Source organism: Mauremys mutica, chromosome 11 (assembly GCF_020497125.1).
Source record: "Mauremys mutica isolate MM-2020 ecotype Southern chromosome 11, ASM2049712v1, whole genome shotgun sequence".
NCBI lineage: Eukaryota > Metazoa > Chordata > Testudines > Geoemydidae > Mauremys > Mauremys mutica.
This window is the reverse complement of record NC_059082.1, coordinates 60,926,147-60,992,182: the sequence shown is the minus strand read 5'-3', so window position 1 is coordinate 60,992,182 and position 66,036 is coordinate 60,926,147. Positions and strand designations below refer to the sequence as shown.

At 45.4% G+C, this 66,036-nt stretch overlaps 1 protein-coding gene and 1 long non-coding RNA gene across 2 annotated transcripts; both read left to right on the top strand.

Moving 5' to 3' along the window:
• Positions 1-6,422: 6,422 nt before the first annotated feature.
• TMEM114 (transmembrane protein 114) lies at positions 6,423-39,314 on the top strand. Its single transcript, XM_044978978.1, has 4 exons — positions 6,423-6,841; positions 8,182-8,262; positions 31,279-31,416; positions 37,844-39,314. Exons 1-4 carry the CDS (start codon positions 6,658-6,660, stop codon positions 38,074-38,076), a joined length of 636 nt encoding a protein of 211 aa, XP_044834913.1. The 5' UTR covers positions 6,423-6,657; the 3' UTR covers positions 38,077-39,314.
• An 11,709-nt stretch (positions 39,315-51,023) lies between these two features.
• LOC123343704 lies at positions 51,024-56,096 on the top strand. The gene is made up of 4 exons (XR_006572326.1): positions 51,024-51,253; positions 51,531-51,684; positions 53,355-53,433; positions 55,620-56,096. It is a non-coding gene; the product is annotated as an uncharacterized LOC123343704 (long non-coding RNA).
• The last annotated feature ends 9,940 nt before the right edge of the window (positions 56,097-66,036 follow it).

The window sequence follows — 66,036 nt, the reverse complement described above, 5'->3', positions numbered from 1 at the left end:
GAGATAACGAGGTTAGTTCAATCAGGGAGGATGAAGCCCTGTTCTAGCAGTTGAGTGAAAACCAAGAGAGGAGAAACTGGTTCTGTTGTTGGCAAGCCATTCACAGTCTTTGTTTAATCCTGAGCTGATGGTGTCAAATTTGCAGATGAACTGGAGCTCAGCAGTTTCTCTTTGAAGTCTGGACCAGAGCTCAGACAATCCAGTCAAGCAATAATTATTAATTACAAAGAGATTGAACTTGATTATTGTATTGTATTTTCCACCAATGCTCTTTTGAGTCACTTGGTAAAGGTAGTGCAGATGGAACCCTGAAACAGCTATTTAAAAAAAACCAAAACAACCCTTCTAGAATTTACTAAAATTTCTCTCTGGCTTTTAACGGAATGTTGAATGGTAAACAGGTCTTGTCTTAAATTCTTTAATTGATTAAGACAAAACAGGGAGGAGAAAGTGACATTTCCTGGGAAATTTTTTTTTGAACACCACCAGTTCAATTGATTCCAATTCCTGGGGTATATTTTAGCTTTGATGTATTCATGTTACAAGTATGCATTGATCTAAGTCTAAGACCATAACTTCATTTCAATTGGACAGAAGATCCCCGAGTTAACTTCATTGATTTAAATGGAGTTACATTGGTCCAACTTGAGCCTAGGGATCTTTAACTTACTGGAAGTCCTATACTGTATTCCTGGGCAGAACCCAACATCAACATGGACGCATGTCCTCTGGAATGTTGGCTGGAGCATGAAGGGACATATGAATCTTTAGCGCAGGGGTAGGCAACCTATGGCACGTGTGCCGAAGGCGGCACGCGAGCTGATTTTCAGTGGCACTCACACTGCCTGGGTCCTGGCCACCGGTCTGGGGGGCTCTGCATTTTAATTTAATTTTAAATGAAGCTGCTTAAACATTTTAAAAATCTTATTTACTTTATATACAACAATAGTTTAGTTATATATTATAGACTTATAGAAAGAGCCCTTCTAAAAATGTTAAGATGTATCACCGGCACTCGAAATCTTAACTTAGAGTGAATAAATGAAGACTCGGCACACCACTTCCAAAAGGTTGCCAACCCCTGCTTTAGTGCATCTGGCACTAAATATCTTGCGATGCCGGCTACGACAGTGCCATGAGAACACCTGTTCTCACTTTCAGGTGACATAGTAAATAAGAAGCAGCAGCATTATCTTCTGCAAATGTAAACAAACTTGTTTGTCAGAGTGATAGGCTGAACAAGAAGTAGGACTGAGTGGACTTGGAGGCACTAAAATTTTACTTGTTTTATTTTTGAATGCAGTTTTTTCTGCATAATTCTATATTTGTAAGTTCAACTTTCATGATAAAGAGATTGCACTGCAGTACTTGTATTAGACGAACTGAAAAATACTATTTCTTTTTATTTTTACAGTGCAAACATTTGTAATAAAAATAAATATAAAGTGAGCACTGTACACTTTGTATTCTGTGTTGTAACTGAAATCAATATATTTGAAAATGTAGAAAGCATCCAAAATATTTAAATAAATGGTATTCTATTATTGTTTAACAGTGTGATTCATTGTGATTAATTTTTTTAATCTAGAAATAATATGAGTGGTGGAGGAAACTGAAAACAAAACCCAAAAACTAACTGATTTGGAGATTTAAAAACAGATTTTGCTGGGTATCAGTAATTAATACAAGTTTAGATAAACCGTCTGAAAGGAGGAACTCTGGCTTTAGCAGAAGAATTGCTATTTCTAATCCAGGCAAACAGTGACATTTTGCCAATAATAAGTGTTTGTTTACTGAATATAAAGGTCAAAAGTAGGAAACAGCACACAATCAACTCCATTGCAATTTGGACGTTCCTGAATGAACTCAAAGTTCTAAAAATCAATTTCACGCATTCATCTCTCCATTAATAACATATTAATCTCTGTAGTACATCTGCAGCACAGTGACTTCAAGGATCTCACTTGGACTATGTAAACATTAATTAAAAGTGATTGAACCAACCAGGGCTGCCCTCAACACAGCTGTCAGGGAGATAGTTATGGGCTTTCAAATGCTCAGGCTGGTATTTTGCCAACCCCAGGGAGTTTAGAGCAGCCTGCTCTCAGCTACACCAGCCAGTGATGGCTCCCAGGGAACTGTCAGTCAGATTGGGATTGTCAGAATACAGTACACTCTAGTCACATGCCCCTCAATACCCAACATGCCAAGAGGTGGAAGTTTGGGGGCAGAAGTCAGTTAGGCCAGCTGTGATCTCCCTCACACTGCGGGAATGCTCAGTTAACTAGATCCAGCTGTTTTCTGGCCCCTGTGCACCACTCTGTCTAGGGATCCCCATGGTTGCAGTTTTGGCAGCATCCTCCAAACGGTTACTGGTTGTCACTGATTTATTCAGTAAAGGCAAGTGTGACCAAGCACAAATGACCGTTTCCCCCTGTCTATGAAAGCCAGTTCAAATCAGAGGCTCCCTTGGTCAAAGATCTTATGACCCTACTGTCCTAGTTTTTGAAGATTTTTGGAAGAATTCAATAAATTAGAAATTAATCTCTGGAAAGGGAATTTTACCGTTTTTGATTTCCCCATTTTCTTGATGGGATCCTTATAATGATTTTGTCAGGATGCTTTGATGCAGAATTGCCTGTTTAAAAATGTGCAGCAATTTAGTTTTCTTTTGGGATTTCATCTTCCCTCAGGACAAGGATTTACATTTGAATAGACCATATTGATATGGAAATTAATCTTCCTTTGATATATCCTTGCATGTTGGCTCATCTATCATTATGGCCTAATCGTACAAGCACTAAGTGTTTACTTCATCAAGATATTAATTACTATGTTTATGTATACCCAGATTCTGCAAAGACATCCACAGTGATTTAGCTTTACAGTTAATTCTCCTTGTATGCCTAAATTGTGTGTGGGACAGTAAATTCTACAGGGTAGGACTCTCTCTCTCTCTTACCATGTATTGTACAGCCCCCAAAACAACTGGGTCACACTCCTCATCAGAAGCTGCTAAGAAAGACACCAAAGACTAAATAATCCTGCATGCACTTTTTTTTTAAACTATTGCTACTCATTATTGCTTGGCATCCTGTTCTGAGACATGAATTGAATCTGCCTTCCTCCACTGTGAAAATATGAGAGAAATACATGCAGTTATTTCATGAAATGGCACAACTTGCTACTGCTATGAGTTTTAAGGCTGAAGGAAAAAGTTAGAAAGAAACTAAAGTGTTCTTTTTGTACAAAGCTTTTCATGGAACTTTTCAACAAAACAAAATGAAAAATTTGAGGAGTATTTTAGTCCCTCTCTCCGGAAAAAAGGGGGGAATCCCCCAAACAACTGAAATTTAGTCCAGCTCTAGTGTTTTTGGCATGGCCGGTGTGTGAAACCTCCCTTCGGTGAGGCTAGCCCCTGCTCTCGCCCCTTCTGCCTGAGGCCCTGCCCCTCCTGCCCCCCTCACACACTGGAGCCCCAAGCCCTCCCTACGGCTGAAGGAGCCCCAGCGGTTCTGAGCCCCACACCAGCCCACCCCAGCTGCCCTGAGTCCTGGGCTGCCAGCCGGCCAAAGCTCCCCCATGCTGCCAGCTGGCCCAAGCACTGGCCCGAACCCTGGGTTGACCTGAGCTACCCTGGGCTGCTGGCCAGCCCAACCCAGCCCTGGCCACCGGCCAGCCCGACCCCCAGCCAGCCCAAGCTCCAGGCCACTGGCCCAAGCTGAGCCTCTGCTGGCTTCAGGGGAGAAGGGGAGCGAGGGTGGGGCCTTGGGGCAGAGGTAGGCAGGGCCATAGCCTGGGTTAGGGAAGGCTTAGCCTTCCCTGGCCTATTATACCTGCCGCCCATGGTGTTTGGATCAGCCATTTCAGCAATTGTATACTCTGACATCCTTTACTCCTCTGGATTTCATTGGGAGAAGAATGAGGGCATTTGTTCGAGACTTTGAATTAAGGATTTGCTGGTATGAAGGGGTTTGTACACTTCTGGTTTATATTTATGAAAAATAAGCTAATAACATTTCTCCTCTTTTGTATACATTTTATATGGCACTTCGCTTTTGTATGTCTGAAAAGACTGATAGAGCAAATAAAAAGTATGACTACTTGATTCACTGTAACCTTTGAACACATTGTCTAATAAGGAAAGACTATTCGGATGCTATCAAAATATGTCCCTAAGTCTGTTTGCATGCTACAAAGTAGTATCTGTCTAATTTTGAAGATTATTGTATTTGAGTAAGAACTCTCCTTTGCATAAGGCAGCTTTTCCTTCTGATCATCTTAGGTTTATGACAGTCCATTGACATGGAATAGATAATTAGGTCACAAACTCTGCCTTGTAATAGGCACTCTTAAAATAGATTTATTTCAGAGAGCAAGTAAATCAAGATTGTTTGTAAATGATTGGTGTTCAACCCAGGAAGACCCCGGAGACTCAAAGTGAGTTACATTCAGCAAGAAAAGAAAATGCCTCATAGGCCCTGTCTATAAGATGTATATATTTTACACTTGTGTAGCTACAGCAAAGAGAGCCTCCAGTGTAGCTGCTCTGCACTGGTTTAAGCATAAATATGCACTGGTGCGATTTGATCCGGGTAAGTGACTGAAGTCAACTGATTGCAGTCATAGGCTAAGCAGGAGATAAGGTGGCAGCATGGCCAATGTGTTGATTCCCTCAGAGGCACACACTTGTTGTATCACATGCACATTAGTCTTTCAGCAATCTTGTGATGGAAAGAGATGCACACATCGGAGATATTTATGCTCTCAGATGCCATATCCACTGAAGCACGTTGAGTTTACTACAGCTTTATATAATCAGATGCTCACTGCACCTTGTGCTCTATTGGAAGGGGATAGTCAGAGGTAGCAATGATTTGGCAAACAGGGTCAGTGTTTAATCCATATTTAAGATGGTACTTACTCATGAGGTAGCAAAAATGCTTAATTCTTGGTGTTAAACTTACATTTGATTATTTTGTTACTGGACACCATCTAGAGCAGAATGATAAATAGGATGCATCATACTGTTATCATCAATGTATTTTGGTAACATTACAGTGCCCATATATTATGAAATAGCAAATGTTTTGCACATAGTGAGAATATTTTGTCTGGCCATCTTAAAGCACTTAATGGATATAAAGCCACACAACGCAACCAGTATTTTGCAAATGGGGACACTGAGGCACAGTGTCAATAGCACATGACTCAATGGCAGAACTGTAAATAGAACCCAGAAGAGCTGGCTCTTAGGCTTGCTCTCTGACCACTAGAAATATGCTCCCTCTTACAAGATGTGTAGTCACAGCTGCTCTCATTGTTCATGTTTTCAGTGACTTTCCCCCCCTAACTACAAGATACACAGAGCTGAGCCATACACTACCTGAAAGGTAGGTATTGCAGCAGGTCTCCCCCTTCGCCCCCTCCATTCTGAAATGGATTGAAGAAACCCACCTCACTCAGACCTACATTTGGAAAGTCCAAAAAAACCAAAACAAAACAAAAACCAAAAACAAAGAAACAAACCAAGTACATTTCATCATCAATTAGCTGGAAAAATAGACCTACAAAAGTGTTCAAATGTAAGAAAACATTTCCAAACACCTCACAAGCTATTTTAGTCTGTGCTCCCACATCCTCCTGATAAATAAGAGTCTGATTTGTACCAAGGGAAGATTTTCCATTCCTGTGTGAGAGCTATGCTGAGATTTTCAAAGCTCCTAGGAGCTCTGGATACTGAATACCCATTATTTTCTAATAACTATCTAAATCCGTTAGGGAGGCTTTGGATGCCAACCCTACCCCAACAGATCCATTCCTCCTTTAAAACTGTTTTGAGAGGTACTGATGAAAAGGGCTATATAAGTGCCAGTTAACTAAGATGATTTTTTCACATCTTAGCTCATACTACTTAGCGAACAAACAACAGCTTGCAGGCATTCACCTGTTAAGGAAGAACCAGGGGCTCACGATTAAGGTTGCTCTCAGTTGCAGTTATCCAGTCCCCGGGGCATTGCTGCTGCAAAGGACCTCTGCTCCCGGCATCAAGCACAGGAGGGGCAGGAAAGTTCCCCCGTTAATGCTGCCGTGAGGACACTGGACAGGTCCTTCAAGCCTGTCACGGGAAGGCTGGAGGGAGAGCAGGGCAGATCCAGATGCACATACAGTGTAACTGCCAAGGAGAGCAGGAGACGCCGGCAGGGCTGGGAGCCAGTGCAGAGGGGAGAGTGTTGTAGGATCTTCCCCAGCAGCAGCAGCAGCAGGAACTGCTCCCAGCTGGGCTGGGAGCTGCCCCCCTTGCATCTGGCTGCTACGCGCTCTCCCGTGCCTTACACGTGGCCCACGCGCCCCTTCGCTCCAGGCGGGACTCTGCGGCGGAGCTGTCCGTGGTGCTGACCCGTGCGCCCCGCCCCAGCGCACCCCGCCCGGCGAGGGGGCAGGTGAGGCCAGGGCTGGCCCAGCGCCTGCTGGCCGGGGAGCTGCCCGGAGCGCAGCCACAGCCGCGTGCTCGGGGCTGCAGGCGGCGCTAGTGGCTGGGCTCGCGGGCGGCGGGAGCGGCACGTGGCCGGGTCCCGCTGCCAGGCTCGCGGAGCCGCGGCGAAGGGGGCCGGACTGGGCGCAGCAGGGCAGCCGGAGACCCAAGGCAGCAGCGCCATGAAGATCACGTTAAGTGGCCTCGCCGTGTTCGTGGCGCTGGCGGGCGTGTTAAGTTTCCTCTTCCTGGCGGTGGCCGTGGGGACCGACTTCTGGTACATCATCGACGCCTCCAGGCTGGAGCGGGTCAACAGTTCCTCGGCGGCGCTGAGCTCGCACTCGGGGCTCTGGCGGACCTGCAGACGTGAGTACCCCGCGGCCTCCCTCCCGCGGCCCGCTAGCGATCCGCAGGGCAGCTGCATGCAGCGGCCTTGGCGGGGCACAGCCCCCAGCGGCCTTGGCGGGGCACAGCCCCCAGCGGCTGGGAGTCCGCTCGCAGAGTCGCAATGAACAACGCTCCTGGATGGAGAGTGTCCCCAGCCCTGCCACTGCCTGGAGAATCTCCCCCGGCCCTGGGTCTCTGACTCCTGAAACGGGGGCTACTCCCCCCCCTTAATGAAAGTAGGTTTATTAAATACACACAGTACCTAGGTATTGTTATGACAATTCCCACGGCCTAATAAGCACAGTGCCGAAGATTAAACGCCAGAGTTGCGTCTATTTATCTGTATTTAGGTACTGAAGAAATCTCACCAATTGATGAGGTGGCATATGTACCAGAAAAGCTGCACTAACTAGGCACAATAGACAATAAGAGAGTGAGGCTATGAAGCTTTCCGGCCTCTTAACATAATTCATTCTCACCCCCCCCCCCAAGACTTAGGGTTTACAATAATACCTTGCAAAAAAAGTACAAATGTATTTTTATGTAAGTAAAACTTAAAAAAAAATCATATACATTTTCATCATAAATGCAATCCAAAATTAAGAAAGGCATCTCATGCCCTCTAGATTAAAATGTAAAATTGTGTGGGTTTAAATACTTGGGTTGACTGGGGGGGGAGGAGACTTAGGTCAGTTTTGCCTTTTTCTTTAGATAAAAGAAATAATTTGAACATTAACCCCACATTGTAAGATTTAAAATGACCAACAGTGATATTTTAAAGAAGGATATATGTTAAATTGAATCTTGGGCATATTTTACAGCCTTGGTCTATTAATGGAAGGCTGATAAACTCTCTTGTTGGTGTGATAGGATTTTCCATTCTATTTACCTTCTCTTGGCATGCAAATACCATGATATCTGAATGAATTTAAATTAAAAAAAATCACAGACAAAACACACACAATGATTAATGTGTATCAAGTGGGGAGGAGAAAGGATGTTGCCTGGATATGAAAAAGTGTTCAGGTGGGATTTTCAAAAGCATCAGGGTTGACCTTTGCTCCCATTCAGCAAATCTTAGCACCCTTGAAATCAATGAGCGTTTGGCCCTCCTGAAATCAATGACAAGGATTTCACCCAGTGAGAACACATTTAGGCCAGTACTGAAATTCTCACCCTTATTCTCAGCACACAAAATAACTGATTAAGGGGAGGACATAGCAGGATCTGTATGCACATATTGAGGAGAACACACTCTAAAGTCTTCTATTTTCATTTGCAATACAAATTCACATACTATTTCCCCACTTCTCTATTAGCTAGGAGCAAATGCTTCCCTCTGATGAACCCTTTCTGGTACGAGAACATAAACATGACTGCTTCGCACAAACAACTCTTAAGTGAGTAACTTTTATATTATTTGCATGTCTTCACCCCCCTGCATCACATGGGATGAAAGCAAGGACCTATGTCTGGGATATACTGTATGCACTTTGGGGCAGGGTTTTCACTAGGTGTGTCCATAGCACCTACCACAGTGGGGTCCTCATCCCTGAGCAAAGCTGTAAGGGGCTGTCGCACACAATTATTAATAGCTCCGATGATGTCAAGTGTGTTCCTAAAGGACTTCAATAGGATCAGGTCTGGACCCAGGTGATTGTGCATCAGTGTATGACCTGAAAATATCTTCAGTACTGACAATGGGATGTGCACACTTTAGGGCTCGATATTGCAACCTGCTGAGCACCTCGTAGGAGATAACAAGCACTCTCAATTCAAATGAAGCAAGTAGTTTCCTGTTGCTCAGGATGACAGATCTACTAGTGATATTTTACTATTAGCAACTATTTCACCTCTGATCCTGGATAAGTAAGTTCTCTGTGCATCGGTTTCCTTGTCATTTAATCGCTCCTGTTAAGTGATTTAAGAACTACAGATGGAAACAAAATCACACCACATGATTACAGAGTTATAAGGAGGATTCAACAAAGAACCACCAACCTGGTATTGGCTACCCCATCAATCCTGCATTGTAGGAGAAGGCCGATTGGACCAGCGTTTTTCTTCTGCTGCTGCTCCTCCACACTGAAACCTCCCCAATGTTTTCTTGGGGACTGGAGAACAAATAGCAGCATGGCTCCCAAGTGAACCATGCTGCCACAAAAGAAGGCTGGGCAGTAGTGCGGAGTCACTTTGCTTGCACACAAGCTTTACTTGGTCTGACATCTGTAGGATTTCCTAGTGAATCTGGTGCGGGGTTCTGCAGGTTTAGGAGGCCACATAGCCTGTCTATTCTTCTTATGGGCCTAATCCTGCAAGGTGTCAAATGGCTCCAATTCCCATCAACTTCATTTGCACCGTACAAGATTAGGCCCTGGGCAGGTTGGGGAGTTGCAAAGCCCCTCTATTTCCCATCCACTACAATGAGTGGAAGGCAGCTCCACAAGATGAGAGCTTTTTGGCCTGTTTCTTGTTGTGCTAGGAGGATGGGATGGGGTTGAAACTTGGCGCCAATGGTGTCAATTGTAGACAGCATTATTACCTTCATTACCTTACAGAAATGCCTACCACCAGTTGTTGATTGTTACCATTAGAAGTAAACATAATGGCACTTAAGACAAAGGGGATAGTGCCTATATATATGGCAGGCAAACATCTAGTGATTGGCAAACAAAAGATAAGTTGTGGGTGAATTTTTTTTAAAATGTCAGAGATGTTTGTCTCTGAGTTACTGCTGTTTGATTTAAATTGTACCCCAAAGTACAGTTTTCTTCACAAGCCTTTAGATGCTTTTATTAAACTGCAGACTCAGGCAGGATGTCTATTTCCCATGGGATTTTTTTTTAAACGAACAAAAAGACAGACTAACAATCTTAACTAGATTAGTTCTCTATATTTTGGCATGGGTTCCACTTTGCACTAAAGTTCTCTTGTGAGTGGGTTTTTGGGCTAAGTCCTGCAGTCCCACTGAGCCTGATTCTCCACTGGCTTGCGTCTTGTGTAGCAATTTGTACCTGCACAAATCAGTTGTAAATTGGTACTGCTCATGCTAGTAATTTTGCATAGATATAAACGATTATGTAAAGTACAAGGTAGTGGCGGATCAAGCCCCTTGACATCAGTGGGAGTTTTTATCTGAACAAAGATTGCGTAGCGTTAGAGCTCTGTATTTTTCAGACATGCAAAATAACATGAAATAGAACAACAACAAAAAAAGATATTAAAAATGTAAACACTCACCCCACAGCAGCATCATGACTGGGAGCGGCAGGCAGCTGGGTCAAATCTGAGTAAGTGGCATTGCAACCTGGCACAAGGGGCCACAGTGTCTCAGGTGTGGCCCAGCTGTCCTTCTGCCATGATGACAGAGGGGCAGCCAAGTCAAACCTGAGTAGCACTGCGACCCCATGCACCAGCTTGCAACTCCCAGAGCATGGGGTTGGAAAGGAGCTGCCATTGAAGACTCACTCTGCAACCCCGCACCAGGGCAGGACCCAGCACCCGCCTCCCCCATACATAAAATGAAGTAACATAAAATTCCAGAAATATAAAAAAAAAATCAAAATAATTTCCCCAGGGTCCACATTGCATCTTCTCCTGCAAAATGTTCAACTAGCATCTATGTGCTGCTGCATGGATTTTGCAGCATGCACATTAAGGCCTGGGCTACACTAGTGGGGGGGTTAGAACTAAGATACGCAACTTCAGCTACGCTATTCACGTAGCTGAAGTCGAAGTATCTTAGTTCGACTTACCTGGCCGTCCTGATGGCGGTGAGTCGACTGCCGTGGCTCCCCCATTGAATGCACTTACTCCTCCTGACGAGGTGGAGTACGGGTGTTGATTAGCGGATCGATTTATCGTGTCCAGACAAGATGCGATAAATTGATCCCCGATACATCGAACACTACCCGCTGATCTGGTGGGTAGTATAGACGTACCCTAAGATTAAGAATATACTTTGGTAATCTTAATATTTCAATTCTCCCAAGCCTCTGCTAGCTGCAAGCTACAGAACAGATAAAGATATAATAGTACCTGTTGATATGTTTCTGGGACACAAGTTTGTATAACTGGAATTAGGCCACACACATTTTCTGTATGGCTTGCATACTCCAGCCTGGGAGACACTATTTGTGGGGCATAGTTATCTTTCATGTGCAGAAGCTGAAGAAGACAGGGTGAAGATACAATCAGTCTTTATTTTGCAACCACCTGAAATATTTCCAATGTCAATGCGGTGCCAACGAATCTTTCCCCTTATGAAATATGACTATACAAAAGTAGATCAGTGACCAGCAAAGTCCAACCAGATGATCTACTGTAATGAGATACACTGGCTATAGTAAGAAACTATAGCAGTTTCCAATCACCAAGACCTGTAAAATGGCACTCAGTGGGCACCTGATCATACAGTAAGAGAATGCAATTGTTCAGTACACTTCTCTCTCACCCTAAGGGTGAAGCTTTTATGCAGGTAAGGCTCCATTCCTACAGCTGTTATAACACAAGCAACCTCTCAGCCCAGATCCCATTCCCAATTCCTCATCCATTGTCCCATGGCTCCCATCTGACTTAGTGCCAACAAGTCTTTTGGCTTCACCTCCTGCCTTCCCAGACTATGTTTGTGTCACCACAGACTGCAGAAGATTTTACTTAGATGGGAAGGGATAGCAGGCAGGCATGAGGTATCCAGGGTGTGTGTACATGGAGGTATAGGCTTGGTCACAGGTAGTGAGGAAACTGGATGGGCCTTGCACATATTAATTTGCATAAGGCTCTTCAAAACCTACAGTCAGTCGTCAGCAGACCTCACTGAGTGGCTCATTAGCTTTTCCTTGTATGGCAGTTCCGCCACTCATAAATTTAAATACAGACTGTAAATGGGAACGTGACAGCAAAAATGCTAGGTGCTCTTAAAGCAGGTTTTGGGACCCTAATGAAGGACAGTGCCTCAAAGCTCCGTGTGTAGCAAGTACCTCACCTCAGAAATCTGAGCGCACTTCAAATTGATTCAGCAAGTAACCATAGTCTTTGCTCCCTCTACAAATGCCAGGAACCACAAGCAAACTGGTCAAGCAGGGTTTCATTTTTCACTCTTTTAGGATGGCACCCTCTGCCCCACCAGTGGTCCTCCATTTCTGGTTGAAGACAATAGTTGTGTCCTGGGTGTGGATGAACCACTCTAAAAGCCAGAGATCAAGAACCCAGGGATGCCCTGGCAAGCTGGAGCCAAGTCCTACAGCAAGGATTCTGGTTGTGGTGGGTCTCCAGTGTAGCAGATTGGGAATTCAGAGGAAGCTGGAGTTAGATTTAAACATGAAAACGAATAAAGCAGTAAGCCTTGTGCTATTGAGCATTCACTAGCCTGTTCTAACTTGTGTTGCAAGAGCATCCAGAGCATCCAGATAGGATTGGGATCCCAGTGTCCAGTGCAATGCAGATAGACTGAGTCCCAACCCCAAACCTCTACATGTTCCATTTTCAATATGCATAGATATTTGTATGGACAAAACAGGCTTCACGGCAGTTGGCAGGGGGAAGCTGGAGGTTTTGTCAGCAGGAGATGTGGGGAGCGTTGGGTCTTCACACTTTGGAAGGCATAAGTAGCAAAGTGATTGGCTGTTGGCATTTAAACGAGGGTTTACAGGAAACTTCCCAGTGAAATGAACTGGACAGTGAACACCTCAGTTCTAAGTTTAGGCTGTTTTCAGACACAGAAAAGCAGTGTACTGGTTGGCACTTAATTCACATTTGGAAAGTTATTTTCACATTGTGAGGGCTAGAAGTGTAATTCAGGCAACAAAGCTTAAATTTCAAAGCACAATTTTCCAGCAAGAGCTGGATTCTGCAGCCACAGAGTCATAGAATACAAGGGGTTCTGCTGATGACTAGACAAGTCTTGTTGGTTTGGAAACAAGAAAGCAGGTCAGGAAATGGGAGAGAAAGAGGGGATAGAATGGACATGAATAAAATTGGATTTATAATGATGGTTTAGACTTAGGGGATATTTGTGCATCTCAAAGAATAAAATAATTTTTCATTCTAATTCAATTCCCATTTCTAGAAAAATTGTAGAGTGGCCACTAACTTACAGAGTGGCTCACATATTTTGCATGGACAGTAGCAGTTTATTTAGAAATGACATGCTCATTGGTTAGCCTGATGAAAGACAGCCCAGTTAGAAGGACTCATTCCAATAACGGTTTGGTTAGAATATAATACAAACTGAGTTTAGAGGTTTTGCATTTCAGCAGAATTAGACTTTGTGTCTGCCTTTATGCAATCCATTTACTTGGGCTCCACACAGATGCTAGGACTTGGCTGTAATAAATATAACAGTTTGTCCAGAATTGACTTACGCTTCAGTTACTCTGAGCTGGTAAGATTGGCTGCTTAAATGAACTGGAAAACATTTGGATACAGATTCATGTGTGTTTTTTTTAAAAAGGCTGTCCAGTCAACTAGATAGGCAAACACCCTTAAGGGGTGCACCACTGATGTATCAGCTAGAGCAGCGGCTCTCAAATTTTATCAACCTGAGGACCCTCATTTTGATTTAAATTTTTTCACGGACCCCCAAGTTGCCCCACTCAGCCCCTGGCCCCGCCCCCACTCCATCTCTTCCCCCAAGGCCCAACCTCTTCCCTCCCCCACTCCACCCCTGCCCCTCCTTTTCCCCATCTCTTTCTGCCCCTTCCCTCCCAGTGCCTCCTGCACGCCAGGGAACAGCTGTTCCAGGGTGTGCAGGAGGCACTGGGAGAGAGGAGGGAGGAGTTGATCAATGGGACTAGCAGCCCCAGACATGATTCCGCTCCATCCCCTGAGCATGCCCCATCCCCCCTCTGAATAAGTCTCAGGTTATCAAAGTCTCTTTCAGTGTCAGGGGTTGAACTGATAAAAATGAAGTAGTGATGCTCTCCTAAGCTCCATGCACAAACCGGCTTCCTCAGAAGACAGATGCCATGCACAGATGATTGGGAAGTTCTTCTTAATAACCCAATCTAAAGCCAATTGATGTCAACTGAGACACTCCCATTCACTTCCATGGGATTTAGATCAGGGCCAATAGGATCATCCTTCATGTGCTTACAGCAAAAGTGAAATATTTATCAACACTGACATTTAAATCATCATTGTCAGGTTCCATGTGGAAACCGTACAGGTGCAGTTCAACCCCACTGCTTACATAGCCCCTTTCCATATACATCTCTCATCACAGGGGTTCTCACAATGCTAGAAGATAGCTCCAAACACCTAGCCAGGCCTAGAGAAAATAGAGGTCAGAGAAGATAAGTAGTGCCTTTCAGCCATTGCCCATTCTAGAATCTAGCTCTTTTTAAATTAGAGCTGTAGCCAGATATGAACACCCATGAACTTTGGCAATGTGAGGTTCTGGATCTGAAATCAGCAGCCCAGCCCCCCACTCCGGGTTGTCTTCCATAGGTAGTGAGCACAGCATGCCCATTCCGTATGGAAGACATATTTCAGATTCAGTAAGACAAATAATGACTATAAAGCCTCCATGAGAGAGACAGTCGAGATGTCTTACTCTGTGATCCTCTATCTCGAATATCCTCTCACAGATCAGAGCCCTAGATGGCAGAATTCTTACAGAGAAAGCTGCAGCACACTGAAGTTGTAGCCACACACACACACACACACAAAACTGGTGTGTAAATGTTCAGATACCTTTTTGGGCACTTTTGGTTTCAGGCTGAGTATGGAACTGGATGTGTCAAGAAGGCCTGGGAAAAATCTGTGCACTGGGCATGACTGAGAGCAGGAGTACTGGTGAAAGCAGAATTGTGAAAAGCCTTAGCATTCCCTCCCTCAAATTTCTAACAGCTCATGCCTCCTAATCACTAGTTTCCTTCAGGGCCGCCCAGAGGATTCCGGGGGCCCGGGGTCTTCGGCGGCGGGGGGGCCCTTCCGTTCCGGGACCCGCCGCCAAAGTGCCCCGAAGACCCGCGGCGGGAGCCCCCCGCCGCCGAATTACCGCCGAAGCGGGACAGCCGCCGAAGCGCAGCCCAGTCTTCGGCGGTAATTCGGTGGCGGTGGGGGGGGCGTTCCCCGCCGCGGGCCTTCCGGGCCCTTAGGCGGCGGGTCCCGGAACAGAAGGGGCCCCCCGCCGCCGAAGACCGGGCTGCGCTTCGGCGGCGGCGGCGGGTCCCGCTCCTCCCCCCCGCCCCCGGCCCCGGCCCCAGCCTCTTACCGAGCACGTCTCCGGCGGGGCCTGAGCTCTGTCCCGCTCAGAGCCGCGTGGTGAGGGGGCGGGGCTGTGAGCTCCACGCCGAGCGGAGGCAGCTGCCCCGCCCCCTCCCCACGCCGCTCTGAGCGGGGCGGGGCTCAGGCCCCGTTGGAGCTCCCAGCCCCGCCCCCTCCCCACGCGGCTCGGATCGGGACGGAGCTCAGGCCCCGCCGGAGACGTGCTCGGTAAGAGGCTGGGGCCGGGGCCAGGGCCGGGACCGTCTCTGAGCGGGGCGGGGCTCAGGGGCCCCGCCGGAGACGCTGAGGCTCCAGGAGAGGGGCGGAGGCAGGAGCCTCCGCTCTTCTCTTGGGGGCCCCTGCGGAGCCCGGGGCCCGGGGCAAATTGCCCCCTTTGCCCCCCCCTCTGGGCGGCCCTGGTTTCCTTTACAAAGGGACTTTTCTTACTGTCTGCTTCAGACAGAGCCACTGAGTCCTGACAACTTAGAAAAGATCAGGCGTGTAAGCCAAAGCTGTCTGTGCTACCAGTGCCATTATTCACATAATCACCTCACGTCTTGTTAACCTTGATAATAGGAGATGTCATTTTGCACATGGTTAAGCTACTCAAGCAATTTCTCTAATGGAATTGACACAAGCTACATTTTCTTCCACATTAGGCTTCCATTTCCTCTCTTTCCACTTTTCTCATTTTCCCTCCAACCTCACAATCAAACACCTCATGGGATGTTTATACATTCTTCTAAAAACACTGGCCACTGTCAGATATGGGATGAGATAAACCAGTCATTTGTTCCTGCAACGCAATTTCTAAAATTCCTCTCAACTGGAGATGTGGGTTTTCCTCTGCCCTGCTAACAATAGCACTTGGTGGTGGTGATGGAAGAAACAATCTCATTCATGCTGCTTCTCTACTTTAGAGAAACTGATCGTTCCTTTTCCTACAGTTTTGATTTTGGGGCACGACAGAAGCTTGTTGACCTCATATGGAGAGTGCAGGTCAAATTGTGCTTTTTGGCTCATTTCTGCAAGGATCCACTTTGCCAACAGCAGCACAGGATGTGGCGATAGATATAAATACCTCCATACAAAGGGTCTGAAACTTGCTTGTACTAGCAGAGTAGCTTATATGTATATAGTGCATCCAAAAATTTATGAGTCATTATTAGTGGCTCATAGACAGATCACTTGGTTTACCTAACAGAGGTGTTTACTGGAGCACAACAATTACAGGCGGAAGTTGAACGTGAATATTGTAGCCAACTACTATTGCAGGGGGAAATTCAGATACATTAGTCAGGATACAGTTACATAAGTGCAAACCAGTCAGGACACCCTGACTATTACAGAAGTCTACCATAGGATCTTTAAACCTAAACTGTTAACTACTTGTGAGAATTAAATTAAATCTGAAAGACAGAACTCCTGGCAGTTGGCTGCCTTAATACTGTGCTGCAGCATTGGTTCAAGAGTGATACAGAGGGAAGATCACCTTCTGCAGAATGGAAAGGTTGTTCTGCAATACCTGGTGTTGCTTTTCCTTTATAGTAGAATAAAGGAAAGCACTAGCATTCAAGATGCATTTATCATAATCAAGATAGTACTTAGAGTCCTGTGGTTACCTTTAGGTTAAACAGCACTTGCCAGTGAGAGCCTCCTTTAAAAGGTGTCTGTCAGCTATCAGCAAAACAAAAGTCTGTTCTAAATTTCTAACGTGATTTCCTGTGTCTGGTTTGGGAGGTGAGGGGAGGGAGAGAGAGAGAGGAGCTGCCTTCATTGTAGACCCAATCAAGCTCTCAATGTTAACAGAGGGGTCCCCATAGATTTCAAGGTGAACTGGATCAGGCCCTGTGAAAGTAATTTCTGTCATTTGTGAGCAGGAGAGGCATTGCTCCAAATCAAAATAACACCAAGGGTCAGATTCTGCAGTGACCAAAGTCAAATGCAATGGGAGAGAAGTGTGTTCATTCCAGGCATGTCCGAATGATAGCTGGGTCCTTGTTTTGAAATAAAGAGTTTGCTTGGGGGAAAGGGGGTGTAAAAACAGAGTCTAAAGGAATTTTTTAAAATAAACTTAATTTTTCGAATTTCTCTCGTTACCATGAAAAAGTATTGGAAATACATTTTCATTTACCAAACCCCCTAGTTTTTGCTAAGCAAAAAAAGTGTAATGATTTAAGATGATTTTTAACTCTGCAAAATGGACACAATTTCAAAAAATTTCAACCAGCTTTAATGAGAATTGCTCCCCACGCTGGGCCCAGTTGAAGATGACAACCAACCTGACCTGCAGGTGGAATTCACCAGCAATCCTTACTGCACACCTTCTGTTGGCATTTCCTGACAAAAAGTCTGCTATAAACTTGAGTTTCAGTTTTCAAGAAGTAAAGAAACCTGACCCTGGGCAAACACGCTCAGACTACTGGAAGATGTACAGTGCTCTGCCTGTATGACACCGCTGTGCACTGATTAGATAGTCCAGCCCGGTGTGCCCCCGTACAGCTCTTTGAACTGAACTTAAGCACCAGATCCTACAAACAGGAACCCTAAGTGATTTCTGAACTATCATCAATTTGGGACAGGGCTCATGTGTTCCTATGTATATACAGCACCAACCCTATGGGACCCTGATGCTGACTGGGGCTTGTGGGTGCTGCAGCTATATGCACATTTTAATAAAAGTGACTTAAATTTTATATAAATGTTGTAGAATTTTCAGATCCCTGAAAATGGATTGGGAGTCTCTTCTCAAATCATGGGCATCTGCTAGTATACCAAGATCTTTTAGTCAGGAGCTTTTTTGCTATATTTTCTAATGCTAAATTGCTAAAGGGAGGTGGGATAGCTCAGTGGTTTGAGCATTGGCCTGCAAAACCCAGGATTGTGAGTTCAGTCCTTGCGGGGGCCACTTAGGGATCTGGGGCAAAAATCGGTACTTGGTCCTGCTAGTAAAGGCAGGGGGCTGGACTCAATGACCTTTCAAGGTCCCTTCCAGTTCTAGGAGATTGGTATATCTCCTATTATTATTTAAAGGCTTTTCAATTCTATTTTGATTTGGGTTTAAAAATACAGTCAAAAGAAGTGTATAATAATTTGCTGCTTGAGCAAAATGAGGCCTTTTGGCCAAATGGTGCTCTTGATGCCAGCAGATCCAGTTTCCCACCCTATGAGGTCCAACCCAATGGGTACTGCCACAGGCCTGTAGGGAGGCGCTTTAATGCAACAATGATCTTTCATCTTGTGTCTTGAACCTGCAATCAGCTCTGCACCAATGTGGATCCAGACGCAGGGCTGGGGTGATCGCGTGTAAGGAAACAAATGACAAAGATTAATGAAAAGTCTAGAGGGAAGACCATTATTAATGACTGAAATCTTGGTTTGCTTTCACATACTGTGTGCACCAAAGCAATAAATGCATTAGAAACCTGCAAAGCATGATTAAATCATTGTCAATTCCAAAGTCACTTAAACAATGTAAACCTCATGGCCAAGGGCTGATTTCCTGTCACAACTCATTTGTTACCACTCTTAGGCGCTCCAGAGACATCCAGTGATCAGGTGTTAATGGCCACACAGATTTTCCATCCATATAGCTAGGAGAAAATGCTTTCCTTGTTATGATTTTGAGAATAGTGTGTGCAGCTGGGCATGGATCAGCTTTTTAGATTATTTTTACATAAAGTACCTCTTAGCATCAGCTTGCTTGGAACTATATAGCTATGGGGAATTTAATGTTTCCCGTAGAGGGACAATGAATCTTTGCTGCAATGGCTTACCTCCTAGTTATGATAACACAGCAGCTGCTGCTTCAGTTTCCCTCTCAAATGAAGTTCATTTAGCCCTCTTTCCAGCATAAGGACAGTTCAACCACCAGCCAGAAGTCCACCTTAAAAAGAGAGTTATTTATCTCTACTCCCCTCTCGGGAGTATAACAGAGATACCCAGCCCCTTGATTCTCCTCTCGGGTTGGATCACTCTGGCTTTCTAGTCAGAGTATCACCCCTGACATGTGGTTCTTTACACAGCCCTGTCCCTTTAGGCCTCTCCCAGAGCTGCTGCCCCCCTTTCATCTGGAGAGTCCCAAGAACGGTTTTGTTCCCTTTATGAATTGAGGGATCTTACTTACATCTCTGCCTCCTTTCCCAGCACACCTTGTTCTCAGGCCTACGGAACGCATGATCTGTTGGAATTAGAATCTCCAAAATCCCCTCTTTCTAAGCTGAAATCAGTAACCATGCAGAGCTGGACCATGCTTCTTAAAGGGCCAGTTCATCGTGGTACAAACTAAATGAAATTAACTAATATAATTAAGTGTTTTTAGCTTCAATCATGTGGTCGGTATGTAGTATGCTGTACTGATTTTATTTGTTTCTGAGCTACTGTGCTTGGCTCCCCAGATAAATTCTTCAGTGGTTTAATGAGATTATCTCAGACTCCGAGAGATCTGTAGTGACTATTACTCCAAATGAATCACACTACTAGGTGAATGTTTTAGGCTAATGAAACTCTCAACTCAAAACAAACAGAACATGGGGCTTGGGGGAAAAGAGAAAGGGAAGGACATATTTTATTATGTATTGTCATTCTACAATATTATTTTCTTCGTCCTTCTAAGGCAGTAATGCTTATTACTTGTTTTATAGCTTTGGCATGGCTATGCCAGACACTCAAAACCAAACTTTTTTTCCCCCTTAAAATTTTTTTTTGAAGTCAAACACAATAAGATTAAGCAGAGAATGGAGTTAAAAATATAGGGCCAGATCCTAAATTGGCATAATCAGAAAATCAGCTGATGTAAATGGGAGTTAATTCAGTAAAACGCTTGTAGGGGCTACTTCCAATAATCAACTCCATCTTGAATGATAACTTTAAAATATTTTCAGATCTGGACAAATACTGCAAGAAATTTCCCGCAAACATTTAGCTGAGGTTTGAAATGAATTAGTTTTGGCTACTTTCGTAAGTTTTAGCCACTTTTGTAAGTTTTAGCATTTGTTTTCCAGAAACATTTGAATTATTTAGTTTGATTGGCTGATGAGATTATCCAACAAACAGTGAAAACAAAAAAAGAACAAACAAGCACACTGCTAAATATACTAAGGCCTGGTCTACACTACGAGTTTATCTCAAATTTAGTAGCATTAAACCGAATTAACCCTGCGCCCGTCCACACAACGAAGCCCTTTACTTCGATATAAGGGGCTCTTAATATCGATATTTGTACTCCTCCCCGCCGAGGGGAGTAGTGCTGAAATCGGTATTGCTATTTCGAATTAGGGTTAGAGTGGCCGCAATTCGACAGTATTGGCCTCTGGGAGCTATCCCACAGTGCACCATTGTAACCACTCTGGACAGCAATCTGAACTCGGATGCACTGGCCAGGTAGACAGGAAAAGTCCCGCGAACTTTTGAATTTCATTTCCTGTTTGCCCAGTGTGGAGAGCTGATCAGCACAGGTGACCATGCAGTCCCAGAATCAAAAAAGAGGTCCAGCATGGACCGTACGGGAGATACTGAATCTGATCTCTGTATGGGGAGATGAATCTCTTCTATCAGAACTCCGTTCCAATAGACGAAATGCCAAAACATTTGAAAAAAAATCTCCAAGGCTATGATGGACAGAGGCCACAACAGGGACTCAACACAGTGCTGAGTGAAACTTAAGGAGCTGAGACAAGCGTACCAGAAAGCCAAAGAATCAAATGGACGCTCACAGAGGGAGAGGTGACTGATGACTGTAGTTATCCCACAGTTCCCGCATGCTCTGAAAAACCATTTGAATTCTGGGCTGAGCTCCCAAAGCCTGAAGGGTCAAAAACATTGTCGTGAGTGGTTCAGGGTATATGTCATCAGCCTCCCTGCCCTGTGAAAGCAAAGGGAAAAAAATCATTTCTTGCCTTTTTTCAATGTCACCGTATGTCTACTGGATGCTGCTGGCAGACGCGGTGCTGCAGCGCTACACAGCAGCATCTCTTTCCCTTGCCTTGCGGACGGCAGATGGTACAGTAGGACTGGTATCCGTCATTGTCGTCCCGTGGGTGATCCTGGCTGGCCTCGGTGAGGTCAGCCAGGGCAGGGGGCGGCTCTAGGTATTTTGCCACCCCAAGCACGGCAGGCAGGCAGGCTGCCTTCGGCGGCTTGCCTGTGGGAGGTCCCCGGTGCCGCGGATTTGGTGGAACGCCTGTGGAAGGTCCGCCGAAGCCGCGGGACCAGCGGACCCTCCGCAGGCATGGCGGCAACTGGCAGAGTGCCTCCTGTGGCTTGCCGCCCCAGGCACGTGGTTGCAGGGCCGCCCAGAGGATTCCGGGGGCCTGGGGTCTTTGGCAGCGGGCGGCCCTTCCGTTCCGGGACCAGCCGGCAAAGTGCCCCGAAAACCCGCGGTGGGGCCCCCCCGCTGCCGAATTACCGCCGAAGCGGGACCCGCCGCTGAAGGGCAGCCCGGTCTTCGGCGGTAATTCAGCGGCGGGGGGCCCCCACCGCGGGTCTTTGGGGCACTTCGCCGGCTGGTCCCGGAACGGAAGGGCCCCCCACCACCAAATTACCACCGCAGACCGAGCTGAACTTCGGCGGCGGGTCCCGCTTCAGCGGTAATTCGCCGGTGGGGGGTCCTTCTGCCCCAGAGAGGAAGGACCCCCGCCGGCGAAGACCGGGAGCGGAAGAAGCTCCTGTGCCCTGCCCCGCAAGAGTTTTCCAGGCCCCCCGGAGCGAGTGAAGGACCCTGCTCCAGGGGCCCCGAAAAACTCTCGTGGGGGCCCCTGTGGGGCCCGGGGCAAATTGCCCCTCTTGCCCCCCCCCTCTGGGCGGCCCTGCGTGGTTGGCGTGCTGGTGCTTGGAGCCGCCCCAGCCAGGGGCGCCTGGGCAAAAATGGGAATGACTCCAGGTCATTCTCTTCTTTAAGTTTTGTCTAATGGAGATTCAGTCCTGCCTGGAATATCATAGCAGCTGGAGGCTTCTGCCTCAGGCTGCTCTCCCCAGTCCGCAGCACTGCGCAGTTGCGCCTACTCCTTGCTCCCAGGGCTCACAATCAGATACTTAGACCTCTACATTTTGCTGCAAATAAAGAAAATTAAGCTGCCGTTTAGAACTGTCCCCCAACGTACATATCCTGGGACATTTTGTATTTTACCAGTGTCAACCAAAGGCCCACACACAAATGGAGATTCGGTCCTGCCTGTGCTTCTATCCTAGTGCTTGTCACAGATTCCCATTTTCAGCTGTAGGCTGAGCAAGTGCAGAATGGTGGTTCACTCTACTTCACTGTAAGCCAACCGCCCTCACCTCCCCCATTTGATCTCTGCTTGCAGAGGCAATAAAGTCAGTGTTGTTTCTTATTCATGCATTCTTTATTACTTCATCACACAAATGGGGGGATAACTGCCACGGTAGCCCAGTACGGGTGGGAGAGGAGGGAAGCAAAGGGGTTGCGTTGTTGCAGGGGCACCCCCTAGAATGGCATGTAGCTCATCATTTCTGCGGGATGTCTGGGTCTCTGACCCGGAGCGGCCGTTTGCCTCTCTGGTTCTTCAGTAGGCTTGCCTGATATTCTAGGCAGGACTGACTCTCCATTAGACAAAACTTAAAGAAAAGAATGACCTGGGGAGTCACTCTCATTTTTGTCCAGGCGCCCCGACCGACCTCACCGAGGCCGGCCAGGAGCACCCATGACAGCAGCAGACGGTACAGTATGACTGGTAATCGTCTTTGTCAACCTGCAAAGCAAAAGACGGTACAGTAGAGCTGGTAACCGTCTTTGCTAACTTGCAAAAGGCAAGGGGATGCTGCTGTGTAGCACTGCAGTACCGTGTCTGTCAGCAGCATCCAGTAGACATACGATGACAGTGAAAAAAGGCTGAATGGGCTCCATGGTTGCCATGCTATGGCATCTGCCTGGGCAATCCAGGGAAAAGGGCGCGAAATGATTGTCTGCCATTGCTTTCATGGAGGGAGGATTGACTGACAACATATACCCATAACCACCCGCGACAAATTTTTGGCCCTCATCAGGCATTGGGATCTCAACCCAGAATTCCAATGGGCGGAGACTGCAGGAACTACGGGATAGCTACCCACAGTGCAACGCTCCGGAAGTCAACACTAGCCTCAGTACATGGATGCACGCTGCCGAATTAATGTGCTTAGTGTGGCTGTTTGCCCTTGACTTTATACAATCTGTTTCCAAAAATCAGTTTCTGTAAAATTGGAATAATCCCATAGTGTAGACATACCCTAAGGGTGAAATTTATTAAATAAAGCAATAGGTTTTTAACCATACAATCTCTCCATGTTACCAGAATGATCATGATTATAGGACACATGACCATGTGTTTCAATCTGCACCGGAAAAGCAGGAAATGGAGTGGGTATCAGTAGGAATCTCACCTGAGCCTCTTGAATTGATGGATCACTGAGGCCAGAAGTGTTCTAAAGCTATTTAAAATAGCATCCTTCCACAGACTAGTTTTGTCATGTATGGCACAGTGTAATAGCTTAATGACAATCCAGAAGGCCTGAGTTTGGATCACTGAACAGTCTCCGTGGCAGCATTTCAGAAAATGTTTCCCAGGCAATGACTGACTGTATTGAAGTGGAACAAAATCAGTATTAGGCTTTGGATTCACACAGTATAAATGCTAAATGCATTGTTTAATCTGATGTTGCACAATTAACTAGGAGATTTCAAACCACCACATTTTCTCATAAGCCACTGGAACCCAATACCACACCTAGAGAGTGCAGCACTCCATCCTGGGAGGATGCCTGGGTTTCACCTAGGCTATCCCTGAAATTTGTTTCTAGTGGAGAAGGCATTAAAGTGTCTGTGATTTTGCATGTGATTGTCACAGGAGATTAACATTAGCTAGCCAAGCCTGCATGGTTAGACATGGAAAGTGCTCCAACACTTTGTGAATCCATTTGGAAGGAGGAGGATAGTCTGAAGTGGATTTCTGGTCCCTCTGCAGTGGATTCTGTCTTTTAGTACAAGAGGACGTACTGTATCCAGATCCACTTCTTCTTGCAACATGATTATATTTAAATCCACATTTCGTTAAGGTCTTGACTAACTGAAGTCAAACTAGAGACTGGAAAGCAGCTATTCATTAGCCTTTCTATCCTGCTATATCAGCTAGTGAAGGACAGCATTCTGAGATGCTGTGAAGCAGGTAACAGATCTGGAACGAAGTCAGCCTTGCTGCTCCTGGTCTCATTCTACAGATTCAATAATAGCCTGTGTTTGCATGGTACTACTCCCAGCAATGTCAGTTCTGAGGGTAGAATTGAGCCATTACATTTTTACTCCTTTAATTTAGTTACAGAGTGATATCACGTTTTGCCCCCAAAAGGCCAGATTCTCCTCTGACCTGCACAGGAGTAAAATAACCCTATAGAAGTCAATAAAGTTATGCGGATGTAAAACTAGTATGAAAAGCAGAATCAGGCTCAGTGTCTACTGGAAGCAGAAGGCTGGGCTTGATCCTGCTCTTATTGTGTCCTAGGAATGCAGGATTGTCACTCCTCCCTGCTCCCCTACCAGAATCCATGCCATTTGAATTAAGTTCCAGGACAGTTTTGGAGATACTTTTATTACTGCCACTCAACACCCCATGTTAGGTTCCATGGTACATACTGAATACCAACTCGAGTTTAACTCTAAAGTGACATACTGAGTCATAGCCTTTAGTTTGTGTGGGAGTTGATCTGAAGCTCCTTTGGCTCTTAACATTTGTTGACACCTGGCACTGTTAGCTCTAAAGTGATTCCTAGGGTTTCTCAGATGGCAACAGAACAAATGGCTGGTCAAACATATCAATCTACTGTCCAAGGAAGTTCCAGAGAGCATCTTAGGGATCAGTAACCCGAAGGGGAGACCATCCATCTGCTGAAGATTGCATCCCATGTAGACTTTAGCTTGAGGACCAGAAAGCATTAACGCAGGGGTTCTCAAACTGGGTGTTGGGACCCCTCAGGGGGTCACAAGGTTATTACATGGGGAGTCGTGAGCTGTCAGCCTCCACCCTAAACCCCACTTTGCCTTCAGTATTTATAAGGGTGCTAAATATATTAAAAAGTGTTTGTAATTTATGGGGGAGGAGGGAGGTTGCACTGAGGGGCTTGCTATGTGAAAGGGGTCACCAGTACAAGTTTGAGAACCACTATATTAAAGTACACAAGTGTATTTAATCTTCAGGAGTCCTAAACTTCTCCAACCAATGCAGCATTTAGAATTAGAGCCAAGGTTCCTTTAATAGGGGTATGTCAATTCAGGACAGGTCATACTCATCATTCAAAGCATGTGGAGTGAGGGGGTCACCGGCTGTTAAAGAGCATCCTTTGCAAACTTTGTTTATTTTCATCTGGTGTGCAGTGTGTGAGCGCCAAAGTGAGCCGATAATGGGGATATGGTTTCACACCTTTGGGGTGACGAATCAGAGGAGAACAGTTTGAGTGTCTGGTAACTAAGAACTCAGGAAGAATGCACTCGGGGAGACCTGTGACTGCAAGGGCAGTTGGTATCAATCTGCAAAGCATAACGAGGTTGATGAGAGCCAGGGTGAGACGTTATGCTCATGGGCAGGCTACTGGTGTCAGGGACTAGACCCATAGCTGCACCGCACAAAGAGGCCAAAGTTCGAGGGCAGGTGGTGACATAACCCATTCCTGTTCTGGGTGGACCCCAAAGTGTCAGAGCCAGATCCTTAGCTGCTGTAATGTGGCGTAGCTTCGCTGCCTTCAATGGAGATCTGTTGATTTATACTAACTGAAGGTCTGGCCCATTACATTTAAACTCTGCTCCACTACTGGCAACCCTATAGTGTCTTTAATCTTCAGGAAGCCTAAACATGGGGTGGTTGTGGTTAATGATTTTATGGGGATGATCAAGTGAAGCACCACATCTGAAAGCCACATGATAGGTTCATGTAGATAAAGGCAGATGGATGAGGGGTAGGGAAGGACCACATGGATCATGGCCCCATAGGATTATGATACCAGCCTCTACCCAGGGAATGTTTCCCCTCTCCCACTGTGGGGAGAGCAGGGTTGTGGTGGAGGTGGTTGGTGGGCTACTCATTGTGCAGAGAGTCACTTCTTCCTTGTGCTCCCCCACCCCATGTTTGAGACATACCTGTCTCCCCATGTGTGCTCATCTCCCCGAAGACACCCACTCTGAGTACACACCCCTGAGAGATCCGATTGCTCTGTCCTGCAGCATACAACCCATATCATGCTATAGAATGGACCAAATAGGCAGGTAAGGTTTAAGTGGACTAGGTGGGTTGCAGCAGCTGGCAGGTAGGTGTCAATGAGACAAGCAGGTGGATCTCAGCATCTGGATGTCAGTGTAGGCTGCTGATCATCCTTGGGGGCAGGTGGACTGTAGCAGTGAGAATAAGGGTGTATTTCTTGATCTTGGAGTGAGCTATGTAGATCATGGTAGGTAGGTGCTTCTTGATCATGGGAGGGGGATTGTTGAATATGAATAAAGAAGGCTTATGAAGGGAGTTTCAAAGCAATAGGAAAATAGCAACTCTTTGTTTACACAGCTGTTAGAATACCCTACCAAAGTGGGTCAGGGTGAAAAGGTCAACACAGACAAATGTAAAACATTTAGTACAGGAGGAAGGACTCAACCATTTCATTTAGTACATTTGCCTTATCTTATCTAAAACACTGATAGCCAGAGAGATGTAAGGGTTATGGAAAAATGCAGATCAACCATTAGCCGAGTGAACAGCTGCAGGGAACAAAAGCAAACAAGATACTATGTCGATTTAGCAGAAGAACAGAATATTAACAGAAGACACAGTAAAGTATTTGTTGGATTCCCCTAGGAAACTGAGTAGTGCTAGTCAGAATGTTATTAGTTATTGTTCTATTGTAGGCAGGGCTGGTTGCCCAACATTTCCCATTGTAAGACCCTGCTTTCAGTTGTTTATAGTTTTGTCAAACTTTCATTCTGAGTTATCTAGCAACCCAAATGGTTAATTGTCTTGGAAAATTTCAGCCAAAATGATTCAGCTTTTTCTGAGAGGGCAGCTAGGAAAAATGTTTTGCTCACCAAGAGTTCTGAAGACTTCTTTTTTTGGAACATCTCCAGTGGCCCCTCTTTGTAGCAGGGACTTGAAATTTGGCAGAGGGTGACCTTGGTACCAAGGATAAGCCTTTGGCCTTCCCTGTGAAGAGTTGCTCAAGTCATAAGCCTTTGGGGAAAAAAAATACTGCAGCTTGCACATGCTCAGTAGAGACTTACATTTTAACATTGAATTCCCTGGAGATTCCCTGCACTGGGCATGTTTCAGCCTGGGGCTGAGCAGGACTTTCCTTGAAATTGCAACCAAGACTGCTGTGGGCTCTTCTGGCTCCAGGTTCAGACACTGGAAGTAAGAACAGGGAGCCTGTCTTTCAAGTCTCCACAGTGTGAAGGAGGAAGTTGTCCAGTTCAAATGAAGAGGGGACAAGAGCCGGACCAGAGAGATGGGGGAAGAGAAGACTGGTACTGACTCAGCAAGGAGATTCGGATGAGAAACCTGAGGAGTGGAGACTGGAATGGCAAGGATAATGGGACTGGGACAGGGATCCAGGACATGGACAAAGAAAATTAGGAAGGGGGGGGACAGAAGAGTCTGTGCCCATTAGAGAACACTCCCCTCCAGGGCCTGGAATGGAACCAAGATTCTCCCCATTCCTCTTCAGTCAGCAAATAACTGAAATCCACTAGCAAAGTTGCAGGTCCACCTAGAAGATGATAACCTACTATTGCTATCAGTTACACAGTTAGCACAAATAGCAGAGGTCTGTGTGGCGATCTAAAGGTTCCAGCCCTGCTGATGACCCATGTAGGGGTTGGTATGATGACATAGTGGAATTTATTTTTTCATTTTTCTTTAAAAAATAACTCTATAAAATTATGTACAAAGCAACATTAGAAGATTAAGACTGAAGAGTCAGGTATTCAAAGTTAGGAAATGCCAGAATTAAGGCTACCTGGGTAACCTTAATTCAGCCCCTTTGTGAGCATGCATTATGAGACTGTGTCTTTAATTACATGATCACAATTCCCGCTCCTTCTCCCCTTCCGCCACTGGACTCCTACCTTGTTCAGAGCCCAGGATGGACCTGCTCTAGGGATGAATCCTGGTTGTATAGTGAAGAAGTCTGTTGTTGGTAGGACCCCTACCTCAGTTGTTGAAGTTGGAAGGTGTGCAGTGACTGAGGCAAGGGATTGCAGGAAGATAAAGGATGGCCTCATGGTTAAAGAAGTTGAATCCTGTCCTGAAGACTTGGATTCTACCTCAGACTGTGTGATGCTGGGCAAGTCACTTCAACCAAACTTTTCACAAATGGTCACTAGCTGTGTGTTCCTCATTTTCTGGGGACCTGACTTGAGACCCTGGAGTCTGATTTGCACAAGAACTGAGCACTCACAGCTGCAATTGAAGCCAACAGGAGCTGTGTTTGCATATATTTTAAGTGCTATATAATAGTAATTTCTCTGAAACAAAACAAAAACAACAACAACAAAAAAAAAGAGTCAGGTCCTATGCACCCAAAATTAATCGATACCTTTGACTTCTGTGCTTCAGTTCCCCCATCTGTGAAGTGAGGATATAGCCATCCCTTCATCTCACAGGGACATTGAAAATAAAATACTGTTTGTGATGCCTTCTGACACTGCAGTGATGAACAACATAGAAAATCCCAGGAGAAAATTAATAATTCTGTCTTCAGAGCTGGGTTTGAATAGTGTGCAGTAAACAAGGCCTGGGGCCACCCACCCATTGAAAAAATGGATAAAACAAATCTTGAATAGTTTTCATTAAGTGAACATCATAGGCGCTGACTCCATGGGTGCTCAGAGGCTGGAGCACCCACGGGAAAAAAAAAAGTGGATGGTCGGCACCCATCAGCCACAGCTGTTCAGTGGCACCACTACCTATCAGCTGTTTGGCAGCACCCTGATGAGCTAATCGGCAAACAGCTGCTTGGCAGCTCGGGGATAGGCTTGGAGAAGGGCAGAGAGCAGTGAGAGCGAGTGGGCAGGGGCCTTATGGGAGGAGGCTGGAGCAGGGGCAGGAAGAGGCAGAGTGAGGGTGAGGCCTTGGGGGCGGAGCAAGGTTGGAACACCCCTGGGGAAAACTAGAAGTTGGCGCCTATGGTGATCATCATCCGTCTTAGGCTTTAAGCAAGGCAGAGGTGTGGTGGGCTAAGAAACCCAATATGTGGTCACATAACTGGAGATGATCATAAGGTTTATGCACAAGAAGGCTGAATTATGATGACACAGGTAGTGTCCTTGTGTTAAGTACATAGAGAGGTTGGCTGGGATGAAGTAGGACAAAGGCAAGGACAAAAGGCTTATGGGTTCATGTGGGAGGCTATCAGACCACTTAACGGAACTTTGGCTTTGGAGAGGATCTCATGGACAGCAGCAAAGAGGAGTCCAAGTCTGGAGAATCTACGTGATGAACTATTAAGGGAGCTGGGCTGAAGACAAAGAAGGTGTTTCAGTGAGCTAATGGAAGTGCTCAGTGTTCTGAGGAGGACTAAGATGAAGGAGATTGCTTCCCCCTGAAGGATTGAAATGTGTGTATGTGAGGGGACACACACTCCACAAGGGGAGAGGGGCAGTGCTGTCTCACACACAGCATAACCAGCGTATATAGAATAGGGTACTACAACAAAAGGTGGAAGAGCAAGAGGCTGGTTAAAATAATATTAAGCAGAAAAGGGAAGGCATGCTGGGTTAAATAATCGCATGCTGTCACTAAACTTAATGGATAAATATTCCTGCAATGTCCTCAGAAGCTGAAAAGTATTTATTATACAGCACTGGCATTAGCGGAGGTAGTAGGGAAAGGACTTGCCTATGTTCCAGATGATGTGGGCATGCACACAGTTTGGTATGTGTGTGGACTAATGCTGCCCTGATTTACCCCTGGGCAACCCCAGTGGTTTATGGGGCTCTCGCCTATTCTGCTGAATGCCTTTCATGCATGGATCTCAAACTGCATTACAACTATTAAAGGACAAGTTCTCTTAGCCCTTCAGGGGCTGCAGGACCAAAATATAGGAGAACCCTGTAGTACCACTACATGGGAAAAGCTAGGAAACAGAAGCTATCAGTTGAGACCCTTCAGCACTCAGCATGCACTGGAGCTGGGCTCTGTGGTGGTTGCTCAATGGGAATGTGGCCACTATTACAATCCAGGGGCAGGAATGGTAGCCTGGGATTGGCAGGTGCGCTGAACTCTGCCTCTGGCTTGTCCTCCTCAGCCATTGTACTGGTTTCTCACACAAAGCCTTTCATACAGGCTTGGTGCGTGGGCAAAACCAAGGTTTCAAGCTATTGAGTTAAGCTTCACATCACCCACATCCAGATACTTATACTGAGGCACAGAGCCCAGTAACCTGTGACTTATCCCAGGCCCCTGCATGGCTGTGGTAGAGATGAGAAGAGATGCCAGGGGTCCTGGATCCCAGCCCCTGCTGCTTCCATCACACTACGCTCCCCGCTTCTTCTCCAACCCCAGCACTTACAATAAAAAGCAGGGATAATGGAGTATTCTAGGAGGTAAAAGCCCAGCGTTTGAAGAGAAAAATCAGCAACAGTGATGGGAGACAGGGTGAAAAACTAACTTGAATCAGAAGAGTTTCAGCCCTCTGACCATTGCCTTGTGCAGAATTGTCATTTAAAAGCTTTGACACAAGTCTTTCAAGGGAATTCTGAGATGCATCTGACTGTGAGCACCCACATCAGATATCACCCTAGCCATCTGCTGTCCCATTATGTCAGTAACCTCTCATCCCTACCACAGATTCTTTGAAGTTAGTCAGCACTAAGAATATTCCATGTTGTATGGAATCTGAGAAAACCAGGACCTGGAACTAACATGAAGCTTGCAACCCATCACTTTGATCTTTATGGGCCAGATTCTGATACCCTTACTCACAATGAGAAGCACAATCAGTAGAGCTGTTCACTGAATAAAGTACTACTAAGTCTAAGTGAAGGGATCAAAATCTCATTGTCACATCTCATCTCTCTCACCCTTCATCCTGTCTATTTAGACTAAACTCCATGGAACAGGGATGGCCTTACTATGTGTTTGTATAGTACCCGGCACAATAAAGCCCTGATCTTGATTGGACACTACTGTAATACAATCAATGGCAGTGATAATGAAACACTGATAACTTTCATTTCTCTCTAGACATGCATGGGACATTTGTAATCCTGCTGCCTGTCAGCCTGATCCTGATGATTTTTGGAGGAATGACTGGATTTATCAGTATTCTTGCCAGGGCCTACCTGCTGCTTCTAATGACGGGATGGCTTTTTCTTTTTGGAGGTATTGTACTGAGTCCTATTTGTTGTTAATGAGACTAAGGGTGACAGCTTAGAACTGTAGCACTTCAACTACCAGAGGGTAAAGAGACAATGCGAACAGAACCAGCCAAGTGTCTGCTTTCAGACAGAGTGCCAGCGTTTATTCACTTCATGTGCTTTCTCATTCATCTCTTTGCAGACTGAAAAGCTAGTAATGTGGATTCTGAGGGAATCAGCTGACATTTACAAGGAGGAATAGCAGAAAGTTACATGTAGTTGTGTCTGGTGGAGGATTGAGAGACATCTTGAACACAGTATTTTCATCCTTGAAAGGTTAAATACCCTTTCAGCAAATGTTATGTCAATTTTTTCTCTTCTAGAGACAAGATTTTTTTTTTAAATCTTAGTAGAATGCAAATGGCTTTGGAATTTGTGAAATTTGGCATTATACAGCTTTGAACTGTAGTGAGTTAAGGCTTGATCTTAAGGTCAAGGGAAAAAAACAACCAACCAAAACCAGCCATCAATGGGAAGATTTCCATTGACTTCAATGGACTCTGTATCAGGCCTGTAAATTGGGGCTTATGTGGTCTGTCCAACCATTTCATTTATTTTATCCTTACTATTTGCTTAGAGCTAGGAAGCTACTACCCAGCCCTGTGAGGTACCAAATGCCCTCAGTTCTCTGCTCAGCACCATGCATGAATGGCTCCAGTTAATACAAATAGCATTAACAGCAACAGGGTCAAGGCTTCAGGTGTCCCCATCAGTACTCTAGGGAGAGTGTTTTTACTTAGGAGCAGGAAGATGAGGATTCCTGGAGCTGGATTTATAATTGCCCCCTCTCCTATTGTAAGGATTTTGATTGGGTGGAATCAAAAAGCAGCGAGCCAGATTGTGACCCAGTTTGAATGAGTATCAAAGCCATTTCTAATCCCCTCTAACATTTTCATGATCAAACTGCAAGCTAACTGAAATGGACTGCCCTGCACTGTCTTCACTTATGCAAGCCTTCCACTACCCATTTCTACACTGGCTCTTTTAAGGAAAGCTACCATTGCCCTAGCACATGTGCAGCTTCATCAACACCAGCAATGGTGGAAGAACCACTGTAGACAGGCCACTGTAAGTTCTCAAACCACCAGGTCATCTACACTTGCTTGGAGCATCCTAAAGCATCATGTCCTTAGCAATGGCTTGCAGTGTAAGGGCCTGATTTTCAGAGATGCCAAGCACCAGGGCCCATTCTGCTGGAAGGTAAGGCCATCACAAGGAGAGAGAGACATTCCTTCCTGATAGTTGCACCCACTTTTAACTTGTCTTCATTTTGGCCAGTTTATATTTCCCCATGATACTAAGGTAAACTCTGCCAGTAGGGTGTTTGGGATCATACAACGTATATGGTAATAAGTAGTAGAATTCCCATCACCATATTTAGAGTTTCCAGTGTCTAATCCTGCTCCATGCTAGCATGTGTGGAAAACAAAGTGTAAGCAGGTGGGGCTCCCACTCTTCTCCTAACAGTACACATCCACTCTGGAGAGGTTCTAAACTCCTTTCTGGGATTTGCCTTTATTGTTAACAACAAAACAAGCCTCAGACTAAGCTTTCTCCCAAGGTTGGTCCTATAGTTTTCTATTGCAATTTTCTATTTCTGCAGCTGCTCAGAGACAGACAATCCCCTGTATACATCTGGATTTAATCTAATTGCTAATAGGACCCACGTGGTCTGGGTGACACCGAGTAAGAGTAATTGAGTCTGTTCAGGGTCCTAGCACCTGACATCAGCATGAGTCAGCAAAACAACTCTGCATTTCTGCCCAGATGTCTGGAACCTGATATCTTGTTACAGTGACAAACATTTTGAGAGGCTCAGATGGCAAGAGTTGAGATATGCAGGCCAGGATGCTCTGACATCTAATCTAATCTAACAATGTCTAACTGATCACCATAATACCTGCATGCAATCAGTGTTTTACAGTGGTGCTCACTATGGAATCTGAGCAGCAAGCCAAAGCAAACTTTAAAGCAGAATCTCTTGAATGATGAGTGTAATCCTTTATTTTATCAACCTCCAGTACGATTTTGATCCCTACTTCCTAGACCTACTTCTTTCCAGGGGATTTGCTACAGGCATGACGTTAGCTCTGGCATTGTGCACACCATGCTAACTGCATACACACAAATCAGTGAATTCTCTCTTGGAAAAAGAGAGAAGAAACATGGCAGCAGCTTCAATGCAGTGTTCTTCCATAACATACATTGCCTTGGTAAAGCAACAAAGCCTATAAATACCCACCTTGCCACACATTAGCATTAATAGCAATCTTCTATCCAAGTACCTCAAAGTGATATACAAGCTACGTAGGGCAAGACTTAACAATACTAACTAAATCTCTCAGCACCTTTTCCACCAATAGTATAAAAGTAAAATGGCTGGAAAGGGCCAGGTAAGCCTTTTTAATTCACTGCAGAACAACAACTTGACACACGCACCCCCAGCTTGACAACAGCCCTGTGTGGTAGGATTATAGGGAATATTTCACCTGTGACAAGAAACGCAGCCACCTCTGCAGTGGTACTTGATAACTGTTTTTAACAGGCCACAAGAATGCTAAACCCAAGTGTAGTGGAAGTTGGTGATTGCAAAATGATCAGATATTGGTGTGCTCATAACTTAGCAGCAAAGGGTGAAGGCTTATACTTTAAGCAGAAAATAGAGTTGGGGGATGGGGAATACATCCTAATAAAAGGAATAGCCAAGTATACAGAGTTTTGCCCCTACAACTCTGATGTTTGTGCTTTTGATACTTTATAACCAATTACCATTTGCTATTAAACACCACAAGAAGTTCCCCCCAGTCAAACAGGCGCAATATCTTGGCCACGCTAATGCCAACAATAAAACTTCAGTCTCACGCCCTCCCTGCCATCCCAGTGCTAGTGGGGGTCAGGAGTCCATCTTAGCCTAGATCACTCTGCTTAAGGTTCTTGCAGAGCACTGCTCCACAGCACCCGGTCCACAGATGCTTATTACTTCCCCCCGCTCCAAATCAACGGTAACAACAGCAGCACTGTTCACTCAACAGATAAGTGGACGAGGAATAGACCTACCTGCTGAGCAGTTCCAGCAGGCGGCATGCTGCTGAGATCTGACCCACACCATGCTGCCTGCCTCCCACCTCTGTCAGTCTGCCAAGTCCTGACCCTTTGGTCAGGCTGAGCTTAGGAGGAACATCCAGGCTATCCCCGCTAATGGCCTTTTCAGCAGGTCACTGGTCATGTCTGCATTATTAAGATCCAATTACACATGGGTCAGTGAATCAGAATATCCTGTTTCTAAAAGGAAAAAAGAGAAGGAGGACAAGAGTTGCTGGAAGCAAACAAGCAACTATTTCAGGGTTTTGGGAGCTCTGGGCAGAGTGAAGTCTTGGTGCTTTCACAAGACCAGCTCATCATGTTAGCGCCTTGTTTCTGCAGCTGTTCAAGAAGCACCATTCAATAGACGTGCACGAGAGAAGTGTCACAACAGTTTTTGGGGACTGGGAAACCACTGAAGATAGTGTTAAGTGAAAATCTAAGACACAGAAGATTTGTAATTTATAATGCAGTTTTTCCACTTGGGTTTGATTTGGCCCACTGACTGCTGTACTCCGAGAGCTCAGTTGAAAGGAAAATCTTGAGCCAGAACCTTAGCTGGTGTAAATTGCTGTAACTACAAATTCTTATGCTGTAGCTTAATGTAGCACACACAGTTTTACAGAGTGCCACTTTATCTGCAGTTCTATATTGCTTGACAATGTAGAACAATATAAAGAGAAACTAGGTTGCAGACACAAACACCAGAGCTTTTTCCTTGCCAGCACAGTTTGTATGTTCCAGGTTCTGGAACAATTTAGCTTGCCACCTCTTAAATGCACCCACCCTGGTTAGAGACTATCAGAATCTAGCAGACCTTGCCCAAGCCCCCATGAAAATAATCCCCTTATCCTTATTTGGTAGGATGTGTACAGGGGGGGAAGAGATTCACCCTCACGCCAAGGTCTAGCAAGGCCCATGCACGCCTTCAACCACGAGTATGAATGAGTTTTACCTCTCTGATGTCCAGATGCATCTGTGCCTCAGTTTCCCACCAAAGTGGTCTTTCGCAGGCTGATAGGGCAATTTGACCTATGGTCAGACTAGATCTCTCATTCCTAGGCAAACAGGAGCACAAACAAAACCACCACAAGTCTTCTTTTAAGTGCTCCACAGATAACTTCAACATCTCTGGGCCATAGTCCTTAGTCACATCATTGCAGCCTTTCAGGTGGCACAGCTGAGATGTAGAGGAGCCCATGTCCTTTTGCTCGTTAGCCTTGAGAGCCTAAATAAAAAAGCATTCCTCAGTTCTAGCCTCCACATTTTCACTGGGGCTACACTAGCTCACTTGCCAGCACCCTAGACCCTCTCACACATCCTCCATACAGTTCTTTCTAGGCTCCTCTGCCAGCAGGGGGAGACACCAGCTCCAGGTCAACCCTTGCATCTGGAGAGCTTCCCAGGCTGCTGCTATTGCCCTCCCTGGATCTCTATCAGCTCTCTCCTGCCAGAGAGCCACTTCTAAGCACTCTACAAACTCTAATTACCAGGGAATCATCCAGGGGGCTGTTCCTGCCACCTCTTTTCCACCCTTTATCCTGTTTCCTTCTTCCCAGCAGGCCTTGCTCCCTGCCCACAGTCACATGATCCAGGTGGAGAAGAGCCAGGCACAGGTGAGAGCTGGGACTTTAAAGGCCCTGCTTATCCTATGACAGTGAGGGAGAAATTGAGACTTCAGCAATGGACTGGCCTCATGCTAGCCATGTGCACTAGGAGGAATTTCTCTATTTAACACTTGGCTTGGTAACTCTTGATTGCTTTGCACCACCTTAGGGCCTCATCCTTCCCTATACAGGAGCAGGGGACAGGAAGCACTGAGAATTTTAATTTACACTGCTCCCTAGGGTTCTTCCATCAGGGGAGTGGGATTAGGGTATCTCCCACCTCTGTGCAGAAAAGGCCTGGGGCTCCAGCCCCCAGATATCATGGATCTTAGCAATTGTCTGGTGAACAAGGCAATTTACATGGAGGCCCCACCCTTTGTCTAAATTCCACAGATGCATGACTCCATTGCAAATGCAGGGGCAAGGATGCCCTGCTCGCTGCTGCTGCTGGTGGGAGAGGGAGGCAAGCCAGCCCAGGGAAGTCAGGGAGTATTAACTTTTAGAGTTTTCTCTTGTGGTTTTAGCAGGGAGACAATCTGGGAGGAGCTGAGATGGCCTCCCTGCCCTCAGCCCTTTCTGTCCTCACTGGAACAGAAGCACCTGGGAGGGGCCTTGTACGGAGCTAGGAGAACATGCTGCAGAGGTGGAAATCTCCTTCTCCCTGGGCAAAAAGTCCCCCCTGCATCTGCCTGGGGAAAGCAGCATGAGGCTGATTCCATAGCAGGCTATACACTGCACCTAATAAGAGAGCTGTCCTGAGTGATCATGCCCTCCTAAGCAGCCTTATACTGCGATCCTGTCTTGAATTTAGATTTCATCACCCATCCTGCAGCAATTGACAAAGTATGCAGCCGCTCTTAAAAAATGTGGCTGCTTATTTTGAGTGCCTTGATTTTTCTGGAGCCCAGCTTGACATACCTACAGTCTGATTTTCTGGAAGTGGTGAGCAGGTCCAGTCTAATCCAGTCGCTGACAATAAGGCTCAAGAGACAAAGTAGGTGAGGCAATATCTTTTATTGGACCAACTTCTGGTGGTGGAAGGTAAAAGCTTTTAGGCTACACAGAGCTCTTCTTCAGCTTGTGCCTTCCACCAAGAGAAGTTGGTTCAATAAAAAAAATATTGCCTCACCTACCTCCTCTCTCTCATTTCCTGGGACCAACACAGCTACAGCAATTCTGCAAACAGTAAAGCCCAAGGAGTTTTAAGCTGGGGACTCAACATTAGAGACCACACTTGAAAATTTTAGCCTAAATACAAGCAGCATCATTGAGCTGAAATGTATAAACCAGTTCTCTGCTTGCACCCGGTGTAGTCATTACAGCTGTGCAAAGTGTCTATAAAACACTCCCATTCGCACCCACTTTTCACATGAGTACACAACTATATAGAGTGCAAAGCAGTGGAGAATCAGGCCCATTATATAAAATAATTTTGTAAGTTGGGCTGTATATGTTTTCGGTGTCTGAAACACACATCATTAGATGTACATGCAGGAAACATGCTGTTTTACATTTTGGTTAATCACTTAAGTGATACAGAGACCAAAACAAAACTAGAGACAAGAAACGAAAACAGGGCAGAAGAGAGTCCTGCCTGTGTATAAAGGGAGGGATGGGAAAAGAGATCTAGCAGAGCCCTAACCACACAGTTTTGACTCAGGTAAAGTGGACCCCAACACTATACTGTATTTGTGTTTCCTCTAGGCCTTGTTACGCTCACTGGGATCAGTGTCTACATCGCATACTCAGCGGCTGCCTTCAAGGAAGCTCTCTGCCTTTTGGGAAAGAACAATCTCTTGGAGGAAGTGGACATCAAGTTTGGCTGGTCTTTGGTGCTTGTGTGGGTCTCCTTCATTGCAGAGGTGCTGACTGGGGCAGCGTTCCTGTTGGCTGCCCGAGTGGTAGGCCTCAAACAGAGACGGGAGCAGAGGATCTGAAGCAGCAATGCAGTCTAAAAATAATGTGGAATCTAACAAGGTGAACTGGCTGGATCAATGTGAATAAGAAGAATGGCAAAACTGCTCCTGAGCATACTATGCTGCTGAGCTAGCTCTTCTCTTAACCAATGTGCAGTGCTCACTATGGCAACAGTTCATTGTTAAATGTTAATGAGGTGGCCTTTGTGTCTTTAAAAGAAAATAAATTGTGTGTATTTAGTGCTCACTAGACAAGCCCAGAGACTGAGCTGTCCCCTTTTATTGCAGGACAGGTCTAGCACAACACAGCTTCTCCTCTTTCCTTTCCCCCATCAACTGCCCCTGACAGAGTGCCTCATGACTGCACAGGAGTCCTGTCTCCACAGCCCACTTAATCCTGGGCCTCTGCTGAGACTCCTGACAAAGGTGCCAATTAGTGCTAGCTGTGATGGAAGCCTCTGTCCCTTAACAGCTGGCCTGAGACCATCACTACATTTATTGTACATAGGCTACTAAGCAGCCCTTAGACATTGTGACCTTCATGTCTACTCATATATACAGTCTATATAGCTGAAGACTGGTTAAGAAAGAGTGAGAAAGACAAAAAACACATGAATAATAAATATGTATATCCTAGCACAGTTTCACTGCACAGAATGAGATTCAGATTAGTGATCTAGAGTGCCATGGACTTCAGAGCATTTGAAGGGTGACCTAAACCACCCAAATGACAATCCAGAGTACTCAGGCTTCCAGCGTACTTGAGTGATATCCCAGGTACAGTAGTAGGACTTGGTCTGAAGTATCAATGGTATTAACACTTTACTAATTACAGATTAGTAATTAACAATCTTTACTAATTACAGATTCTTTCTGTTTCCTTACATCTCACTTCAGACATGGGAGACCTTCATCTCTTATACCATAGCTGTGATTCTGTTTTCTAATGACACACATGTGCATGTGCATACACAAAGCTAATGTTAGAAATGAAACAGCCCAAGAAACCTGTAAGCCAGGTCAGGTATTTCTAATTGCAAGGGAGTTCCTTCAGAACATAGCACTCACTTACATGGTAGACGATATTTACCCCTCACCATCTATTACACATTGCTAGTGGGATTCTTGAGATGCATGATTCTTGGGCTGTATTAGTAGGAGCATTGCTAGCAGATCGAGGGAAGTGATTATTCCCCTCTATTTGGCACTGGTGAGGCCACACCTGGAGTATTGTGTCCAGTAAGGGTCCCCCCAGTACAGAAGGGATGTGGACAAATTGGAGAGAGTTCAGCAGAGGGCAACAAAAATGATTAGGGGCTGGGGCACATGACTTATGAGGAGAGGCTGAGGGAACTGGGCTTATTTAGTCTGCAGAAGAGAAGGGTATGTCTACACTACGGGATTATTCCGATTTTACAGAAACTGTTTTTTTAAAACAGATTGTATAAAGTTGCGTGCACGCAGCCACACTAAGCACATTAATTCGGTGGTGTGCGTCCATGTACCGAGGCTAGCGTCGATTTCCGGAGTGTTGCACTGTGGGTAGCTATCCCATAGCTATCCCATAGTTCCTGCAGTCTCCCCCGCCCATTGGAATTCTGGGTTGAGATCACAATGCATGATGGAACAAAAACAGTGTCGCGGGTGATTCTGGGTAAATGTTGTCACTCAATCTTTCTTCCGTGAAAGCAACGTCAGACAATCATTTTGTGCCCTTTTTCTCTGGATTGCCCTTGCAGACGCCATAGCATGGTAACCATGGAGCCCGTTTAGCCTTTTTTCACTGTCACCGTGTGTGTACTGGATGCTGCTGACAGACGCGGTACTGCAGTGCTACACAGCAGCATTCATTTGCCTTTGCAAGGTAGCAGAGACGGTTACCAGCCCTATTGCACCGTCTGCTGCTTTGGAAATTGGCGATGACGGTTACCAGTCATATTGTACCATCTGCTGCTGTCATGGGTGCTCCTGGCTGGCCTCACTGAGGTTGGCCGGGGGCGCATGGACAAAAATGGGAATGACTTCCCAGGTCATTCCCTTCTTTATGTTTTGTCTAAAAATAGGGTCAGTCCTGCCTAGTATATGGGGCAAGTCTACTAGAGAACCACAGAGCACAGCCGCTCCGGGTCAGAGCCCCAGATATCCCGCAGAAATGATGAGCTGCATGCCATTCTAGGGGGTGCCCCTGCAACAACCCCACCCGTTGCTTCCCTCCTCCCACACCCCTCCTGGGCTACCGTGGCAGTTATCCCCCCATTTGTGTGATGAAGTAATAAAGAATGCAGGAATAAGAAACACTGACTTTTTAGTGAGATAAAATGAGGGGGAGGCAGCCTCCTGCTGCTATGATATTCCAGGCAGGACATCTCCATTACTCATTAAAAGGTGGCGGGGAGAGGAGCTCAGCCTCCAGCTGCTACGATGAGGACGGTTACCAGCCCTATTGCACCATCTGCCAGGACTGAATCTCCAGGACACAAAGCTTAAAGAAGGGAATGACCGGGAGTCATTCCCATTTTTGCCCAGGCGCCCCTGGCCGACCTCACCGAGGCCAGTCAGGAGCACTCACAGGATGATGATGAGGACGGCTATCAGTCATATTGTACCGTACCGTCTGCCACCAGGGAGGGGAGAGGATGCTGCTGTTTAGCACTGCAGCACCCCGTCTACCAGCAGCATCCAGTAGACATACGGTGACATTGAAAAGAGGCGAGAAACAATTTTTTTCCCTTTTCTTTGAAGGGGGAAGGGGGGTAAATTGACGGCATATTCCCTGAACCACTGGCGACAATGTTTTTGACCCTTTAGGCATTGGGAGCTCAGCCAAGAATGCAAATGCTTTTTGGAGACTGCAGGAACTGTGGGATAGCTCAAGTCCTCAGTCCCCCCTCCCTCCCTCCATGAGCATCCATTTGATTCTTTGGCTTTCCATTACACTTGACACACAGCACTGTGTTGAGTCCCTGCTGTGGCCTCTGTCTATCATAGCCTGGAGATTTTTTCAAATGCTTTGGCATTTCGTCTTCTGGAACGGAGCTCTGATAGAACAGATTTGTCTCCCCATACAGCGATCAGATCCAGTATCTCCCGTATGGTCCATGCTGGAGCTCTTTTTGGATTTGGGACTGCATGGCCACCCATGCTGATCAGCGCTCCACGCTGGGCAAACAGGAAATGAAATTCAAAAGTTCGCGTTGCTTTTCCTGTCTACCTGGCCAGTGCATCCGAGTTCAGATCGCTTTCCAGAGCGGTCACAATGGTGCACTGTGGGATACCTCCCGGAGGCCAATACTGTCAAATTGCGGCCACGCTAACCCTAATCCGACATGGCAATACCAATTTCAGTGCTACTCCCCTCGTTGGGGAGGAGTACAGAAATCAGTTTTAAGAGCCCTTTATATTGATATAAAGGGCTTTGTTGTGTGGACGGGTGCAGGGTTAAATCAGTTTAACGCTGCTAAATTCGGTATAAACGCGTAGTGTAGACCAGTGAGGGGGGATTTGATAGCAGCCTTCAACTACCTGAAGGGGGGTTCCAAAGAGGATGGATCTAGACTGTTCTAAGTGGTGGCAGATGACAGAACAAGAGGCAATGGTCTCAAGTTGCAGCATGGAAGGTCAAGGTTGGATATTAGGAAACACTATTTCACTAGGAGGGTGGTGAAGCACTGGAATGGGTTACCTAGGGAGGTGGTGGAATCTCCATCCTTAGAGGTTTTTAAGGCCCAGCTTGACAAAGCCCTGGCTGTGATGATTTAATTGGTGTTGGTCCTGCTTTGAGCAGAAGGTTGGACTAGATGACCTCCTGAGGTCTCTTCCAACTCTAATATTCTCTGATACTTTAACATTGTAATTTACTTTGTTCTCCAAGGTGTTTTTATGTCTGGATTTGTAATGTCAATGGGAACTCTTATGCATGGTGGTAGGATGTATTTAACTTGTGCAAAATCATACATACAGCTCAGCTGAAATTTATCTTATGTGTTGAGTACTTGTTTTTTGTATCCTGGCCAATAGTACCTACTAGAGGGCCTGATCCAGTGCCATTAACCCTCAGACTCCCAGTGACTCCAGTGGGCTTTGGATCAAGTCCATATTGAGTCTCATGCTCCATTATATTCCTATTACGGATGTGTGTTCCTTTAGGACTTCAGTGTAGTGATCCAGATGAAATGGACACATGGAAAACCATTCTGAAATAAGGAGACTGTGCAAATCTAGCACAGGACTGAGAGTCAGGATGCTGCGGTCACATCTCAGAGGTGCCCCTGATGTGCAATGGGACTGCGGGGAAGTCCCTTTACCTCTCTGCACCGTAGTTTCTCCATTACTGAAAATGGGGATAACTGTTCTCACCTGCTTCTGTTAAATGTTATAGCAATTTATTATTTTTTGTATTAAAAAACTGCATCATTAGTGATACTGTAGCACCTAGAGACCCCCGCTGAGAGCAGAGTCCAGTTGTGCCAGGTGCTTTACGGACAGAGAGAGAGAGAGAGAGAGAGAGAGAGGGGCCTTGCTCCAAAGAACCAGCCCTGTAAACAGGCTAAGACAGGAAAGAAGGGAATTTAATGGACTAGGAATAAAGAGATTAAGTGATTTTCCCAAAGCCACACAGGAACTCTGTGGCAGAGCCAGAAATCAAACCAGATCTTCTGATTCCTAGTCCAGTGCCTTACCCACAAAACCCTCTCCCTCCTTTTCATCAGAATGAAATACTGGTAGGATTTTTTAAAGCTCCTCAGTGATTTAGGAGCACAAGTCCTATGGACAGTCAATCAGACTTGAGCTCCAAGGTCACTTAGGTGCTTTTGAAAATCTCACCCCACCACATTCCAGTGTTGTTGTATTTTCAACATGTTGCCGTGCACTTGTATTAGGCAGGATACATTTCTGTCTGTGTACTATCAACATGCAATCACTTTACCAGTGCAAAAATATAGTAACTGCTTTAAAATGGAAGTAGGGAAAATCCTTCATTACCAAACTTACACACACTTGAGTGTGGTACTTTAAATGTTATGTGTTAGACTCAGCACCTGCATATTAACAAAAATCTCTGTATGTGTGAGATTGTTATTTAATGCTATGCCAAAATTTGTATGATGTAACTCTCAATGTTTGTTACTTATAAATGTTCTGTAAGCAGCCGCTTCATGCTGATCTCTGAATATTTATTACCGCTACTCCATTAAAATGGGCCTGAATTGTGATGAACCCCATAAAATGACATCTCACAGCTAAGCATGATTTAGAAAAGCACAGGAGAACTAAGATGTATGTTTTCCATAAGGAATGAGACAGCTTTCTGTGCAGAGTTATTATGTGAAAGCATATCACATTAATTAAAGTGCCTCTATAAAACATCTGAATTGTAGCTGCACAAAGTTTTTATAAATATAAAATATATACATTCATATAAAGGAACTGGAGTGGTCTGAACTAAGTACAGAACAACTGAATTTGTCACCATAAATCACTAATGGATTATGTTTCTGTCTTTTCTAGGAGCTTTAAAAATCTTCCCCTAATTCCTTATTAGAACTTCCTGCACTATTTGGATGTGATGATGGCCCAGAGTTATTCTTCCTTGAGAGTTTATGAAAAATCCTTAAAATTTTCTGAAATAATTTCCCACGTGCAGCATTCAAAAACTCACATATACCTAGAGAGAGATTGGGTGGAACAGTCCATGGGAATTAAGGGTCCTTGTTGGGTTGGCCCAGAGAGAGGAAATAGTGTGGAGGCAGCTTTATAAAGGTTGACAAATGTGACCATCATGGTTCTTTCTGCCAGCAAGATTAATGCCTGTTTGATACCCAGTAGTCTGCTGTACTTCCCCACAATGTGTTACTGAGCCTGGCAGAGTGTCCCATTAACCCCTGCTGACATGTAAACATGCTTAGGTAAAATGGCCATGGCTAAAAGGAAGGAAAAAGGCAGACTGACATACCTGGGGCACACGAGAAAAAGGACCCTTGGCCAGGTCAGAGGCCGGAAGCCAGAGCCAGGCAGTGTGCAGCACTGGCTGCTTGCAGATGCTAATAGCTGCCTTGGTGGCAGCGGCAGCGGAGAGCAGGGCCCAGGAGCCCAGGCTGGAGTGGGTCAGAACTGGCTGCTGTTGGTAGCCCCAGACCTCCCACCCCATCCTGGGCTGTGCGTCCTGGCAGGCGGGGACACGGGCCAGGGGCTGCTCTCGGGCCCCCCGAACCCTTGCCTGGGTTTACTCCTGTGCTGCTGCTGGAGCTGGGCACCCAGCCAGCAGCTGCTGCTCTCTCCACTCTGCCTTCAGAGCCAGGTGGCTGAGAGCGGCACTGTGACAGGCTGGCTACAGGGTGGCTAAGGCAAATTTTGGGGGTGGCTAGAGCCCCTGCAAGACACCCTTTTGACAGGATACAAATAAGTGAAAACAATGCAATTAACATCCCATTAGTCTTCATGAAGTTAAAACACCAAATCCACACACACATTTAACAATCCCTTTGATTATACTAATGTGCAAGAGAATAGGCCTGGGGTTTTGGCATATGCTGGTACCTCGACTGCCAGAGTCACAGTCACAATGACAGATGACCGGTCAGCCTCCATGGGAAATGCTTTTGAAAGTAAAATGCTGTTCATAGATTTATGCATATGACGTTCAGTGAGATAGGGAAGTACTACCCCAGTTTTACAGATGGGGAGCTGAGGCCTGGGGTTGATTAAATAACTTGCCCAAGGGACCATAGAAAGTCTGTGGCATTAAATCCAGTGTCTCCCAAGTCCTGTACCAGTGCCCTGCTCACTAGGCCATCCCCCCCCTTCCCTCTAATCTCTTTCACTTATTTTAAACACTATCAAATACATTCTTTCACGCTCCAAGGACGGAAGGAGTTTTCCTAAAAAGTTCCCATCAGCTCCATGTCCTTGCACAGAATATCTGGCTCCACAGGAGAATTTATTTTTAAAGTTATTGAAAACAGGAAGCTATAAGGAAAATTCTGAGAACTTTTACTGAAGCTTTAGCCACCGGAAAAGCATTTGCTCTAGATCTGAGCTCTCTTAAAACTGTATTTTATTAATTTTGGTAACAAAAAAAATGCTATATTGATTTTTTAAATTGCTGGAGTGGTTTTCTGTGTCATTTCTCTCTTCATCTTTTTGCATTGAATATTTCATCTAAGAGCAGAAAAAGTCTTTACAACCTTTTTCTTTCTTGCACTATACAATTGTTTTGCAAAAGAGGAACAGTGGTCTCTGCTGACATCTAGTGGCAACAGTACATCACTGACGATACCTAAAGAGTTATTACATTTTATGAAAATACAGCACGTTGTTACATAACCATTTAATTTTTCCGTAAATTTTAAAGCCAGAAGAGGTCATTGTAATCATATATTCCTACAGTCCCTGAAAAGTGCAGTCTAGAGAATTTCACTTAGTGATTGTCACACTGAATCCAATAACAGAGCACATCTTTTAGAAAGACATTCAGTCCAACTTAAGAATTAAGAATCAGTGAAGTAATGGTAACTCACTAAAGCCATTTACTGTACTACGGTGATGTGTGCAACAGAAATTACATAGACTGATTAGATAAAATAAGATTTGATTAGCTCGGATTGAATTAGTTTTACATGATTTTACATCAAAGCTGAAACTAAGCCCCTCTCCCATAAAAAAACACCATTGAAGAGAGGCCTGCTGTGTGTGTTTGGAGAACGAGCTCCCCCTGCCCTACCTCTACTCTCTGTGCAAGCACCGGTTCCTGTCCCCTGGGGCTGGGCCCAGCCCCCTACCCCAATGTCTCCTGGAATTGCGACCTGGCACACAAAGTCACAGTACCATTCAGCTTGGGCCTGGACACAAAGGGGTGCCTGGGCCAAAACTGGGTGAGTGGCATTGCAACCTGGAGCACTGGGTCACAGCACCATTTAAATATGGCCCAACTACTCCTCCATCATGGAAGGGCAGCTGGGCCAAATCTGAGCGGTGCTGCGACCCTTTATGCCAGATTGAGAGGGCCATCAAACTAGGGTTGCTGCCAGGCGTCCAGTTTTCGACTGGAATGGCCAGTCGAAAACGGACCCTGGCAGCTCTGGTCAGCATTGCCGACTGGGCCATTAGAAGTCCGGTCAGTGGCACAGCAGGGGCCCGGGGCTAGGGCAGGCAGGGAGCCTGCCTTAGGCCTTGGCTACACTTGCAAATTTGCAGCGCTGCAGCCGGGTGTGAAAACACACCCTCTCCAGCGCTGCAAATATTCCCCACAGGGAATTTGAAGTGCAAGTGTAGCCAAAGCCTCAGCTCCACATGCCTCCCAGAAGTGGCCACCAGGTCCCTGTGGCCCCTAGGTGCAAGGATGCTCTGTGCGCTGCCCCATGCCCTGAATGCTGGCTCCATAGCTCCCATTGGCCTGGGAGCCCTCACCCTCCCACACACCTCAAACCCTCATCCCCAGCCCCACCTGAGAGCACACACCCCTAGCCAGAGTTCTCACCTCCTCCCACACTCCAACCCCCTTCTCCAGCCTGGTGAGAGTGAGTGAGAGTGGGGGAGAGCGAGTGATGGAGGGCGGGGGGCATGGAGCAAGTGGGGGTGAGGCCTCAGAGAGGAGGCGGGGCAGGCGTGTTCAGTTTTGTGTGATTAGAAAGTTGGCAACCCTACCCCAAACTGAGCACACTGCAAACAGGGGAAGTGGGGCAAACCACCGCACCCCACAGCTGGTCCTGAGCTTTGAACGCTAGGACCAAATACTGAGTTTGACTGAGTTAGAACTGAGCAATAACTGAGTAGGACGGACACTGATATCTGTCCTACAGATTTTAGCGGGGGTTTGCAGGACAGAGAAGAGCATTTTAGTGTTTTCAGTGGCTGATTAAAAACACCCTCTAGTGCAGTGGTCATGAGCCGGTCAATCCTAGCAGGGGCGGCTCTATGTTTTTTGCCTCCCCAAGCACGGCAGGCAGGCGGCTTTTGGTGGCGCGCCTGTGGGCAGTCTGCTGGTCATGTGGTTTTGGTGGCATGCCTGTGGGAGGTCCGCCGGTGCCACGCCATCGGTGTCCCTGCTGCCGAACTGCCGCCGAAGCCACGGGACCGGTCGACCTCCTGCAGGGGCGCCGCCGAAAGCCGCCTGCCTGCCGCCCTCACAGTGACTGGCAGGCCGCTCCCCTGCGGCTTGCCGCGCTGATGCCTGGAGCCACCCCTGAATCCTAGAGGCTCCCTGTCGGTGGTGCAGCATGGCTGCTGCTAAGGCAGGTTCCCTGCCTACCCTGGCCCCACGCCGCTCCTGGAAGTAGCCAGTGTGTCCCTGAGGGCAGGGGCAAGGGGGGGCAGGGGTCTTCCTTGGCACGCTGCTTCTGCCTGCAAGCACCACCCCCACAGCTCCCATTGGCCAGAGTGGGGAGCTGTGGCAAACGGAAGCAGTGAACATGTTGGCCCCTTCTGGGAACAGCGTGGGGCTGGGGTAGGCAGGGAGCCTGCCTTAGCAGCAGCCACGCTGTACCACCAACTGGGAGCTGTCGGAGGTAAATGCTATCCGGCAGGAGGCCACACCCCAACCTCCAGCCCTGAGCCACCTCCTGGAGCCAGCACCTTAAACCCCCTCCTGCACCCTGAACCCCAGTCCTGATCCCCCCTCCCAGAGCCAGCACCCCTTACTACCTTCTGCACCCCAAACACCCTGCCCCAGGCTCAGCCCAGAGTCCCCTCTGACACTGAGAGCCCTTGGCCCCCGCCCAGAGCCTGCACCCCTTCCCGAACCCCAATCCCCTACCCCAGCCCGGTGAAAGTGAGCGAGGGTGGGGGAGAGCCAGCGACGGAGAGCGGGAGGATGGAGTGAACGGGGCAGGGCTTTGGGGAAGGGCAGATCCTGGGCTTCCCTTAAATTAAAAAAAGTGATCTTGGGCATAAAGAGGTTGGACACCATTGCTGTAGCGGTTGAAAGATTTCCTCTGACCAATTCAGAACAAAAGTTCTGGATTCTGTAAAACCTGGGCAATTTCAATTCAGTGCAATGAGACTTTCTTGGCATGTCAAGTACACAAGTGTTGCTGAACTAAGAGACAGACCCCACCCCCAGGCATCTGTCAGAGAAAGATGTGATCTGCCTGCATTTCACGTTTGATCTCCTGTGTCCATTTCTGATCCAATGGCAGGTGGATATTGGAACAGAAAACCAGAGCTGGTCAAAACTTGGAATTTCCATTCTATAGGAAATTCTCATATTTCAAAATTTGTTTTTGCTCCAATTCAGAACAAAAAGTTTAGAAATTTCCCACTAAATTAAAATGTTTGAAAAAAATTGGTGTGTGAAAAGATTTAATTTCAATAACATTGAAGTGTTTTGTTCTGATTTTGGACTTTTAAAATTACATTATAAAACACATTTCAAAACAAAAAGTCAATTAAAAAAACAAAGTTCATTCCGATAAAGTCTAAACAGAACATTTTGACCCCATCAAAATACTTTGTTTCAATTTTTTATATTCAAAATTTCATAAAAGATTGACGTTTTTGCAGGGATTATGCTGAAGTGATCTAAAGCCACTTTAATTCTTAATGAGAGAGAGTCCACAGAGGGGTTTAATGCCCTTTAACTTCTCACCTTTGGTTAATTTAGTTATCTTTCCTGAGCCTCTGTGAAGTCACGCACTGCAGGAGTCTGCTAATGTGATAGTTCTATACAGGGATCTCTAGATACTGGCCTACAATCTCCAATAAATTCATTGGGCTCAACTCTGCTCTTATTTACAATGGTTGCTCAAATGCAGAGGAACTAGACAGGGCTCCATTTACACCACTATAACTTGAGTAGGAGTTGGCCCGTATGATTCAGCAGGTACACAAGTGTAACTCAATGAATTTGGCCCTCAAGTTAATGCAGTGTTATTGTTACGTTGCTGTTTGAAGTGTATGTATTTAATCAAAGTTTTTTATCCAATTAGTTAAAGGATCCCAATAGTTGTCATGTAGGTGAGTATTATTATTTATTCCCAAGTCCCAGATGAGAATATAAGTAAGAACTCATGATGTGCATTCTGAAATACCGCTTTCTATGGGGTAAGGCTTCACCTAACCCACCTCACTATGGCCCAGAAGAGGCACCTGGATAGGCCATAGTGAGTAATTATAAAACCCGAATAGCAATATGTATTAAGCAAAACATCCATTTTTATATTGCACCTTCCATTCCCAATGAGCCAAAACTGCTTTACGAATGTAGGCCTCATCCTGCAAAGACTTACCCATGTGCTTAGCTTTCAGCATAAGAGTGGTTGCAGTGGACGCAAGACTTTGCAGGAGCAGGGCCTTAAATTAGTATATTACACAAGCAACATTTGGGGATTTTTCTTTCCCCACCACTGAAATGCAGCCCCCATTGTGGTGAAACTTGGCAGCTGGTTGACAGTCCACAGCTACATTACACAGTTATGTGGGGGAAGTGAAGGACAATTAAACTCTGTATCTCATTGGAACTATAGCAGGAGCAACACCCACTTAATGAGGTCATATAATAGACACCATACACCAGACCTTAAATGAGCCCTTAAGGTTACATCTACAACTGCAGTCCGTGGTGTGACTGCAGCATGGATAGACATACCCACACTAGCATGGCTAAACAGAGCAGCGCAGATGTGCAGGTGAGGGCTTCTACGCAAGCCGTGCAAAGACCCAGGATACATACATGTGTTGCTACCCCAGACTGAAACCCAGGCTCTGAGTCTACTCTGCTAACCGGACACAGATCCTAGTGTCCCAAAGGGTGGTGGAAGAGGGGAGACATTCCAATTTTTAAAACTACCAGCTGGAAGAATTTGCTGCTGAGGTTTTAAAAAAGGGAAGATGTTTGCTGCAGAGATTTAATACTTCATTATTTTATTGTTTTTTCTTTTGCCCAGAAGGTAGCTTATCACATAGCACTGGGACTCGCCTAGTGTAATGATCCCTAGGTGTTGAAAGGAATTTATCTGCCACTAGCTACACAGCATTTTGCAAATGACTTCTTTCTGCTTCTAGACAACACAGCTGGCTGCTGAGGTAGCGGACTTGCTTCTCCATCCAACCTGGCCTCCTCAAATATTTACAAGGTAATATTCTCTGCTATGCATGCAGCATACTGAGGGAAGAAGCTGTACCACACAGTGGAGTAGTTTCATTTCCATAACATTTTGGAATTGGCTGCATCAGCACTGTGAAAAACCTTTGGTGTAATAAACCTTTTATTGCAATGACTCCCATTTGACTAGCATTATACAAAGAGGAAATTTAATTATGCAAAACCACATTAAAATATTATAACTGTCAGACACAAACCCATGGAAACAAACTTTGCAAGACTCACAAAAAAAATCATGCCTTTCAAGGTCTATTATGTGCCTTCCTCTTTAGAGACCCTAATCTATACAGCAAACATGCCCACACCAGCTTCTGGGATGAGACTTGTATTAAAATTCTATGAGGCTAAATCCTGTTCCTATTAAAGGTAAAATTCCCACTGACCAGGGTTTTTGAAAGCATGGAAAAGCTTCGACAGGAAGAAAAATCCAAAAGACCGGGTTTAGAGAGGAGAAATTAAGAGAGGACACGAGAGAGGGGTCTACGATAACGAAAAGCATAGAGCAAGTAAGTTGGATGCTCCCCTTTGCCCTCTCTGCTAATACAAGGGAGATGTCTGATGAAACTGAAAGATGGCAAATTTAGAACTGGGAAATGGACTTTTTCCGTACAATGTACAAGCGGCCAATAGAACTCAAGGTTTTTGCAATGCTTTCTTTGGAACCCAGACCCCGTCACAGAAATCCACGTCGTCTTTACCTGCAGGATGGCTTCATCCCCCATTACTAATTCCTTGAGCTGCTGTGGTGATTCTCTAGAATTCATGCACACAGCAGCATTCCCTGGCAGTTGGGTAACCGTGAGTTACATTCTTCAGAATGACACTCAACTTTAAATAATCCCCCTCTCTTTGAATCATTCCAAACCCTAAACCATACGCCCAGGAAGGACATATCGCTCTTAGCCTTGAAGTACTCACCCTGCAGCAGCACCCAGGCCTGATCTAGATCCCATTAAAGTGGAAACTCTCCCATTTGCTTTACTGGGGGCCTGATCCAACTTCCATTGCAGAAATGTGGAAGAGCATTGTCAGTGATCCAGTTCTATATGGAGCCACTTAACCTGATCTGTGACATGCCATGGATGGGCTCATGGGCCTGGGGTAGGGTGACCAGGCAGCAAGTGTGAAAAATCGGGACAGGGGGTGGGGAGTAATAGGAGCCCATATATAAAAAAAGCCCCAAATATCGGGACTGTCCCTATAAAAATCAGGACATCTGATCACCCTAGGGCCATGGGGGGGTGAGGGGGTGGGAGTAAGTGTTAATAATCCAGGTGGATAACAGCCACAGTGGGTGGATTGATTAACTAAGGGCGTGGTCTGATTTTTTTGAACAGTCTATTTTGTAGCATTTCACTGTGCACATGTTTTGTTACAGTAGCATCCAGAGCCTCACCAAGCACTGTGACCAGCAGGGATTTAGCCAGTCAGGCTTCAGGCCCATCTGCTGCCTCACTTCTCTCTCAGATGCTGACTCACTGTCTTCCCCCCCAGTGGTCCTCCAGCTCTCCCACTATAATTAGGTATCTGAGGTGAGTTAACCCTACAGCTAAGTTACAAAAGTTGATTCCTTCTGGAGTTGATCAGTCAGCGTCTACAAGGAAATATAAAACTCAGTCCGCCCTTCCACCGCTAGGCAAAGCCCTTCCTCTCCGGGTCTATGCTCTTGGGCTTCAATCAATCCCTCCTCCCCTTTCAAGAGGGCTCCAGCCTCTGCTATAGCTGACCTTAGGTGCTGGAACTGGGGGTGCTCCCGCACTCCCTGGCTTGAAGTGGTTTCCATCATTTACAGTTTGGTTTAATGGCTCTCAGCACCCTCACTATACAAATTGTTCCAGCACCCCTGCAGCGGAGTAGCCCTGAGACACTAACAATTGGGGTCTCTGCCCCATCACCCAAGGTGCCCTGCCTTTCTTTCCCAGGGCCTCTTCCTACACACCCAGCCTTAGTCTCCTTCCTGGCCAGTGTTTCTCTCCTTACTGGAGTGCAGACTCCTAGGACTGCAGTCTCTGGGGTCTCCCTCCAACTGCCAGCAGGCCTGGTTCTTGATCACATGCTCTCCCTGTTATGTGACTCTTGCACTCATCCCATCCAGCTGGGAAGGTGAGCTAAATCCGGCGCAGGTAAGGCTAAATCCGAATGCTCCCTTCCCTGAAGGGGCCAGATCACCCTGTGATCGGCTCCATTGGGCTGTGCACTGCAGAAAAGATATGGAAAAAGACAGTCTATGGTCCAGAGGGTTTCCAAGTTAAGAGATGATTTCCCTCTACAGGATTATCTAAACAAATCATACATCACAGACTGATAGTAACTCACTGCTCCTTACATTTTAATCGGTATAACAGGCATGTTAAAGAAAAGGAATTAGTATGTTCCTTCAAAATAAGAGCAAGAAGACTCTGCATTCTATACCTGATTCAGCTATTGATTCACTGGGTGGTCAGCTCTCTTAATATTTCCATGCCTCAGTTTCTCCATCTATAACTAAACCACTAGTATGTATTAGCCTCACTAGCTAAAATGCTTTGGATAAAAAGGTGTCATACAAATGCTGTCATTAACTTGTTTGATACATAGGTGGCAAAGGTAGAGACTGACGCCAAACAGGTGGAAAGAAAATCTAGGAAGTTTTCAGTCTGCTATACCAGTTAAAGCCAAGACAAGCATTATAAACCAATAAAAAGATGTATATTAATTTGGGAATTGAGCCAAAAAATAGAATTTTTACAGAGGCTATATTTTAATAGCACTGTTATACAAGGAATCAGGATAGAGTGTAAATTAGTAACAGGACTGCTTTTACGTGTATAATATAACTCAATATTTCACCAATCTGTCATTTCTGTACAGCATTATAGCTCCTTAGACATATAACTTAACCATTAGGTAAGATCCAATTCCTGTAATATTAGCACATCCTGATCTAGCCCCAGCTACCACATAGCTGTGATTAACCCAGGTAGCCACTGCATGTCACTGTTGTTCCATATAGTGCAGTCAAATAATAATATCCATATGAACAGGTGGGAAGAGCCCCTTTGCTCTTCAAGATTTGGGACGATGTATCTTGATACTGCTAAGAACCAAGGGCTGGATTTCATTCCAATGGAATTAAAGAGTAATTTTGCCTCAATTCTGGGTCTCTGATTTGCTACTGAAGGAAAAAAGATACTTGTTGCTCTCTCTCTCTCGCTCTCTTTAGCATGTACGTGAATTGGGAGATTTTTTTCTTCCCTGTCTCCTCTTCCCCCTATTGATGAGAAAGGAAGGACAGCCTACAGGTTAGTACACAAGCTTGGAATTCAGGAGACCCTGGTTTAGTTCCCTACTCTGCCATAGGCTCCCTGTATGACCACAGACAAGTCACCTAGTCTCTGTGCCTCAGTTTCCCCTCTGTAAAATGTGGGTAATAGCCCTGTCCTACCTCATAAGGGTGCTGTGAGGAGAAATATATTAAAGACTGTGAGGTGCTCACGTACTATGGTAATGGGTGCTCCGTAAATACCTTTCCATTTATTTCCTTTTTTCATCCTCAGTGGAATCTTCTGAAGGGAAAAGAAAACACTTGAAGGTTTTGTTGTAAATTTAGAAACAAAAGAGCTGCTTATGAATTGGTCAGGTTTTCTAAAGCCTATGATGAGAACTGGAATAAAGTCTCAATGATCTTTCTGGAGGGCAGGACATAGTCCGAAAAGTCTCTTTTCACGGTCTTTTAGTTCAAGTCAGGTGACACAACTAGACCCTATGACCAGGTAGAGATTTCTGGTGGCAGTTAATATATGCATGCTAATGATGGTCTGTGATCACATGATCAGAGATTGCAATAGCATTGGGCTACTGTGCCATCAAAGCCAGCCAAGAGCAGAGACTGGCAGCTTTTCAGTGTTTTCTATATGCCAGAGCTTTAACACTATGAGCCCCTTCCTCCAGGCAAAGAATTTTATAACATGACCAATGGGACAAAAATCAAATCCAAGTTTTTCAAATCACATGTGATTTTGTCTCAGGCCTTTCAGCAAGTGCTCTCTTGTGTGAAGTGCAGTGTGAAGGCTCACTTTCTAATTCAGTGGGATTTCATACTACACAATGTGTTTGGAAGACAAAGGTGAAACTGTCAGCAATGGGGACTCTCACTGCTGGTGGGAAAGAGGAGACTGGAAGACAGAGTGGAAACAAATAAAACCAAGACATTGGAACATTTGGGGATGGGGGAGAATCTGCTATTAGCGATAGAAGGTATATATAGCTTGGACTAAAAAAAAAAAATGGCCCAGCAAGTAAGGACCTGCTTCACTGGAAGGGGAAAGTACATCTTAGGAAACGCTCAGAACCCAGCAGAGCCTAAAGCAGAGTTTGGGACTCCAGAAAAAAAACCCAGGGGCTAATGGCAGGTGGTGGGTGCCTAACTCCTTTTGGCCCCTTTAAAGCCTCGATAAAAAAAATAGGCATCAAAAATCCTGTGTCTATTCAGATATATGGAGTGGACATTTTGGGCAGGAGGAAGAGATCATCCTAAAATGTTTCAGAATTCCAGAGAGGAATTCTATTACAACTGCCAACAGTGATCTTAGCCTTCTGGAATACCTAAGTTCAGGCCAGAATTTGCCATGCAGCCCAAGAATAAAATTTTGTTTTTGAAGGGAGTAAACCAACATTCATTGTATAAATCCAGTTCCAAAAACCAGAGAGTGAAGAAGACCAGGGAGAAGGAAAGCTTGTCCTGAAGCAAGTGACCGAGCTGCAATGCTGTATCCTGCTGAGACAAGGGTTATTTATAAAGAGGAAACATACAGAGCTTTGAGGTCAAAGCAGTTGCCAAACTAAGTGAAGGATGGGAAATATGAAGGTGAATCAGAGTCTAGACTCCCAGACAGATGATTGTGAATGTCTGTTTAGTGGACATGAGGGGAAATTTTGGATTTGTTGAATTGTTTATTGGATGAAAAATGCAGTTTTGATTGAGCTGAAATTATTTGCAAATTTGACAGAAATGTTTTTGGTCATTAGTAAAATGCCCAGAAGGGGAGGAGGAGCAGGACATGGTGCTAGTGGCAGTGTCGGCCCCCCTTCCCCCCCAACCTCTCTTGCCGTGGTTAAGGCACACATCTGGGATGCGGGAGTCCCAGATGTGAATCCCCACTCTGGCACAGACCCATAATGGACTTTTTCAGTTTACTGAAAATTAAAAAAAATAATTCAGACCGGAGCCAAACTTTTCTTTCATATTTCAAAACTGCCACTGTACTGGAGAATCACCCAACTCTAGTGCTTAGCCTCAGACTGTGCAAAAACTGTTGCTTTTGCCTCTAGCTCTTGTTCCCCATTCCTCTTGTGCTGTGAAGGGAGATTTAATTCCAGGGATTTAGGTCTCTGTCACACAGTGGCATGCACCAGTCAAGATGATTCTTGCTGCTGCCCTGCTTTTCCATGTACAGTTGAGCTGCAATATAACTTTTCTTTCCTACAGTGGTGGAAGGATATTTAGAGGAATCCAACACAAATGACTGGCCAGATTCTCTTCTGAAGCACAGTTCTCTTGGAGCAGGAAGTGGGACATCAGGGCATTATGGCCTTCTGATTCTCAGGCTGTCCAAGAGCAGAGCTGTGTTCTGCCTCACCCCTAACAAACCTCTGTGCTGGAGTGGGTTGTCAGAGGAGCCAGCGATACCAGTTTTACAGCTGCTGAGAGCCTCCCTCTGCTGGTGGACTTCAACAAGGCATCTGTGGCCAGATTCCGGCCCCTTTGTGCCATACAGGTAGGGCGTAGGGGTTGGAATCAGGGCAGAGAATCTGACCTGATGTATTCTTTGCCTGCTGTTTGTCTATTCTTAATGTAATTGAAAGATTTGCTCCCTTGTTATGGCCAAACAGAAGCTTGAAGAGACTTGCTGATGAGACTATGTAAAGCTCTTCAGCATACCGGCTGCAGGTCTAGCTTTGTATTATTTAGGGCTTTTGCTGTTGTTTTAGGTTTAATGTATTTGCTCTCTTGATGGCTTCGTCAATATACATTCCATGCTGAAAAAGTTGAAGTGTCAATAAAAAAATAAATAAAAAGAGAGAGGGCCCAAAATACCCACCCAGGAGTGTGGAGACAGAAGGCCAAAGGCAGGTTTGTCAATAGTCTATTTGGGAACAATTTAAAATGTGAATCACTTCATGATAAGTGTTGTAAATATTGGCTTAGGGATGCTATCAAATGGACAGTGCTCAGTTAAACCTTCCTCATAATCTATTTACACTGCCCTCACTTAACTTCAATGGACTTTGGATCAGACCCTAACGGGAGTCTTTCCATTGCTTTCAATAGGCGTTGGATCAAGCCCTTAAAATGCTAAAGCTACATCATGCACACCTGTGGATCCGGTATTGGGGGAACTGCAGGTTCCTCTGTGACTTCTGAGAAACTAGGCACACACAGTTGCTGGCTGTACCTTTAACAAGGTGCATGCCATTGCTGGATGTGCCTTTAGCTTTCCGTGTAGCGAGTGAACCATGTCAATGCAGAGCAGCCTTAAAAGATGACTTGAAGAGAGAAAAATAGGAAGGTAACCGATGAATCATAGAATCTCAGGGTTGGAAGGGACCTCAGGAGGTCATCTAGTCCAACCCCCTGCTCAAAGCAGGATCAAACCCAACTAAATCATCCCAGCCAGGGCTTTGTCAAGCCTGACCTTAAAAACCTCTAAGGAAAGAGATTCCACCACCTCCCTAGGTAACCCCATTCCAGTGCTTCACCACCCTACTAGTGAAAAAGTTTTTCCTAATGTCCAACCTAAACCTTCCCCTCTGCAACTTGACACCATTACTCCTTGTTCTGTCATCTTCTACCACTGAGAACAGTCTAGATCCATCCTCTTTGGAACCCCCTTTCAGGTAGTTGAAAGCAGCTATCAAATCCCGCCTCATTCTTCTCTTCTGCAGGCTAAACAATCTCAGTTCCCTCAGCCTCTCCTCGTAAGTCATGTGCTCCAGCCCCCTAATCATTTTTGTTGCCCTCCGCTGGACTTTCTCCAGTTTATCCACATCCTTCTTGTAGTGTGGGGCCCAAAACTGGACACAGTACTCCAAATGAGGCCTCACCAGTGCTGAATAGAGGGGAATGATCACATCCCTCGATCTGCTGGAAATGCCCCTACTTATACAACCCAAAATGCCATTAGCCTTCTTGGCAACAAGGGCACACTGTTGACTCATATTCAACTTTTCGTCCACTGTAACCCCTAGGTCCCTTTCTGCAGAACTGCTGCCCAGCCATTCGGTCCCTAGTCTATAGCAGTGCATGGGATTCTTCTGTCCTAAGTGCAGGACTCTGCACTTGTCCTTGTTGAACCTCATCATATTTCTTTTGGCCCAATCCTCTAATTTGTCTAGGTCCCTCTGTATCCTATCCCTACCCTCCAGCGTATCAACCACTCCTCCCAGTTTAGTGTCATCTGCAAACTTGCTAAGGGTGCAGTCCACACCATCCTCCAGATCGTTAATGAAGATATTGAACAAAACCGGCCCCAGCACCAACCCTTGGGGCACTCCACTTGATACCGGCTGCCAACTAGACATGGAACCATTGATCACTACCCGTTGAGCCCGACCATCTAGCCAGTTTTCTATCCACCTTACCGTCCATTCATCCAGCCCAGACTTCTTTAACTTGCTGGCAAGAATACTGTGGGAGACTGTATCAAAAGCTTTGCTAAAGTCCAGAAATAGCACATCCACTGCTTTCCCCTCATCCACAGAGCCGGTTATCTCATCATAGAAGGCAATTAGGTTAGTCAGGCATGACTTGCCCTTGGTGAATCCATGCTGACTGTTCCTGATCACTTTCCCCTCCTTTAAGTGGTTCAGAATTGATTCCTTGAGGACCTGTTCCATGATTTTTCCAGGGACTGAGGTGAGACTGACTGGCCTGTAGTTCCCTGGATCTTCCTTCTTCCCTTTTTTAAAGATGGGCACTACATTAGCCTTTTTCCAGTCATCCGGGACCTCCCCCGATCACCATGATTTTTCAAAGATAATGGCCAATGGCTCTGCAATCTCATCGGCCAATTCCTTTAGCACCCTCGGATGCAGTGCATCCGGCCCCATGGACTTGTGCTCATCCAGCTTTTCTAAATAGTCCCGAACTACTTCTTTCTCCACAGAGAGCTGGTCACCTCCTCCCCATACCGTGCTGCAGAGTGCAGCTGTCTGGGAGCTGACCTTGTCTGTGAAGACAGAGGCAAAAAAAGCACTGAGTACACTAGCTATCTCCACATCCTCTGTCACTAGGTTCCCTCCCTCATTCAGCAAGGGGCCCACACTTTCCTTGACTTTCTTCTTGTTGCTAACATACCTGAAGAAACCCTTCTTGTTACTCCTAACATCTCCGGCTAGCTGCAACTCCAAGCGTGATTTGGCCTTCCTAATTTCACTCCTGCATGCCTGAGCAATACTTTTATACTCCTCCCTGGTTATTTGTCCAATCTTCCACTTCTTGTAAGCTGTTTTTTGTGTTTAAGACGAGCTTGGATTTCACTGTTAAGCCAAGCTGGTCGCCTGCCATATTTACTTTTCTTTGTACACATCGGGATGGTTTGTTCCTGCAACCTCAATAAGGATTCTTTAAAATACAGCCAGCTTTCCTCGACTCCTTTCCCCGTCATGTTATTCTCCCAGGGGACCTTGCCCATCAGTTCCCTGAGGGAGTCGAAGTCTGCTTTTCTGAAGTCCAGGGTCTCTGTTCTACTGCTCTCCTTTCTTCCTTGTATCAGGATCCTGAACTCGACCATCTCATGGTCACTGCCTCCCAAGTTCCCATCCACTATTGCTTCCTCTACTATTTCTTCCCTGTTTGTGAGCAGCAGGTCAAGAAGAGCTTTTCCCCTAGTTGGTTCCTCCAGCACTTGCACCAGGAAATTGTCCCCTACGCTTTCCAGAAACTTCCTGGATTGTCTGTGCACTGCTGTATTGCTCTCCCAGCAGATATCAGGGTGATTAAAGTCACCCATGAGAACCAGGGCCTGTGATCTAGCAACTGCTGTTAGTTGCTGGAAGAAAGCCTCGTCCACCTCATCCCCCTGGTCTGGTGGTCTGTAGCAGACTCCAACCATGACATCACCCTTGTTGTTCATACTTCTAAATTTAATCCAGAGACTCTCAGGTTTTTCTGCAGTTTCATACCGGAGCTCTGAGCAGTCATACTGCTCTCTTACATACAATGCAACTCCCCCACCTTTTCTGCCCTGCCTAGTAGCATAGCGTTTTGCAACAAGGGCTTATAATGGTGTGAAACTTTCACTACATACCCAAAGCTCAGGGTAAGGGGCTGAAATCTGAGTTTTGAGCAAACCTGGGCTGATTACTGTTTTGGCAGCAAGAACGACCATGGGAAATTTGGTCATTTTGGCCAAATCTTGCTTTGAGTTTTTGATTCAACCAAACAAAATTTTGGGTCACCAAAATGAACATGCCAAAAAGTTTGTATAAACCCTGCACACTGAAATGGTTTCTGATATACTCACATTTGAGGGAACTCACACAAATTTAAAAAAAAAAAATCAGTGGCTGCTTCAGAAAATCTTGGCCTTAATCTCTCTGTGCCTCAGTATCTTCTTCCAGAGGTTTTGGGGCTTGATTGGCTGTAAAATGCTCCAATATAATATAACTACCATCTGAAGATAAAGACAAAGAGCTAGTAAGGGCCAGAGTTTTCACAAGGTTCAGTAACCAGGGCCAGATTTTCCAAAGTGCTCACCATTCTGGGTACTTCTTGTATATTGAGCTTTTGGGAAAATCTGATCAATAGTATCACAATGGGAGCTACTTTTTTTTTTGTGGACAATCTGACCCTTTTTAGGTGCCCCAATGGGAGCTGGGATTGTTTGAGAAATCTATTTTCAGGTTTCGTGGGTGCTGGACACCTGAAAATCTGGCTCCTGGTTTTTATATAGTCTCCAGCTGAAATCCTGGCGCCACTGAAGTCAATGGAAGTTTTGTTATTGACTTGAATGGAACCCCTGATCTCTAATATCTGTAAATGTCTGAATGAAAAGCTCCTTCCTCGGTTCTAGAAAGACAAATGTTCAGCAAACAGTATTTCAACAGAGACATTCGAACACTGCTTGGGATATCAGAATGCCCGGCCTCCAAGGAAGGAATTAGTTCATGAAGCAGAAAATATGACAGCAAATTTGCTCATGCTCATTTGCTTTAGGTGTAGTCGTCTATTTTAGTACATCTGCATTTTTCATCCCCTCCCCATCCTCCTCCTCTTCCCCAAGGGAATAAGGTTAAGCAAATTCTGCTGTGGCAAATCTGGAACCTGTCTAGTTCTCCACCTCTGGTGTCCATCACAAAGAAAGCTGTGATTAAGGGTGACAAGGCCCTTAGGAAACGAGAAGGTGAGATGGCAGGCTGAGAAGAAAATGACAGGGACTCTAGAATTATTTGTTCCCATATAACAGGTGTCAGCAATTTCAGATAAAGGGAGTGCCGAGAGTTCCACTGCTCCAGGCAGCACTTAGAGGGAAAGATGTATTTTTAAAAGGGCATGTTCTCTCAGTGATAGAGTGCATGTGTTGTGCTAAATGTCCTTAAATCCCTCTGGTAATGCAGCCGTCTGTAACAATAAATAGCAAATAACTATTGTCTCCTGTGAGATTGCAGCTATCATGCTACCAAATAGGAGTCGTCCTGTTCTAGGTTGAGGTGTAAGAGCCCATGTATTTATTATGTTTGCAAGGGAAAGACACAAACACTGTATTTATATATTTAACCTGGAATCTTAGCTTGCTTGTGTCCAAACAGGCAAAATCAACAGTGACACTAAAAAAAAAAAATCCTTCCAGATTCAAAAGGAAATAAAAATTAATCTATGTTAGAAATAGTGGAATCATCTTCCTGTCTGTGAATTCCAGATATTACCCCTTAGTTTCCAGGTATGTTACAATTTTAAATCATCTCACGATAACATTGAAAGACTCTCAGTGGTTGCAGTGATAAGTATCGATATAAGAACCTGGATTTACGGAGGTGAGATGTCAACTGCCGTGGATTCATGATCTGTTTTGGTCTCTGCAGCAACTCAAAGGCCAGCTATTTGTCCCATTTTAAAATATATACACATTGTTTGTAACCACCATAAGAGAAATATAATCATGGCAGAAAGAGACCACTGTGTCAAGCTGAATGATACTAAGCATTTAGAGTCTAAAAAGCATGTTACAAATATTAACTAACTAACCACCACAACACACCTCTAAGTATCATTATCCCCATTGTCCAGACGGGAAAACTGAGACACACAAAGAGATTGAGAAATTGACCTAAAGCAAAGCAAGCAATTGGCATAGTCAGCATTAGAATCCAAGACTTTCTGACGGCCAGCTTTGTGTACAGACTGCCAAACTACACCATAACCCCTCATTCCACTATATATGCCAAACATCTGTCTGAAAGGATTTTCAACCTTTAAATATAGATGAGAACAATTCAGAACCAGAGGGCACCCACAATGCATAAGGCCAGACTCATTCTGCTTTTTATGTGACTATGTAAAGAACCCCTCTCTGCCTGCATGCCCCATAGAACGCTGGACACAGTTGTTGACTCCCTCCCTGAGGACTCTGGTGTGGGGGGAGGAAATTGGCTTTGCCCCCTTCACATTAGCCCATGGTGCTGTCCAAGCACAGAGGGTGTCATTTGAGGAGAGGGCTGCACCATTACAAGGGGTACCTATGGCCAGAGTAACCATTCAGTGTGGTCTCTGCACTCCAAGTGCCTCAGAAGAGGTCTCTGCACCGGCCTTATAGACTGGTGTGGAGGGCAGCACTGGGGCTGGTCTGTGGAGAGCCAGGATGCTGCAGTGATGTAGTGTTTCCAACATACTAGACAACTGGTACAGAGATATGGAGGCTGCTACTCCAGCTTTGGCCTCATATTCATGGTAGGCTGGGCATTAACTCACCAGGACTGAATATCCTGAGTGATTGGAGTTGGTTAGGTATTCTCTTGATTTCCAGCCAAAACTATTTTCTTGATTTCCAGCCAAATGTTATAGATACGAGAAGTTTAATTATGGCTTGAGAAAGCATAATTAAGCATCTGGGCTGAACCTGAACTTAGCATGTGTGGTTCAGCAATCACGTACGCATGTGATATTTTGAGGCTGAGAAAAAAAGGAAATAGATTTCACATATTCAGTCTGATCTGCCCATTCAAAGTGCTTGTTATTGCTAACCACTGCTCTAACCACTAGACCCACATACCCCTCCCAGAGCTAGGAACAAAACCAAGGAATCCTGATATCCCACAGTTAATTTCTGTCTCCCAAACAGCCGTGTAACTCAAATTAAAAGGCTGTTTTAGGATGAGTTTGGCATAGGCTATAAAGGTGCCCATAGGTGGTATTACAGGCATTTTTTGTACTATGCATCAGGCCTGCAGCCAAGTAATCCCTTCCCCACAAATTTTAGTCTGCTCGTAGAGATTGGAACTGTAAAGTCAGATACAGAAATCTAAAAATCATGCTATGGCTTAATGGAGAACAAAGGTCACTTAATCATAGGAGTGACAGCTATCACGTGTAGCATGACAAAATGGCAGTCACAACCTTCACTGAACCGGGCCCACGACTGATGTGCACTCTCCGCAACATCACGTTGATTGGCTGGAAGGTAATGGATGAAGCACTTACAAGCCTGCACTACTTACGAGGATTTAGTGCCTCATCAATAGGAATAACAAGGTCTACTGGTCTAGTTTTTCTTGTTGCTATAAAGTAAGATTCAAATGGTTTGCTGGTGGGTAATGCTCTGCAGTTCTGTAGAGTTTAGCTATTGTGTCCCATATAACATGATCTAAATTAATTGGATGGGCCAAAGTCCATCTCTGGTGTAACTCCACTGCCATATTACTGTCAATGGGTGCCCATCCCTTAAGGACCATCCACAACTGTTCTCCTAGAATGGTGACCCATGTTGCCTTACAGGTGAAGAGTGACTACTGCCAATGCCAACTCCTCCTCATATGGAATGTTTGCCCTTTTCTCCCAGTGGTAGACATGGCCATGGACCTTTCTGGGAGGTGCCAATCCATAGTCAAGGGCTGCAGGGAGATTTTCTTGTTGCTGGAAGGAGATTTACAGGACTAGGATGAAGATCTGGATTTTGTCTCTGCTTTTGTCTTCCTATTGGTTGTTGTCACACCCTTTTTTCTCTTCTGCCCTGATTTGCACCCTCCAGTCCTGCTCATTTATCTCCTCCCAGTGTGAATCCTACTGACATGTGCTTCTTCTTCAGTCCCTCTGCTCACTGGCTTTCCTTGGAAAGACACGGCCAGAATGGGGAATGCAGCATCTCTCAGAGACGAGCTACTATGCAGTAAGCAGAGAGGGATTCTTTGTTCAGCAGAGCTCTTCTGCCCACTCAGGCCAGGCATTTTAGACAGAGCTGGTGTTTAGCAGAGGATGGTGCTTTCATATCTCTGACAGGTCCGGGCCTTAGAGGAAGACAGATAGCACCAGCTGAAGTCTACTGAAGAGAGACTTTTCCCCTTATAAGATTCAGCGAGTGCTCAGGAGGCAAGTGGGTGAGAAGTATTATTAACTGCATGAATACTCAGCTTAGTTTGAATCTGCTCAGGCTTCTGAAGACATAATGAACACCAGGCATGCGCAGAGGCCTAACACCGCACAGACATTAGCAATGTCATTCCTATACACAACATTTGTCTTTCCATGCTGTTTGCTCCCTCTCTTTTTAGGACATAGCAAAACCACTCCCAGTTTTCTGCTGGCTCTTGTGCTTTTATTTTGCTCACTATTCCTGCTTTCTGGCCTGCTCTTCCCTCCCTCCCATGTTGAACCTTTTCCCGGCCCTTCCCCCATTCTATCTGGGTGGTTTACCCAATTGCTCTCGGTTTGTCCTTATGCCAGATTTCTTACAAAACTCCCACTTGGTTGTGTATTGTATTTGGCTTGCTGGATTTAAATTGTTTTTGTTTTCAGTTTTTTACTGTATGGGGCTTAAAAATTCCTATACAATGGATTAAATTATGTACGTATTATGAATACACACAGATGAAAAAGGAGTGCTGTAATGCAAGAGTGTGACTGGGCTGACAATGGTATTACAGAAATCAGCTACCTTAAAGTACTTAAAATGGTTCCTATGTTTTGAGTTGATAGTGTAGTTGAAGAAAAAAATTCAGACGTGTGTGTGTATGTGTATGTATAAATACATACATATAAAGAGCAGCAAACACAGAGCAGTCAGTGTGCATACACTTTTCCATAAGTTATACATAACTGTTACCTGTGCATGCACTTTCATCAGCATGAAATTCATTAGTCATTTGCACTTGTTGAGTAAGTACATGCTCTGTGCTGTGCCAGCAAGAGGAAGACTGATCGAGAGTTTCCCTCAGCTTTTACTTTCTTTTAAGGAGGAGTGTTTGACTTGAAAAAGAGGTCATGGCCTGCACAATTTTACAATCTTTTAAAACTTCTGTGGCCCATTTTAGTGTCTGAAGAGTGACAGAATTTCAAGCTAGCAGCAATTACTGGAAGAGGGACTAGATAAAAAGCAAGGAATGTAGCCTCAAAATCAGCCTGGCTCTCTTAACTTCGCACAGTGGCATATAATTCTCCCGAATTGCTAAGGTAGGTGCTTAAATCCTAAACCCAGTGAAACAGAGAGGAGCATAAGTATTATTTATGTCTCCTCCTAATGGACAACAACTGTTCCTCTCCTTTGGAAAACAGGGACAGGCACCTATTTTCCTTTCACTCTGAACTGAGGAGAATCAATATTATCGTCTGTAGTGAGGATCTCTGGGTGTGCACATATGGGCAGGTCAGGTGTTTGCGGGATACCTGTAGTTAAACTAACCACCTTTACCTTATAACACCAACTGACTTTCCCACCCCTCCCCCTTTGGTTCTTTCTTGCATGGATCTCAAAATCCTCATTTTTTCCTGGCTACCTCTCTGTAGAGAAGAAACAAAGGGAAACGTCCTATTCAATTTCAAAGGCTTCTAATGTATTGACATCATTAGTGCTGGGAACAGACAACTGGACTAGAGATAGTGGTTTTTGCCAGAGAGCCATTCACCAGTCACGTATATAAGGAAAAAAGCTCTGGCACTCATTTGTCACTATATCGGATTGTTGGATCACAGGCACGATGACTGGGACGAGGTATAACAGGTTGAGTGTTCCCCTAAGTTTTGCATATATTATAAGTCTCTCAAAATGCTTTGTTGAAAATCCTTGATGTCAATTCTCTTTATTCACATATGCAGTGCTAGGCAGCCTTGCATATTGTCTATTTTAATTTTGGTATGGCTTTTAATTAGTAGATAACCTTATAGCACATTAATTGGCTATCTTGTTAAATGTTAATTGGATGTGTAAACATTTCTTACCAGTTTAATATGTTAAGAAAAAATGTAATATGCATTTGTTGCTTGTGTCATTCTGAATTAATTACATGACAGCCAGATTTCTCCCTTTTCAATTTGAGAACCTTCAATAAGTACTCTTTAAAGAATCAATTGATATTTAATTAATATGTACTGACTGTCTTATTTAATCTATATTAATTCTTTCAACGAGTTATAGTGTGGCTGAAAGACACAGCATGCTCACACAACTTTCAATGCTGCAGACTATTCCGGTCATTAGCACCAGAGGGCGCTTTGAGAAAAGACTCCAAGCCATCAGCCCATATTTCATGAGGAGGCTCCCCACCTCTTCCTTTCATTTTGCCAAGAACAAAAACTATCCACATGGAAATCTTTATGCGAGTTGCATGGACTGTGCTGCCTCATTCTGCAGGGGGCTTCAGACTGCTCAGGGCTTTACCAGGATGGCTATCTGGATGGTGTTTTGTTACATTGGATG

What these genes read in the sequence shown, in the direction of transcription:
- TMEM114 (XM_044978978.1), top strand. Translation starts at nt 6,658, where the DNA reads ATGAAGATCACGTTAAGTGGCCTCGCCGTGTTCGTGGCGCTGGCGGGC. An exon ending in TTCGCACAAACAACTCTTAA is followed by an intron (nt 8,263 to 31,278) that starts GTGAGTAACTTT and finishes ATTTCTCTCTAG; the next exon opens with ACATGCATGGGACATTTGTA. An exon ending in ATGGCTTTTTCTTTTTGGAG is followed by an intron (nt 31,417 to 37,843) that starts GTATTGTACTGA and finishes TGTTTCCTCTAG; the next exon opens with GCCTTGTTACGCTCACTGGG.